The following is a 72,089-nucleotide window of genomic DNA, read 5'->3' as shown; positions in this document are numbered from 1 at the left end:
AACAAAAATGGGGATAGTGGACAACTTTGTTGGACACCACTTGAGGATGTAAAAGCGAAATCCGCTCGTTATAACCTTTGACTCGACTGGAATGTTCGAGTAAAGAGCCTTCACAAGGTTTATGTACTTCTCAGGTACACCTTTCAATGACAGACACTGCCACAGAATCTCTCGGTCTACAGAGTCAAATGCTGCTTTTAAGTCAAGAAAAACTATCATTGTCGGACGCCGATAAGCATGTCTGTGCTCTAAAACTTGACGAATGGTGAATATGTGGTCGATACAGCCACGACCAGGTCTGAAGCCAGCCTGATTTTCTCGTGTTTGCAGTTCACGAGTCTTAGTTAGGCACCCGATAATTATTGAGGCTGGTATTTTAGATGCTATGTTAGTCAGACTAATCCCTCTATGGTTATTACAGGATGATTTTGGCCCCTTCTTATATATTGGGACATTTAGTGATTGTGACTAGTCGGATGGGATTACGTCCGTTTCCCAGATTTTAGTCAAAATATTAGTCAACCTAGTCGCTAAAATTTGGCCACTATATTTAAAGACCTCTGGAGCCAATCCACCAGGATCAGGTGCTCTTCCTCGTTTCAGATTACTTATAGCCTTTTGAACTCCAAGTAGGGTCGGGGGGCCTACTTCAATGTTCCATTCAGGCTTTCTGGGAATAGTGGGTAGTTGTGCAGTAGCTGAAGGCCAGCCGAACTGCTCCTTAAAGTGTTCCGCCCATCGTTCTAAACGTTCGGGCTGAGAGCGGATAAGGGTTCCTTCTTTTTCCGAGATCGTTTCACTAACACTTGACTTATTAATTCCGGTTTCTTTTATTAGTCTAAAGAGTTGTCTGGTGTTGCCTACAGTCGCCGCCTTTTCCATCTCTTTTGCTTTCGTTGCCCACCACTGCTCACGATCGTTCCTTAGACTTTTAGTCCACCTACATTTGATTTGTTTACGCTCTTCGTCGTGTTCAGAGCCTGATGGGATGAATTTACGCGAATCCATCAGTGAAATAGACTTGGAAGAAATCCATTGGTTTTTTGGAACCCTGTGGTTTAAAGTACAAATATATGTGACTGCTGTTTCCACAGCTGTTCGTATGTCTTTCCAAGCAGCATCTGGGTCAGTCTCGTTTACAGAACTGCCTAGATGTGAACTCAGTTGTTTCTGGAATTCGCATTTGGCTTTCTCGTTCTCCAGTTCAATCCTAATGGGTCTTCTTAGTGTACTTTTCCTGCGTCCATTGAGGCGCAGACAAATGCGCGCTCGTATTAAGGCGTGATCAGAGTCTAAACAAGTATTCCAATACGAGCGACAATCTTCTATCGAGCCCCTCCAGCGATAACCGATGGCAATATGGTCCATCGTTGGTTTGGTGCAGGTGGTCGCCATGTTAGACGATGTCTCTCCTTATATTTAAAGTTAGTGTTTGCTAAAAATAAACAATTGTCTGAGCATAGATGCAACAGACGATCACCATTATCGGTTCGTTGAGCCGGAATACTAAAATACCCACCTAAATGTCTTTCAGTTTGGTTTAAGCTGCCTACCTGGGCATTAAAGTCACACGCTACGACTACTAAGTCTGAGCGCTTAGCTTTCTGAAGAAGCTCAGAGAGTTTTCTGTAAAAGTCATCTTTCACTTCATCATGGCTGCAGTCAGTGGGAGCGTAGGCAGAAACGATGAAAAGGCAACGACGTGTGTCCCTATCCTTCCGAGTTCTTACGGAGCCATTTAGCCGGACAGCACACAGGCGACTGTTAACGGGGATCCATTCTAGTAGTGCTTGTTCTGCCGTCGTACTAAGTGCTATGCCTGCACCTGCACGTTCACGAGAACTAGTCATGGGGTCGCCAGATATACAGAGGTTGTATTTCTTTGGCTGTCCATTTTGGCAAGGTGAGGTCAAGTGAATGACCACACTGGGATCCTGTATGCGTGTTTCGAAGACACAGCATACATCAATGGTACGAGATTCTAGGGTCTTGGCCAAGGAGGCCTGTTGACCGATTTGACTTAGGATACGTACGTTGAAGGCTCCAATGTGCAGTTTGGAGCAATGTTTTAGTAGACCTGGGACAGTGTTTCGCGCACTAGAATCGTTGGCCATGGTGACACTTGAGGAGGAAGCCGAAAGAGGAAGTTTAGTGTTGAAAATTGAGGAAGAAGGAGATTGATTATGAATGCAGTGGTCTTGAGTGCTGTTAGAGGTATGAGGGCAGTTGTCACTTCCCGGTTGCCCACACCGTGGAAAGGTTCTTCTAGAGGTACCTGAAAAGGAAATTGGGTTAAAAGTGATCTTAATGACCTGAGAGCGTGACCGCAGTGCCCAAGGGACAACTGCTTGAGGTCGGTCACACATGACCTTTTTATGGGTAGTTTTTGTGTCAGCTCCGTTCTTTAAAGGACCTTACCGCCGGAGATGGAAATCCGTGGGATAAGGCGAGGTGTGCATTTTTAAGGTCGACCTTTTCTAACCCCACCCCACCTTGTGGGAAGGCAGCATCGCTGTTATGCTGGTTGTCTGAAGGAAACACCTTACTGCTGTCACACCTCTGTACAGTCAGCAGTATGACTTCGCCTTCGGACCTTCAGTTTGCTGCTTTTAGTCTTGCCGCTCTTCAACCGACCTGTCTGGCATGTTAGGACCTTGAGGAACGATTGTTCCAGCCAGTATAGCCCGATTAGTTCATCACGACAGGCAAGCCCGACCACCACATCAAGGTAGCAGCAACAGTCGGGTATCATGTCTGTATGAACATGTATACTTGATTACGTGTCACAGCCTACAAACGTGTTCTCATTACTGGCTTAAATATCAACTGCTTAAATAGCTCGATGACGTATCCGCTTTCCTGTAAATATGCGTTTCCTTAGTCCAATCAATTTATTCGCCCTAATCCTCTCGCATTCACGCACATTCGCCTTAACGTTAGCATTCACTTTGTGTGCTTTTGGATTTGTGACCTGCGCTGCACAATAATAAACTTCATCCGGCGCATCGCACTGTCTTCTGAAATTAAAACATCGTCGGGGGTTATCTAATAACAGTCATCAGGACCAGTGATATACTAAGCCATATGAATTACGTCGATAATATTCCACTACATGAGGATGTATCAGGCCCAATGTCATTTCTTAGTATTCTATACATCATACTGATATCACCTCGCGATAAAAAGTAAAGCCGTCCAAGAATTTTAAGCCAAGCAGCATTCGGCGGGTAGAGTGATTCGAGAATTCCATGAATGTCTGTGGTTGCTATTTTTTTCTGGGATATCTGTATCACCTTTTCAACGAAGGCTTGAAACATGTGTGAAGTATTCTAATTTCGGCCCCATTAGGGATACGTTTTCTGTGTTAAACGTGCTCTAATGTAAATTGTCTAAAGTTTGTCCCAATGTATATACAGTTCTAAATCATCTATCTGCAACTAAACAGCATTGAAGCCTGGTCTCAAGGTAGACTTATTGATACCAATAAATTTATTGTGAGTCCGGAGGAAAGACATAAATACTTCCCCACTGTTGTGTCCAGTGAGATCTAAGGATCCAACACGAAGTTAAATGTACTTGGTTTCATAGGTAAACACTGAATAGAGTTCCGACTAACTTTCTAGGATGTAGAAATCATTTTGAAGTGCCTTCACAGAATCATTCAAAAGGACAATGATAATAACTTTAGCTCCTAGTCAACAAGAACCTCATACTTCCACGAAGATATGGACCTTAGGCAAGAAATACTTTGCTTTTCCCACGCACTGTAATTTGAGGCCTCATGTTTGAAAATGGAACGCGGACTGCTAAATGAGAAGTACATAGACAAAATACACTGAAAATTCTGATAATATTCAAGCAATATGCCTGTTATAAATCTCGCTTGTGTGAATGGATGAATCTAACTTCGAAACTTTTCACTTTGTGTTTTATTGAATAGCAGCAAATGTCTATCATTTAGAGCGGCACATAGTTTTTGTCGTGGTCGTTTGTTCTAAAGGCGTGCCCAGTTGTTTGATTACCATCAGAGTGTGGGCTAACACACAATGGCGGACACTAGACCAGCTGAAAAAGATGAACAGCAGAAACAAAACGCGCCACGCAAGGTGATGGAAGAGCGTGTCAAAGGCGTGGTTAAGTGGTTCAATGTGAAGGCTGGATATGGCTTCATCAACCGTCAGGACACATCCACGGACATATTTGTACACCAGTCAGCAATATCACGTAACAATCCAGAGAAGCTCCAACGCTCACTTCAGGAGGGAGAAGAGGTGGAGTTTTATGTTGTTGAAGGAGACAAAGGTGACGAAGCATCCGAAGTGACAGGCCCTGGGGGTGAGCCTGTTAAGGTAAACTGAGTTGAGTGTTTATTCTCGTTTAGGGCAGTGTGTACGCAGCTTTGCGTGGACGTGGACGCAGCCCGCGGGTATTTAACATGCGTGGGAGAGGCCGCGGAATGGGACCTGGCGGATTCTCCAGCAATCAAGATTTCGTGCCTTACTACGGTCCTCGAGGTCGAGGCCGCGGCCGTGGGGGCTCAGAAATGGTAAGTTGACGTAAACTAGTATTCTGCTTATAGTGAGTCCAGAAGGACACTGGTCGTCAATTTACAAACACAATATACGTAATCACTTTTTTATTTTTGCCCATTGTGATGACGTTAAATCCAAATCATCAGCCCACATTTTCAACACAGTTTATCATAGTCTTCGTCATATCGATCACAACCATTGATGATAACCCATTGCAGGACGCACCTGCAGTTCCGTTGAGTAAGTGTTGGGATTTCTTCCCCAGTGTAAATCTTCAGTCCAAGTTTAAAGCTCAGTTATGGTGCTTAATTGCAAGTCCTGGCACCAGTCGTTCAAAGACGCTCCTAATCCTACAGATGGATTGATTAAATATTGTTTAAAATCATAGCCACGTTAAGATTTTTATAGCTTCATAGGAATATTGCATAACATTTTGTTGGTTCTCGTTTCGATTAATTATTACACTTTTTCGGCTTCAGTACGGAGGTGCTTACGAATTTATGGATCGCGGTGGGAGAGGCCGTGGGTTCCGGGGACGTGGAAGGCCTCGTGGTCGTGGGTTTAGAGGATCCGGTGGGTTCGAGTCTCGAGGTCGTGGCGGCCCTCGTGGGGGAAGGGATAATTATCATAACGGGGATGGTAAGTTGCCAACCTGTTTCGATATATTTGCCTGTTATTATCCTGAAGCGCATGCATTCCCTTTCTGAGCCGATTCGGAACGATCATACGTTCCACAGCATAATGAGCTAAAAACTTAAAGTCAAAAGTATTGTGATTCCAAATACATTCTCTAGATGCCAAGACCAGCACTAATCGGATGTATGGCAATGTGGTGGTTTTGTTTCTGATATTGCTAACGAGTATTTGCCAGGCAATGTTACTTGTGGTTTTGCACTGATGCTTCATTTTTGGTTATGCTTCTTAATTTTTTTTTAGGCTCACCGGATATGCGAGACGCTTAAAATTCTCTGATCAAATACTGAGAAACGTCATTTTAGAAATCTGTGTATTCTGTCAGCATCTATATATGCATGTCTACGTTTCAACTCAATTGTTTAATCATCCAACTTGCAGCACACTGGATTGTCACTTGTCTTTATGGTATTTCGGATGTACACCATCTTTTTCCCTTCCTCAGTTTCGACGTCTAACTGGTCAAACTTGTGTCTCAAATTTTTGAATCCAGAGTTCCTGTGGGAATGTTCAAAATGTTTCATTCGATCTTACAGCCTTAGCTTTCTGCGCTCTTCGATGCATTTCTTGCCTAAATGGGCTTTCCATCTGAACTTGATTACTTTCCTACCGTTTCATATCTACTTACTTCCGTCTGCCAATCGCTTGAAGGTTCAGACCATTTGAAAAAGTCAGAGATCTGACTCGTCAGCCATTGGTGAAACACTTTCCTGTAGAATGTGCATTCTTCTGTCATCTTGTGTGGATATCTGGTGCTGTATGGTTTGACTTTTTACGTAATCAAATATGCATTTTGATACTTTATAAAATTTCTTTAGAGTAATAATTTCTTTTCCATCTCGCGTAAAAGGCCTAAAATTTAATGAACAACATTCCTTTTGCAGTCCTTGTTAAACGCAAAGTACAGGTCATCAATAAGACGTCGTAGCTTTAAAAGGTTTCTTACCTCCTGCTTCGATCTATGGAGTCTTAGTTTGACTTCATCGGACCAGTTTCTAGAATGGCGTACCCAAACAGGACATTCATACACATCTTGTTCGTGATCGATTTTAAAATCAAGGGAGCACTACTATTCGTTATTCCGTACGTTTCCTTGCAACTTGACATACCCGATGAGACCTATGGGTCTAGTTGCAGGGATGCTGGGGTAATAAAGGTGTCCCCACACGAGGTCCGTAATTTTATGACGTACAATGTATGACAGTGTCTTGCGGTATTCCTGACTGGCGTGTAACTAGCTCGTCGTGTTATTTTGTGTAGTAGAAATACTTGTAGGTGATAGCTATGCGCTAACCTCACGGTCACGTGCTCATAGTTGTGATTTCACAGTTCAAGCAGTCTTATGTGGCATAACAAATTGGGATATGTTCGCAACTAGTGGTATGTCAATTCGGACTAAAAGTCGCCTTGTTAATTTAACATGATTGCTGACATAGAGTGCGCAACAATGCAGGCATGCTCTGGATGCAATTATCCGTCAAAATGCAGAATGTTACCCTAAAATTCGATTGCATCGGCACCTGAAGTGAAGGAGATGAGCGTGTTGACCGCTTCATTTACGTTGGGAGTGTCATCAGCCCTTTTGGTCTGGTGTGTGACGAAATTTCAGCACGGATACAGAAGGCCCGTCCAGCTTTGCCAACTTGCGTCATTTATGGCGCATGCAAGATATCCGTCTAGCAACTAAAGGATGGGTTTACTGTGCAGCAGTTCGTTCCGTCCTACTTTATGGCAGTAAGACATTGCCGATAAGAGTAGGGGATATCCGTAGGCTACTAGTGTTCGATCATAGGTGTCTTCGAAGCATTGCTCGTATATCCTGGAACCACAGAGTTAGTAATACAGTTGTTAGGAAGGTAAGGATGGCAAATTGATTAATGATCAGTTGAGATGGCCGGAACGTGTTACGTATGCCCAACCGCCGACGTGCAATGCTTTATGGTGTAGGAGTTAGTAGAAAGAAAGCTAGAGGCGGCCAAACCAAGACGTAGCACATCCGTGAAATCAACGACAATTGGACTGAGCCATGCGGGTAGGTTGGGATTCGCGAGATGATAGCAATTGATGGTTAAAGACCTTGAATGACATGGCTCAAAATCGTTTGCAATGGCGAAGGTTCATCCACTGTTTGTGCTCTCCCAAATTATAATCTGAATTCTTTATATCAATATTTTTTTTCTTTCCAAATTTATTTCACTGGATTATACTCCTTGAATAATATCTTCAAACCCTAATCTTTCACGTTAATGCCTATACTCTTACTGCTTTTACCACAACGGGATTTGAATCGACAACTGCATCTCTGTGCTAATGTGGTATGGCAACTCGAACTGATGTACGTACGTACGAAGTTCTACGTTGTGACTGACATGCTATGCGTAAGGTTCACCGAATGCAACATACAAAGTTTATATCAGTGACTACTAGCCATTCCAGTTAGATTGAAATTACAGACAATTTTCCCGAGGTACAGTACTCAGTGCAGTATGTCCAGCTACGTAGCCATAAGCAGAGGATATCTCCGAGATGAAAACTTCACTGGGTACACGTGTTGTACCGACAACGTTCGGCTCTAACGAGAAGGCTGCTTCGAAGTAGCAACTCTAAAGTGCACACGCTCTAATTGCGTTGCATCGCACCTATTTTATGTATACACGACAATGTCTCGATATTGGTCTGAACTGGTGATTTCTAATACAGGCCGTATTTGAATTTCAAGGTACATGCCACTGCAACTAGTGAACGGCATGTGTTTATACACTACAATTACTAATTATCAAGTTATAATAGTGATGTGCGTTAAGTGGTGAGAAGCCCAAAAGATTCGACGAATGACATCGCCAACCCTGATAGTCATACCTGACATAACAAGAACGAAATAGTTGAGAGAAAACCCATAATAAATACCTTATTTTAGGATTAATCTGTAATGAAGTATAAAAGAATTTGAGGTTAAATGTTATTTTCAGAAAGTATCAGCCATGTTTTTTTGTCAAAGTTGCAATCATATTACAAGAACATCTCCCACGCATTTCGAGCAAGAAAACAATTCTAGATTATGCTTCTGTTTTCCAGTAGACTGAAATAATCCAAGTGTTTTCGAAAGTAAGTCATCTGTTTCAGTCGTTTCCAGAGGAGGTATTGCAGACAGGGCAGTTGTTGAAGCGTCAAAAGCAGTTGATGTGGAGGGAAACATACGGTCATATTTAAGAATATTCTTATTATTGACTCTTGTCAGAACCTAGAAAAAAGAAAATACTATACACAATGACCGAATTTCATATTATGCAGTCATGTCAAATGTGTGATAATAAGGATATTAGTAGAGGTTGTCAGTGGTTGGGTCAAGTACAATATTACGGTTAAGTCGAGTACTTTTCTGAAGGCAGATAGCGATAGACCAAAAATACCATAGCATTGACTACTCAGTGCACTTTTTTAAAATCATCGACCAAACTCTGCTTCAGTAAACTGGAAATTTAAGTGGTACAAAGCTGTAAAAATGAAAATGTTTTTCACCTGGAGACTATGCGTATGATACTTATTTTCAAATGCTCTTTCCAACCCTTCTTTTAATCGAACTAGATGTCTGTTTGTCACTGTCATACCAATGAGCTGTACTGGGTTCTTCAATCAGCTTTGAATAAGACGTTATTTGGGTCACTACCTGTCGAGTAGTCCGTCAGTATCTGTCGTAACGGACTAATTTATGGTAACGACCACCTGTTTGCTAGTGTACTTTATTTGAGAAAACTAAGGCTGGATTGTTCACAGACGATCAGTGTGATTACCTCTGAGTCAGTATCGACCTGTCGAATGCATTTTCTGGTATTCTGTCACCTTTAAAATACCAGACCTGTTTTGCTGCAGGTTTTATCTTAACTTTTTAAGAACATTACCACTCAATTAGGCTTCGAGAGTCATTAGGAATGGAACTAAATACTTTCATGTGCTTCTTAGGTTACATCAACTAAAAGCCGTAGTAGGAATCCGATAATTAGTTGACAATGATCTGTATTTGACTATGCCAAAATAATATTTAATATGGCTGTGAACAACTTCTCTGAACATAGACAACTTCGACTTCAAATTAGTGGGTTAAATGATACGACAACACTAAGATTGACAGTGGTGGTAATGTGTTTTTTAACATCTGGAGTTTAATACTGGACGAATATATCAGATCAATGATACCGTAACAATGTATTATTTCGTTAAACCTAGCTTAAATTGGATCAAGACAACCTAAGCGCTTCCCCATCGCCTTTTATGACACTAACATATAAAGTTGCACACGGGAATGATGAACCAGGTTGCCACGCTTTACGTCATCATAGGGAAAAGAGATCGACAGGAACAGAAGGATATTAAAAGGAATGAAAATATCATGAGTCAAAAAGGAGAAGCAGACACAGTTAAGTGTTCAGACATGGAATGTGAACGCCAGTGCATTCGACCGAGAAACATATCACAGTTTCCAATTATTGATGTATGTTACTTTGGGGATCTCGTTATAGAAGGTTCACATGTATCAACTAGACTAACAGTGAAGTACAACATAGCTAGGTAATAGTTGTGTAAGACACGAGTACGTGAATGAATAACTACTATTAATTATATTTTCATGTTCATATAATATGGACCAAATAAAATAATGTGTAAATAATTACTTAGGGGCTAAAGTAGTAGTCAACTAATGTCTTTTGCCATATTTTCGAACCAATAAAACAAGATGAGAGCGAAACCGTGTTCAGGGAGTATTTAATAGTTTTCCAAATCTGAAAGATCTCTTTGTTCATAGGTACCAAATACTTTGCTGGCTGATTTTAATTCTTACCAACTAAAATACAAGTGCTTTGATTAAAGTTGAAAAAAAATTGTACAGGAATAAAAAACGACCACTTACATATTGTGCCAACTCTTCACCAAGTGTATCAGAAGAGCAATACATTGGTTGGATACTAGTATTCGGTGATATCTCTAAAGCCAAATCAAAACACAGTGATGCCAAGCTTAGTGTGCTACATGTTTGATTAGTCAGTTTATTTAATTTAATATCGTGTTTATTACAATAATCGGACAACAAAGGGATTGCTTGACTTAGATATCGACGGATTTGTGCACGTTCACCAAGAAGATGCGCCAGCGCGTGTCGAGCTAAATGTGCCTGGTGCACTGACATGGTAGCATGTTTAGCGGCTTCACCTGCTACAGCACGACTAGCAATACATTTTGTCTGCCATACATCAGCTACGATTTCGGCTGTGTCGGCGGCTTCTTGCAGAAGAGATTTCTGACGGGCTAAACCTTCACTTTGACCACAAAGGTATGCATTGCTACTCATTAAATCGATTAGCTGTTGAGCCACATTTAAATTACCAGACAAAGCAGATACCAATAAGTTTTTCAAGTCGGTATTAATCTGAAGAGAAATGAAGAATGGTGAACTATAAAATAAGAGAAGTCTTCGTTACAAGTTTATGTACAAAGAAAAACAATTTGAAACCCCACGGTTTAGGTCAAAGTATTTTCAATTTTGTGGACAATAATAATGAGAACACCACTCAGCTACCTCATAAACCTGAGATAGTATCATAGAGTAGCTTGTGCGAAAAGTATACTGTCTCAATCAACAATAAAACAGAGAACGCCTTATTAGATGGAGCATGTAACAGATATCTATAATTTCTCTTAGGGGAGACAATGAATAAATCCAAGGAATGATATCCTAACTCTAAATCAGGCTAGAATGTGATAAAAATCATTATAACCTAGAAAAAACTCAGTACCAATCCATGAGGCTAGTTAATAACTACCTGGAAAATCACTGCCCAAATAAGTGATATTCTACAACAATTAGTGTTGGAAACGTTGCGTAATGATGTTGAACTCTAGATTCGTAAATTAAAATGCTGTTTACAGACCCTGAATTTCAAAAACTAAAATCAGTCCACTTATATATCTCCTGACTTTGACTAAACTACTATTTGAATAAAATCAATTTATATAAACAAAATAATTGGGAATAATTGTTACACTTTTTTCCACACGAAAAGATTAAGTTTTGTAAATAAAATACCACTAACAATGATCAAATGCGTACTATGACAAGTACAATTTGATCAATTAAGTTTGCCTCAAAATTCAATATTATTTTAATTGTACGCAGTAAGTATTCTTATATTTACACATTTTCCCACTACTATTGATTGATTATTCGTGGAAACACTTCATTAGAAGATTTACTGAATAATCAATAGATACAAAATTAAATTTTACAATCGTTAGTAATAAAACTAAAGGCGCTCATTAAGTGTCCTAGATTAAGAATCACTGGTTGGATGTGTCTATAAGTTGTAATAAATGTTGTTGTCTCCACTGACAATCCGATACACAATCACTTGTTAGACCGTTAAAGAAACAAAACTACAGAAAAGTGGAACTACAGCCTATAAAATTAAAGAGATTTACATAAATAAAATAATCCCGAACGATTGTCTGAAAAATGAGCATAAACTTGTATAATTTTGATATTTTTCTAGTCGCAAATGGACGTCAATATCTTTGAAGTGATAAATTAAATGAGTCTCGATTTTTAAAAACTCATACAGGTATATATTATGATTAAGTGTTAAACAGTATGTAACGTTGATATACACATCTGTTTCCTGATCAGAAAACTCTTAGCAACCAATTTGTGTAACAATATAAAGAATATGAATTTCCTGACAAGAAGTAGTTGAGCAATCAAATGAGCAAATTTGTTGTATTAACTTTGTAGCGCTGATCACCAGGTTTACTTGGATCAAACAAAATATTTGAAAATTTGCGTTGATAAATTTCTAAAGAGCCGATTGAAAACAAGGTGAACAGTGGAACAAGGCACTTTTTGATTTACCACGGCTGTTAACCGAAAAATTCCCACTCTAAACCACCAATAATATGTAAGTGTATAGTTTATGACTAAATCAATCAATCGAATACTAAATACAGTCATTCGAATTATTAAAATAGATATGTGGTTGCAAATTATTTTAATTCTGAATTTGATGAGGCACCAAGTTAGAACCAATGTGTGTAGATTTCGAGGTTTATATTATACGATATTTATCTAATCCTCAGTGGCGGCCTGCTCGAACATCTGAGCTACCTGTTTCCAAATCATTATGTTTATTATTCATACAACTTATTAAGGTGCGTTTATGAAAAGTTTACAACCTTCCGCTATACAAGTTCCAAAAATTTCAATCAGATACATTGTAGTTGCTGGCAATATGCAGCGAAAAGAATGTACATTATTCAGATGTCGATTCCTGGACTGCTTACTTCTAGCTGACAACCACTCAATATTTATCGTCAGGATTGACCGAGAAGTAAGAAACGGAAACTTGTTGAAATACTTTGTGCTAAGAATCCTATATTGTACCAAAAATATAGTAATGAATAAAGCTAATAATAATAATAACGTCCCCTAATGTTGCTTATGATGAAATTCTATTGATTAGATTGCAATGTGGTCGCTAGTCTGGCCTATGTTTTGATGTTGGGTGGTTCGAGATAATCAATACAAAACTCTGGACCTAGGTTTGGTGACAGTTAAGACTTGTCAGGAAAGTGTATATGTAATTTTGAGCGGACTAGTGCTCCCTGTAAGATTATTGGACGGCATACCAATTCATTTAATCATTTGACTAACAAATCAAATCCACACTATTCGTCCAATCACTTTTATGTACCGAATATATTTTGTACCCAACGTGAAATATTGAGTTGTTAGATGAACCTAGTTACACAATAGGATTTTTGAGAAAGTATACGAAATTAATCGGGAACCAATTTACGTTGGAACTATATGTATTTACAAACTATTAAGAATCCGATATTTCAGAGTAAATAAAGAAATAGAAATTGCTTACTCTTTGTTGTAATTCCAACTCCTTCTGAAGTGACTCTTTATCGTCATCCTTACCATCAGAAGACGATAGATGTAGTGAATTTTGATTGGTAGATGCTAAATTACGCTGAGCTCTGATTATATCTTCGATGTTAAATATAATAGTATGATTATTATCTGTTTGAGCTTCTTTATCTGCTTTCCTTATGGGACTAAACGAAGTATGAGTCGAAGAATTCGGTTTAACAGGTGGTGTAGGATAAACAGACGCAGTTGGTTTCTGGGTCTTGGGATGGTATACAAATGGTTTGACTGAAGTGAGTGATTGCCAACGAACTTGATCACGAACGACAACTTTATCACATGCTATCCACTCAGCAGGTTTGTTTGCTTTAGACGCAAGGGTACACTGTTTCGTGCTCATTTCATTTTTCTTAGAATATTGTTCTCCTTTCTTTTTGCCACCCGAAAGGGAAATAAAGTTGAATTAAACTGAAAGGGTTGTATATCTAAAAGTATTGTGAACATATGTTGAGGTTCAGTGTGTGGAATACAACGTTGTAGAATGCATAGTACTGACCGTAGATATAACAAAACTATTTAATATGCACAAAAAATGTGGTGAGTAAAGCTAAAACACAAGAATTATTTGAATTTTACTACACAATTCCCTACGACCCACAATTCTGGTACTAACAAAACACTTAATTCTAGTTAGGGCAACTACATTTTATGTAATCTGATACTTGGCGGGGGTATTGTTTACGAAATTGAGAGGACGAAAAACGAATGTTCGGTACTTTAACCGGGTTAGTGGATCCACATAGAGGGGTTGGTGCACATGGGCTCCAGTGTCCTGAAGGAACAAATGGCGTATGAACCTATTGTTGGTCACCCGTTACCATGGGAATGAATCACCTTACGTTACTCCACTGCCTTGTAGATTAGACCTTAAGGTTAAAGGCTCCGAGTGTGGCCCCTAAAGGAAACCACCTGGTTCGGTTTGAGCACCCGTGCAGTATTACAGCCTACACACAAATCAAATGACAATTACTACTGGAAATATTATTATTGACTTAACTAACGTTCAGACAAATCACATTAATTGCGTAAGGACCGAGAAGTCTGGTGGTCAGAGCGTGCTAATGAGTTGGAAGTAGCAGCTGCATCTAATAACTGTCGGAAGCTCTTTCAACTGATCCAAGTCCTTGGCAGCAACAAGTCTGGTGTGAGTGAAACAATCTGAGATGATGGGATGTCAATCACTAACATCTATGGACGTCTTGGACGATGGGCAGTTTTTGAGGAGCAGCTCAACTGGTCTACTGCCCCGGTAACATCGCTTTAAATGTCCTTCCCTCCACGGCTTGTGACGACTGATCCACCAAATGAGGCGGAAGTCCGCAAGGAACTCCAAAGTACCGGGCCAAGATGACTTACCTCCAGCCCATGGACAGTCGTGACACTGGTAACTTACTGCAATACGATACATTTGAGTATATGCTTGGTTCGCAAGCGAATGTTAGATAGCATACCGTGGGTTAATTTCTCTGGAATTGGGTTTAGACAGAAATGGGTTGTGGTTTGCACAAAGTTGTAGAATACAGTCGCCATTATCGTGCTCGGAACTATTAAGTCCAGGATTTGGAGTCAATTAGACTACAAGTTCAGCATCAAGGTTGTTGTGACTTTATAAAAAATAGGACCGTATCCAAATCGTTATGATTTTATGTCCGGCTTTTTATCACATGAATTATCCACCAATCGGAATACGACTCGTCTAATCTTAACACTGTACCAAATCAATGGCCTTCAACTGGTATGAGCAGTCTAGCGTCCTTATTGGTCCCTTGTCCGCCTACCCCTTCCAATTGAGTCCAGAACACCGATTGCAGCTTCTGCTATGCGAATCATTTATTTCAAGCATACTCTGTTTATATACCAGATAGACAGACCGCATCACACCATAAAATAGAAAATAATATTTGTACAAGATCAAGCTAAATGTGGCTGTGAACGTAATTCATATAATAATAATCCGTAGGTCAAAATAAAGCTTATAAGATGAATATAGATATAATTACTCAATAGTTATACAATAAGAATATATATAGGATAATAGTCCATTAACAGGTCCCGGAAGTTACTCGTACTTTAATTATCACTAGGATATAACAGAGGTTCTTACAATTTATTGAAGTAGATCCTTCAGATTCACCGAACCGGCTTAGATAACGAACCTAACATTTAGTATTAATCTTCACACACCTCGACGCAAAGACAGTGAGCAGACAAACAAGCGTTAATAATATAGTTTGGGACAAATGTCCCCTGGCCCAAGTAAGCAGTATCTCCCTATGGTCATAAAAGCGAAGCCGCACGGGAGCGCCTTGGAAAAGAAAAAGCTCTAGTTAACAGTGGTCGTACTCAGGAAAAAGCAGATCATTTTGCTCATTTATTCAAAATTATCTTTATGACATATAGACTAGATATACGAGAGAAAATATTGTGACAATGCTACGAATGAGGTAAGATATCCAACATAAGAGTGAAAGAAACAGAAGTTGCACATTATGCATTCTAGAACGACATTGGTGGGAATTAAAATCCGTTTATCAAAACACGTGTCCGGAACACCAACTCTATTGAAAGAACTCTTTTAGTGGATATTCAATATATCTACTGCAAACGAAAAGTATTCATAGAAAACATTACATGAAGACCACTTCAAGAATCTCCCGCTTCCTCCTAATGAAACAATTCTTACACACTAAATAGCTTATTCACACTTTATAACTCAGTCGTTACTTGTTTCTTTTAGTAGACTTAGCCATCATATAAGCATTTTTGGTGCTCGGGCCATTGAATACTTTCTAAAACCCGGTAACGTTTTGAGGATGAATTATAGGGAGTGTGGTGTGTCAACGGGTGAATAAATCATTTAGGACCAGTACGTTCTACGGAAAGTAATATTTACCCAACGAAATATTGTACTACACATATGTAACCGACTCTACATTACTCAAAGTAATCCTAATTAGGATTATGCACAAAACACATATAATTAAATTTTGTATAGTGTGTGCTAGCGTTGTGTGTGTGAATGCCGTGGCAAATTAAACAATATTTCGTTCTACATCTTCGATAGAAAAGTCGATATTTCATAAAAGTTGGTTTCTTAAGTACTCACAATCACAAATTGAACTACGACCACATGACCACACATGATCTGTCTAAAACGAACTTTGATAGATCAGTTTCAGTTTGGAAAGGACAGGAGGCTTGATGGCCTGTGTTAGTCCTGGCAATGATGATCTCTCAGCTGATCCAACTTTCTTTTGAAGGAGTCGACGAATGGAGCCTTAACCACGTGCTGAGGTAATGAATTCCACTCGTTGATTATTCGATGGGAAAGTCGGTAGTCAGCTGACAAGTAATTCGTTCTGGGCTTGTGAAATTTTTTGGAGTGTCCTCGTAGATTTTCTGTTTTGGAAGACAAGAAAAATGAGGGCATATCAGGTGCAAATTTGTCATTAAGCAATTTGAAAACTGTAATAAAGTCGCCTCTGATCCTTCCATATGACAGCGGGAATAGGTTTAGCTTGGTCAGTCTAGTACCATACGGGAGCTTCGCTATTCCGGGAATTAGCCTAGTTGCTGTTCTCTGAACCCTTTCCAAGAGTTCACTGTCTTTTTTAGGCAGGGGCTAGCTGCTTGTATGCAGTACTCAAGTTTAGGGCGCACGAACACTGTATACAAAGTCAGAAACGTTTTAGCGTCAACATGCCTAAAAGCCCTGCGTATGGACCATAAAGTCCTAAAACCTTTGGCGGCTATTGCACGGCAGTGTGCAGTAGTCTTTAAGTCTTGACTAACGATGACGCCTAAGTCATTGTGTGCCTGAACAATAGGTAACTCAGTGTTATTCATCGTGTATGTATCTGTACCCTGGTGGCCAATATGCATCACAATACACTTGGAAGTGTTTATCGGCAATTGCCAGGTTTGGGACCATTCGGATAATCTCTCCAGGTCGTTTTGAAGTTCTAAGCTATCGCCCTTGCTTTGTATCACTCTCCATATCTTGACATCGTCAGCATAGAGTAAGACCGATGACGATAGTAGACGAGGGAGGTCATTTACGTACAGGAGGAATAACACTGGCCCCAAAACTGTACCCTGGGGACTCCACTAAGCACAGTTTCCAAGCTAGACAACTTGGAGTTCACCCTTACTCTTTGTTGACGCCCAACTAGGAAGTCTTTTATCCACATCAATAGATTGCCTTCAATCCCGACATTCCTTAGCTTATATAACAGCCGGTTATGCGGAACTTTGTCGAAAGCTTTGCTGAAATCGATGTAATCTACGTCTATAGGTAATTTTTGGTCCTTAAGAGCGCACCAGCTTTCACGAGCGACTAATAAGTTTGTGAGACAAGAGTAACCTGTTCTAAAACCATGCTGCTTTTCGGAGAGGATCCGGTTTTCATCGAGATACTTTAACAGCTCCTTCCGAATAATCTTTTCTAAGATTTTAACAACCACAATAGTTAGGCTAATTGGTCGGTAATTCTCAGGCTTACGTTTTGTACCTGTTTTGAAGACTGAACTTACTATGGCGTTCTTTCAGTCTTTTGGTAGACGACCCTGGGTTACGGATAGATTAAAATATACACTTAAAGGGTTCGCAACAAAGTTAGCTAATTCCTTTAGTAACCTAGGATGCAGTTAATCGAGTCCAGTGGATTTACCTATGTCAAGCTTAACTAGCAGACCAAGGACATCGAGTTCTTTAATGGTCACGCTGTCCAGTGCTTGTGTGGGGGGATTTTCATGGACTGGTGAGAAGGGTGTTTCTATGGTGTATACATTGGTAAATTATTTGGAGAATACTTGAGCTTTGCCAAAGTCGTCCTCTACTAGTGATGAGGCAGTACTGTCTCCCCATAGGGAAGGAACATTTCTTCTTCTTTTTGCCCTTTGGTTTATATACGAATACAAGCGTTTAGGGCATTCTATGGATTCCTTAATGATTTTCTCTTCGTACAGATTTCTGGACTTACGGAGGGTCGAGGCACAGGTATTTCGAGCCTTTTGATACTGAGATTTTGCCTCATCAGTCCTCAGTAACCTAAATCTATCCCACATTTTCCTTCTTTTACGGAGAAGGATGCGAACCTCTCTACTGAACCACGGTGGGGAGTTTCTCGGCCCCTTAGGTGTAGTCCAAGGGATGTGGGGGCGGTAACTTTTAAGTATAAATTCCGGAATACGTCCCAAGCCGTTTCGATTGATGACTCTGGGTCTATTTTCCAATCTACTGATGATGCTGATTTCATGATGTCTGGTATGTTGGCTTTCCAGACGTTAGGTCTGGATTGAGCTGAGGCGTGCTCGTGATCGACAGTTATATGGAAGTCAAAGGTTAAAACTGCATGATCACTTTTGCCTAGGGGTGGCATGTAATCCAGGTTTGCAACGTCATCCTCATAATGAGTTAATATAATATCTAGTAGGGATGATGCAGAACCCGGGTTGTACCTAGTTGCTTCCTTCACGTGTTGCACTAGGGCACATGTGACTACCGCATCAACTAGTTCCTGTTCGAAGGAATTTGTTGACGATTCAGTCCGCAGGTTTCCCCAGTCCACCATGGATGCATTAAAGTCCCCTAGGACTAGACATCGATCACTTCGTGATAAAGTGTTGAGACTGCTTAGCAGGACCTCGTTTACCTCACAGTTTGGACTGCGATAGATCAAACTAAGCAGCAACTCTTGTCCCCTGAATTTCAGGCGGCAGCTAACTAATTCATACGTCCCACTCTCACGGGATACACTGTCGATAATGGTGAATGGAATAGCATTCCTAATGAATAGAGCTACTCCCCTTCCTTTACGTGTTTGTATTCTATCGGCCCTTACTAATGTAAAACCCTCAAAATCAAGTTCCCTACTATCTATAGACGGCGTCAGCTATGTTTATGTGACTGCGATTATGTCTGGCCTAGTTGAGTCAATCTGTACACCTAGTTCCGGTAGCTTATTGAGTAAGCTCCGGGCATTGGTATAACAGATCCGAAGCCTACTTAAGTGGCCTCGTGCTTCGCTTAGAGTGGCTTCGGCATCATCCTCTGTCGAAGCCTCACAACCCGAAAATTTACAATTTTCAGGTCTTTTTCGCCAGCGTCTAATCTGAGCTGTAGTTCTTTTTAGGCTTCCCGTTTTTTTACACGGTCCGCCAACTGTAAGTCCTTACGGAGAAAGACTCCTGAACCCTTTAATCTGTGTCCATTTTCTAAGATTAAGTCGCTAATGGTAAGCAGCGGGTATTATTTGGTATTCATTAGTCAATCATGGTGTGATTGTGCACACTATAAAATTAAGAGCTTAGATTTCTAAACAGGAGACTGTCAGTATGTATACTGACAATTTAGCAGACTTGATCTCGTAACTAGTTACAATTGAGGATACATCACACCAACTCTTACCATCAGTCGACTATGTTATTCACCCGACCCCCCAAAAATGACCTTCAGATTCAATACTCAATATCTTCGTGGCCGGATATTGTAACAGCTCACGTCTGACTTGTATGGATTTTGGGTACAAAAGTATAAAAGAAAAAATGATATAGTAGGTTTAGCGGTTCGCATTCAGTCAGAAAATACTTTTCATGCTAGGGAAGCATGTAGAGTATCTTCAAATGGTTGTGGACGGAATAGAAGAAGCTTTCGCTTAACGGGCTTCCGTATCTAGTAGCAGTAGATCATCATTACATCCATGCAAGAACCTAGGTGTTTTAACGATAATAGGAAAAAAAGAAATTGATAACTCATAATAATTGTGGTGTCATCACCATTCAAGAATCTTAGTTAACTGACTTACAGGATGATTGCTTAGTATCATTACATGATTTTAATATCTATCGTCAGGATCGATTAAACAATAAAAAGACCTGTGGTGGCGGAGTAGCTACTTTTGTGAACGTTAACTGGTGTCGATCTACTTTTGCCTGTTTCAAGTTTTCAAATGACTTTGTTGACAGTCTAACTTTAAGGTGCCGTCCAAAACACCTAAATAAATACAAATGTATTTATGTTACCAATATCTACATGACTCCAGACTGCACATCATCTGCGCTATCTGTCTTCGCTGATAAATTTACTGAATTCGCCGTTACTGCCTTCAGTGATTCACTTTCAATTGTATGTGGTGATTTCAATTCATGTGACTGTAGCTTCCTTACATCACTAGGTCACCTAAATGTAGTAGATTTTCCTACTCGTTTGAATGCTCATCTAGACTTGGTTTTCATTAATGATGTGGGTACCTATGTGACTCGCAAACGTGCTCCATTGTCCAGCTCGGATCACTGTATAATTCGTGTTCTACCTAAAGTATATGGTAAACATGGAAAGAGTACACACATACACCATACCAAAAAAGTAATATACATGAATTACTCAGAAGGAAATTTACAAAATCTAAAATACATGTTTCGTACGACCAACTGGGAATTATTTACAGATGACTCAATAGAAAACACAACTGATGTTATCACCTGTTATCTTAAGTTCTGTTTTGATATTTGCTGTCCTACCGAAACCTTTTTAAGTTTTGATCGACTTACATCTCCACAACTAAAACTACTACGGAGGATGAAAGAATGGATGTACAAGAAGAAAAATACTAATGAAGTTAAATGGTCAAATAAACCTAGAGATTAGACGTCTCAACTCTGTGTTTACTCAAAAACTCCTATCTTGTAAAAGCTCTCCAAGTATGTGGAAACTCTTTAAAGAAATTACAGGGAACAGGAAGACTAGAAGCGATAACCAGCTGAATGTTTGTGACTTAAATAAGTCCTTTATACGTCAGTCATCTGACATCATGCTCCCTATATCCAAGGGTCTGAAGAATATTTGTGTTTCCAGTTTCACTAAAAATGATGTCCGAAAATGTCTCCAGTCACTTAATTGATCCCAATGTTTAGAACCTGATGGTATCCCAAACCTCCTTTATAAAAAATGTGCTGATGTTTTATGTTATCCATTAACGAATATCTTTAACAGATCCTTCTCAACTAATGTCTTACCGAAAATGTGGAGAAAGATAAAGATAATCCCTATACCAAAGAAAGCTTCTGGTGATAAAAATGCGAAACTTAGACTCATTGCAATAACTTCACCTTTCCTTAAAAGAATAAAAAAATTACTGATACAACCACTTCAACCTGCAATAAAAGAGTACTATGATCCATATCAGTTTGCTTACAAATGCAAAAGAGGCACATTAGATGCCGTTGCTGTTCTGCATCACAATATAGTGTTCGGGTTGGAAAAGGGTAAGAAGTATGTTAGATGCGCTTTCCTGGACTTTACTTCTGCTTTTGATTCTATTCCAAGACACCTCTTACTTAACATGCTGATCAGCGTCGACACTGACAGCTGGATAACCGATTGGCTATGTTCCTACCTTTCTGGAAGAGAACAGTACACTGTATTTGAAGGAAAGTGTTCAACATCTCTACTGTCTAATGTAGGTGTGCCACAAGGAGCTGTTCTTTCACCTTTGCTCTTCTCTTTTTTTCTGTGTGATCTGCCATCTTCCACGGAAAACACTTTTGTAAAATATGCGGACGACCTCGCTGTATGTATGCTGATTTCTACCTCCTTACATCCCATAGAAATGAATGAGTTTTTATCTCGTATTGAAAGGTGGTCTGTTGGTAATGGTCTCTTACTCAATCCACCTAAATGTCAAGCTGTTAATTTTAGCTTGAGACATGAACAGAACCTACACTCTATTTTGGGAACACATAATGCTTGTGCCATCGGAGACTCCTTAATAAACACAGTGTCGAAGGTCAAATATCTTGGTGTTAATTTTTCCTCTGATCTTTCTTGGTCTTCTCATGTTTTACTGTTATCGAAAAAAGTTTACTGTTTGACTTACTACATAAAGAGGCTGAATGCTTTTGGGATTACTCGCCATTTACTCTTACAATTTGTAAATTCCTGCATATTACCTATTATTCTTTACTGTTCTCCATTATTCTTTCCCGGGCTTTTGAGAAAAGACTTTGCTGTTTTACGGAGAGTGCTGAAGGCAGTTTGCAAGGTGTGTAGTGAATCTTTTGAGGTCATTAATTATATGCTTGTGGATAGACATCTTAAGTCCTGCAAACTCCTAGCAGGTGTTATCTTATCAGATACTAACCATCCACTTCATTCAGATCTTTCTCCTTGTATATCTTCTGGTAGAACGAGACGTAAATACATTGAAATCCATGCACGCAAGCAAATCTATAAAAGTTCTGTAATACCTTACTTAGTAAATTTACTTTGTGACGAACAGACTGTTAGAGTTGACCTAGTAAATAACCTGTCTTCTTAAGCATGTTTCAAATTTGATAATTTGTATAAACTCAGTTTTTCTGAAACCTTTTTCATTCCTTTTCTGTTTTTTTTTGTTTGTTTTTTTAGGTTTTTTTGTTTTTTTTTGGTAAAAACTTGTTGAAATAACTCGTGCTGAGAATTCTATATTGTATCAGATTATAATATTGAATAAAGCCATTAATAATAATAATAATGATTAAGATGTTACGCTTAGTCCTTAAGAATAGGTCAAGTTTCCTCTTAAAAGACTCCCGGGAAGTCGCTTAGACTACCTTAGTCGGCAGCGAATTCTAGCATTTGACAACTCCTACAGAGTAGAAGTTGTGTCTACAGTCAGTTCTGCTGTGTTGGGTCTTCAGTTTCTGGGTGTTACCTCGTAGGTTAGTGTTATGACTAAGCTTAAGTAGATGTTTAAGTGGATGACCAGAAGTGGTAAGGATACTGTAAGTCATAAGAATGTCACCTCTAAAACTCCTGTACTATAACGGGTAAAGGTTAAGTGATTTGAGGCGCTCTTCATAAGGTTTGAATTTGAGTCCCCGAACTGATTTCGTGGCTCGACGTTGGATACGTTTCAGAGTGTCCTTATCCTTTTGGAGTGAGTGAGGAAATACTATGGTTCCGTACTCTAAATGGGGACGAATAAAACTGTTGAAGATTATATGGAAGGTTCTACCGTCAAACTGGCCAAAAATGCGCTTCAATGTTACCAGCCCAAGGTTTGCTTGGAAGGTGTTTTTGTCACAGTTAGCGTACGACTTCAGGTCGTAGGGTACCAACACTCCTAAACCTCTTTCGACTTGGGAAACTTCTAGAGAGGAGTTTACTAAGTTACAACTATAGTCTGCAACATGTCTCAGATGGACTACCTTGCACTTTGAAGTGTTGAAGTTAAGTCCGTTGTCGTCTGCCTAACTTTGAAGTCGGGTGAGGTCCTCCTGAAGTGCTAGTATATCCTTATGGTTACATATCTCTCTCCAAAGTTTGACACCATCAGCAAAAAGCAATAAGTCAGATGAAACTTGTTGAGGAAGATCATTAATGTAAATCAAGAAGAGAAGAGGTCCTAGTATTGAGCCCTGGGGGACCCCACTAGGACATTCCATAGCCTGAGAGAGAGAGCGAAGTTAACCCTAACCTTAAAATGTCAGTTTTCTAGATATGAAGCGAGCCAGTCAATCAAAGGGGGTTTGATAACCAGTCATCTAAGCTTATTGATAAGACATACGTGGTTGACCCTATGGAAAGCTTTTCAGAAATCCAGGTAAATGACGCCAACCTTCCCCTTGCGATCAACGATGGTTGTCCATCTATCCACCGCAGTCGGCAGGTTGGTCATACAAGAATGACCTTTTCTGAAACCATGCTGTTGAGGTGAGAAGACCTTTAAGGGTGATAAGTATTTTTGCATACCGTCGTAAATTAGGGACTCCATAATTTTAGAAGGTATGAAGAGAAGGGACACTGGTCGGTAGATTGAGGGTTCACTGCGTCGACCTCCTTTGAAAATTGGGATGATGTGAGCCAGCTTCCAAATTTCCGGTAGTTTGCCTCTGCTTAGCGAGTGTGTAAACATCACGCTAAGTGGTGATGCCAGGATAGAAGCTGCTTCCCTCAGTACAGCAGAATGAACCACATCCCGACCGGGAGAAGTGTCATTTCTTATATGCTGCAGTTTACGGAGCACCAGGTCAGCACTAAGGTCCACTTCGGAAAGTCCTGTACAGGTGCAGGTGAAGCTTTCGTCAGTATATGACTTATGAGGAGTTCAAAAGAGAAGAACAAAGGAAAAGGTAAGTCGACGATTTGAAAAGAGCGCAAAATGCACTTACATTTACTACGCTAAGCGACATATGACAACCAACACAAACACAAGCCTCAGATTAGGAGAATCTTGAGGTCTAAAGTAGAAGCAAACAGTTGAGCCCTCTGCAGTAGACACAGAAGCTATATATATATATATACATATATATATATATATATAAATGGCCCTAAAGTATGGTTGTCTTCGATTCTTAGTGTTGCTATTCAGTTCCAGGTCATTGATAGCGTCCAATGAAGGTAATGTAGCCGCTCGACTACATTGGTAATTTTTAAAATTTCAGCACGTCTTCCGATTCCTATCTTTACTTTGATGACAGAAGACCTAATGTAAGTATGTACCTTTTTCTTGGTATGTTTTTCTATGTGTTTGTTGTCGTGAGTGAGTTGGGGGTGAAGAATTTACCTGTTATCGTAGTAGGTTCCAAGAATTGATTGGTCGATGATGAAACGTATATGCTTAGAGTACTTTATTTGATACTGACTTCGGGACTCAACATCTGTGTCCTTTAGATCTACCTAATCTCCTTGATACGTTGTAGTTTGTGTTATAATGCTTAACTACCTCCTACTAGAAAGTTTCGAGCCACTTTAGCGAAGCTCAACAGATTCAATGACGTTCCAGCTTCAGTATTAAACTACTATACAGCACTTATTCCAATACTTCACTGAAGCTTAGACAATACCTTGACGATACGACTGGTGTTCTAATTTGACAATTAGCGGCCAGTAGTACCTTCTATATTTGAAATATTCTTACGCACGATAGAAATCAGAAGTCAGACGAGAAGAGGTAGGAAAGATATATTTGATACGTTATCAATATATCGAGAGACTTCGTTCTTAACTGGCTATTGTAACGTAGGAGCTGTGTCCCACGCCGAGTTGAAACGTGATCTGGTACGGATGCATGACCGAAAGCCTTCAGTTAAACAAGTCCACTTAAACTACGTGGTCAGCATCCAATGTCGAACACTTAGAAAGGTATTGATTTTGGGGAATTATTTACAGCTACAGATCACTCCCCCCCTAGTGAGGTAGTGATGCCCCTAAGATGTGAATAGCCGAAGTTTAAACCCAACGAGTTTGTCGTTGGTAAACACTCTTCTGATAGCTTGCTTCGTTTAGCAGCGTCTGGTCGTCTTTCCTTACGCTAAGGGACCATAATGTACAACATAGCAATAAGAAAATAAAGTACAATGAAAATTTTGGTTCCTTGCGAAACTTCGTCGTTCTTTTCCAGCCGTGCTGGAAAAGAGGAAAAATAAAACGTGTGAGTGCATGTCGAAAATACACTCGTACTTGCGTAAGGACACAAGATGAGTGGAAAAAAAAAATAAACCAATACACTTGCGACAGCGTAAAAGCGATCGAAAAAAAATGTTTTTTTTTTGTTTTTTTATATATAAAAAAATATAAATACGCTCGAAAAAAATAAAATGTTTTGTTTTGTTTTTTCAAATAAATATATAAAAAATGAGCATATTAAAAAAAATATTTTTTTTATCATAAATAATGAAAAGGGAATTCGAGATTAGGTTGTGTCCTACGTGCAATAGTCGTTAAGATGTTCTGGAAATCTTACTCTTCCTCCTGAACGCGTTGTTTTAGGCTTATTTTCCGATGTTGACGAAGTATCAAGTTGTGTATCGTTTGTCGTGTAGGGTACTACAGGTGTAGTAGCTGTGTCGTTTGATTGTACCGAAGGAAAATCGACGTAGTTAGGATTTCCTTCTAAGTACGCTGCTTTGAGGCGATCGATACTGATGCTATCGTTCGTACCGTTCTTATCGACTACATAGTACTTAGGTTCGCGTTGAAGAAATTTGAAGGGTCTTTCGTAAGCTGATTCGAGGGGTCGTCGATGTGAGTCTCGACGAATGAAGACGTGCGTACTATGTCGTAAGTCAGGTTGAACGAAAACATCAGTTGATTGAGGTCGAGTGTGAGCAGGTTTAACTGAACGCATAGCATTTGTAAGCCTACTCGTGTAAGAGTTTAGATCCATGTTCAATGAAGAAGCCGAAGGATCTACGAATTCTCCCGGAAGTCGGAGTGTCGTTCCATAAACGAGTTGAGATGCAGTGTATCCAATGTCAGCTTTCACTGCATTGCGGATACCTAGCAAGACGAGTGGAAGAGTGTCTGTCCACTATGAGACGTTGATAGCTGATAAAGAAGCTTTAAGTTGTCAATGGAAACGTTCTACCAACCCGTTTGCTTGTGAGTGGTAGGCGGTCGTTCGGAAGCGAGTGATTCCTAATAGTGAGGTCAGACAACGAAAAAGTCCAGATTCGAACTGGCGTCCGCGGTCTTTAGTGATGGTTGAAGGGCAGCCGAAATTCGCTACCCATCGCTCGACGAAAGCGCAAGCCATTGTTTCAGCAGTAATGTCCCTAATAGGTACTGCTTCTGGCCATCGAGTGAAACGGTCTTCGCATGTTAAGAGATATGAGTATCCGTTTGAATCGGGTAAGGGTCCTACCAAATCTAGATGAACGTGGTCGAAACGAACGTCAGGGGTTTTGAAAGAGCCTAAGGGACATTTGTTGTGTCTTATGACCTTAGATTTCTGACAGCTTACACAGGAGCGTGCCCACTCCCTCACGTCTTTATTCATGCCAGACCAGCAAAACCGTTCTGCTATAAGCTTGATTGTTGCACGGACACCTGGATGAAAAAGATTGTGCAACTTATTGAAGACGTTGAGTCGATAATGTTTTGGTACTATTGGACGATCCCTACCTGTTGATGTGTCGCAAAGTAAAGTTTCCTTACCTGTTCCCATCTGCTTAATACTTAGTTCAAGAGTTGTCGAGGATAAATCATGCTGAAGATCAATGTCTTCTTTTTGAAGCTGAGCGAGTTTAAGAAGGTCGATTCCTTGGAAACTGTCCAAGGAACTTATTCGAGACAAGGCGTCTGCGACTACATTGTTTGCTCCAGAAATGTGTTGTATGTCTGAAGTAAACTGCGAAATGTAGTCGAGTTGTCGAGACTCTCGCGGTGAGTACTTGTCTGAAGATGAACTTAAAGAGAAGGTAAGAGGTTTGTGATCGGTAAAAAGCGTGAATTATCTTCCTTCGATGGAATGTTGGAAATGCCGTACAGCACAATACATAGCTAGGAGTTCCCTACCGAACGTGCTGTACCTAGATTCCGTGTCTAACAACCGTCTGGAGAAAAATCCTAAAGGTTGCCACGAGTTGTTAACCCATTGTTGTAAGACTCCTCCGATTGCTGAGTCGGATGCGTCTACGGCGATACTAATGGGCGCTTGAGTGTCCTGATGAGCAAGCAGGGTTGCCCTAGCGATGTGTTCCTTAACTGTGGAGAATGCTTTACGGGCTATGTCGTCTAAACTAATTGATTTCGCATTTCCACGAAGCTGATCGGTTAACGGTTTCATTAGGGATGCGCATTTAGGTATGAACCGTCTATAGAAACTTACGAGTCCGTTAAAAGGTCGTAACTGCTTGATCGTGGTCGGTTCTGGGTAATCCAGAATGGCCGCCACTTTGCGTCAATAGTGTGTCCTAAGAAGTCTAAGGAGTTGGTTCCGATTTGGCATTTCTGAATGTTGACAGTAATGCCATGCCTTTGGAGTCGATCGAAAACAATGTCCAGATGCTTGAGATGTGATTCTTTGTCCGGACTTGCTATGAGACAGTCATCAACATACGCATGTACGAAGTTGAGACCTCGGAAGACGTCGTCTATAAACCTTTGGAAGGTTTGAGCCGCATTTCTTAAACCAAAAGGCATTCGCAAGAATTCGTAAAGACCGAAAGGAGTGATGATGGCGGTTTTAGGAATGTCGTCAGGTGCCATCGGTATTTGGTTATAAGCCTTAACCCAGTCGATTTTTGAAAAGACAGTTGTACTTTTCAAGGTAGCTATCAAATCGTGAATATGAGGCAATGGGTATCGATCGGGAATGGTTTTTGCATTCAGGCGCCGATAACCACCAGTTGGCCGCTAATCATTGCTGTTCTTTTTAGGGACCATGTACAATGGGGATGACCAAGGACTATGCGATGGTCGAATTATACCTAAGTCTATCATATGGTCGAATTCGTTTTTGGCTAAGTTTTTCGGGAGCGAGTCGACGGGCTTTAGAAAATACAGGTGGTCCTGTAGTCGAGATGTGATGTGTACCATTTCTGGTTACACAAGGCAATTTCGATTGCGATTGGTATATCCCGGGGTATTTGTCGAGTACTGATTGATACGAGTGGTCTATGGTGTGCTTAATCGTGACTGGGGATAGCCTGCAACCAGAACAAGGAGTTACGCAAACGGATAGTTTAGTGTTTCCGTCTATTAACCTTCGTGAGCGTGTGTCGATGAGTAGATTGTGGTGTTGTAACAGGTCTATACGAATGATTGGCATAGAGACATCTGCAACCACGAAAATCCAGTGTATGGGTTTGCGTAAACCCACGTTAAGGTAGACGTACCTTTTACTGTAAGTAGCGATCGGCTTTCCGTTTGCCGCCTGTAAACTTAAAACAGACTCGCGAAGTCTGTCGTTGGAATTCGCTGGAAGAACGCTAACTTCTGCGCCGGTGTCGACGAGGTAGCGAACTTTCGTAGTCACATCCGTGACGTATAACAGACGGCTGTGTTCGCCGGCTACGGTTGCCGTTAACGCGTGCCGGCTGGGAAGTTTTCCGAACTGTTTTTCGTGTCACTCGATTTTGAGGTCGGATAATTGCAGGGTTTCCTGCAATTTCTGGAAGACTTACCGTACTGGTTATGATACCAGCACCAGTCGGATTGTCTGGCTCTCGACCACAAGACACAGATCGCCTACGTGAGACACTTCTACGCGGGGTTTTTGGCCGACTACGGTCATTACGAACTCTAAGATATCATGTAAGCGTGTGACATAGTTCGGCTATGTCAGTCGGGGTCGATTGGGTTTTTCCTTGACGGAAAAAACCTCGGCCTTAGAAGATTTAGTGATTTCTAAGATTCGGTCGGCAGATGCAGCCAGCTCATCTATGGCGTTGTTTTGAAGTGAAACAAGCACTGTCTGCACCTGATGAGGAAGTATAGACAAGAAAAGTTGTCTGAATAGGCCATCATCGAAAGTTCGTTGGCCGATAGCCTCTCTCATTCTTTGCAACATGTCTGTCGCAGAACCCTGTTGCAAGTCGATGTTATGTAAGAGTTGGTCTAACCGTTGTCGGTCGGTTAGGTCTCCACGTTTTAGAATCAAACATTTGAGAGTTTCGTAAGGTTCGGGAACATCACTAGTAAACATACTAGGTGTTACGTACCTGTTAAACTCGCGCGGTAACGCCTCAACTACCGCGAGGAAACGTGTGCGCGAGTCCGTGATTCCGTGCAGGCAAAAATCGGCTTCTGCATAGCAGAACCAGGACTCGATATTGTCGGGCCAAAATGGCGTTAACTGAATCGAAATAGGGGGAATGGACTTAAACTTAAAAACCTTAGGAGAGCGTTCCGTCATAGTAATATAGATAACGAAAAATGTCTAATTAAAATATATCCGGGAAAAAAAATTCGCGAAAAAAAGTATATCACAATATATAAAATTCAAATAAAGAATAACAATGAATAATAATATTCCGAAATGGAACAGACTCACAGTATATTGGCTTGGTGTACCAGATCACGTTGGGCTCACCACTGAGGATACGACTAATATTCTAGTTTAACAACTAGCTACCAGTAGCGCCTTCTATAATCGAAACCCTTTTGGCCAAATAGAAACCAGAAGTCAGACGAGAAGAGGTAGGAAAGATATATTTGATACGTTATCAATATATCGAGAGACTTCGTTCTTAACTGGCTATTGTAACGTAGGAGCTGTGTCCCACGCCGTTTTGCAACGTGATCTGGTACGGATGCATGACCGAAAGCCTTCAGTTAAACAAGCCCACTTAAACTACGTGGTCAGCATCCAATGTCGAACACTTAGAAAGGTATTGATTTTGGGGAATTATTTACAGCTACATGCATCAGCAATAGACGGTGAGAGGGAAATTTGGACGAGTGCTACAAGAAACATTTATAACTTTATGCTGACTAATATTTCGGAATATGGGGGGGAGACATACATCGAGTGAAATTCCCACTGCCGAATGACAGATTCTTGGAAGAAGAGGAAATGTTTGGTAAGTAACAGTGGGATGACCAATGCGTCTTTCTTAGAATTAGTAAAACAGTAATAAAAACTCGTAAGTTGCAAATTAGTGGAGATTCTACTCGTTTGAAGGCGCAACCAAGCTGATATAAATTTTTAGATGGTAATGGTAAGGATTCAATTACTCTGCGCCTTGTACAGAATGAATTTCATGTAATTTTTACCGAACTCTGGTTACATTGAGAATGTAGCTGACGAATTCGTTATACTTAATTCCGTTTCTAGATAAATTGATATCGTTGCTTTTGGAGTGTTCATAATGATGCTTAAGAGGTACATCATTCCTCGACCTTAAATCAACGATACTTTTTTAACATTCTCTAACAAAGACATCCATCTTATATAGAAAACCACAAGGCATTCGTAAAAGACTACAGAGCCATGACATACAATGTAAGATGTTCGACTCAGTAAGCTATGGTTGGTCCTGTTTATCTACACAAAATGTGAAGTAGCTACGCCATGGTATACAACGAATTATTAGTCTAAATCTTTTAACAAGACAAGCTCATCAGAAAACCACCATGAAGATCCGCTAGGAAATTTACTCGATAGTTCTCACCAGAAGGGAAAAAATCGCGCAAAATCACATCTTTACTCACATCGGATCTGTAATCTAGTCAGGATTGAATTAGCAACCCGTAAATTGTGTGAATTTAAAAGTGCAATGAAAGATAACGTATCTGATAATATGAACTAAGTGATGGCAATTTTATGTTCCTCAAATAGTTGAAAATGGTAAAAATATTTATTAAATGGTGCTTAAGCCAACCTATAAGGAATATCTGCCCGTGGTATGGTGTGTGCTATAACACGATACCATTCATTTAGCCATCAAGACTGTTTAGTGAGTCTAGACAGCCCTCTATCTTCGTAACTTCCAACTCTCAGATTCAAGAATAAGTTTCTAAAGTTCATATGCAAACGGGTGGTAATTAAACACAAATCATATCATAGCCGATCTCGTTTCGTAGTGAAAACTGTAACCCTAGTTTGCTCACCGAGCTCACAACCATTGCTAAACTCTTGAGATATAATCTTAACCATTCAAATTACAGCTGTTGTCAGTTGGTGACAAAACCCCTATGGGATTATGACATTACCCGAACTCCTAATTTGTAAAACTAACCATTCCCACTTACCACAAAAAAGTAATTCACTACAAGCGTTCATTATTCTGGTCAAGGCTACTACTTTACCATTATTTCTCTACTTTTGTCATTAATTGTTTCACAGCTAAACACTGCTTTCTGATTGAATGATAAATCACTGAAGATCGTTAGCCATAATGTACTTTTATAAGCATAGTGTGACAAAAAATTATACAAAGTTACACTTAATTTTCCTGCTGATTACGTTAGACTGAACTATCTAATCGTTATGCCTTGTGGCTTGAGTGGCCCAGACAAATGTCAGCCAATCAGAAAAAAGTCGATAGTGAATGACAAAAAGACAAAAAACCTGTAAAGGATAGACTTCTTTATTATGGTTTGAAAACTTATGAATGTTAGAATTAGGTTCTGCTGTTATGAAACCATAATGCGTACAGTACAGAAACACATCGAAGTAACTTCGGAACAGTCGAACTCTGGAGCTATGATTAAGTCAGAGAAAGTTATTATAACCTTGACCAAAATGTTTCTATGTTGTTGGTGTTCACCAGTGGTTGGGTCTACAAGATGTCTTCTGTGAACGACAAAATGCTGTATGTAGCCAAGCGTAGATAGGCATAGGTATATTCGTTAGAAGTCCGTATACATAGCAGTACTCGGCTGGACATAATTTTGTACAACTGGTACCAATGCTGTAGACTTTTGGTTTATGACGTGTTGGAAATATCCCTTTTGTGGTATTTTATGGCACATACGTAAAACATGCCAAGTGGATTTAAGGAAGCGTTGCTCGCATCTCTTCCTCCAGTAAATTTGGACTTTTAGACGACGGCTTCACCCATTTCCGTTATTCTTCCATAGCTTCCAAAAGTCTGATCTAAACTCCTTGCCTTTATGGCATATATATCTCTGCAGTACTCGTATAACTGAAACTTCAGTAATATCAAAAAATTTTGAAGCCAGTCTTAATGGTGCTTTTATTTGTTTCAGTACCAATCGGCAAGGAATCTTAATAATACAGATATTTGTTATGTCGAAATACCACGTCGTTGGAAAAGTCAACACATTGTTGAGGTGTCAGTAGAACTGCGCAATAAAAAATATCAAAGCTTCCTAACAATTCCATTTGTTGTAAGCACTAAACTATGACACCCACAGTAAAATGATCTTAGGTATGCACTCGGTATTAAAATAAGCGTCACGATCTTGAGATCGCTTTCTCACTTTTGACCGGCCCATCCATAAATCACAGTCACAAAGGGAACATAGGTCGCATATAACTTATCACTCAAATTGTTGCAACTTAGTGATTAGAGAGACCCCTTGGGATCTAACCAGAGACTTACAACTGCATCTTCCTTACGTGGGGATAAGGGAGCTGAGAAACAAACTGGTTTGTACTAGTTCTTTACCAAGACATTAGAAATGTATGAAGATTCAAATGACTACTCCAGTCAGTTTTAGGTTACCTTCTAAGGGTTGAATATTAAAATAATATCTGATAAACCTGCTTCTAACTGATAGGGTTAATAAAATTACTGAATGATGGTAAAAAGTGATATGATATAACCTCAAATGTAACTAGTCACGAGATCAAGTCTACTAAATTGTCAGTATACATACTGACAGTCGCCTGTTTAGAAATCAAAGCTCTTAATTTTATATTGTGGGCAATCACATCATAACAAAACATCAGTAGGCATAAACCGGTGTCGGAATTTGATCATCGTTTGATAATTCGTTATGCAATAACTGACCTAAATTTGCAATCTTTCTGAACATTTGAATCTATTAATAAATCGTTTTATGAAAGTATACATCCCTGACCAAACTTATGTTTGACACTTAATCACAAAACGAAAAGACTTCATTTTGGATAAAATCGTCCAAATATAATAATAAATAACGTTTGCAACTGAATCTTGAATAGTGTAAATCATATATAATAAGTGAAGCAATAAAAGTAATAATAATAAACACTAGTCTGGGTTATACTCTTCGTTTCATTAATTGTTCGCGGCGAATCTAAACAATAGAAAAATGGATGGAAAATTGAGAAGAACGAAAAAATTCAACAAATTTTAGAAATAAAACTAACTGGTAATGTCTTTAATAGTAGTACAGTTGTATCATCTGATAGGAAATCTCACAATGAAATTTTGCTGATGTCCATAGTCCATTTGCTAAGGACTAATATTAAGATACAATTCATGTAGTAAGTTATCCTACTGCAATGAGAACTAACTTTAGAAACGCTTCAACATATGAATTGTTTGAATATATGAAGTTGTCATTATAACACCAAAACGTTCACTCACCGGTCAAAGATTTACATTGTTGAGAAAAGAGACTTACACGATCGAATTCTTTTACACGTTGACGATTTGCATGGGCCCGCTGACGACGACCATAATCAAACAAAGTTGAATCGTTCCGTTCATATGATTTAGATGATGACATCGGTGTGCATGATATGGCATTAATTCTTTTAACACAATGGTTGTCTGGTTTTGAAACATCAGGAGGTGGTATTGCTGAAGCCAGCGGAAAATTTACATTATTAGGATGTTCACTGACTGGTGCTGTTGAGTCACCACTAAATTAAAGTAAATAATCAAAAACTAGGGAGACAATCAAATAGCCCAGAAATATTTAGACAAAAATATGATTTGCGAACATGATTTAAATATACGTGATCAGCTTTGAAGTCATTCTGGCAGTGACTTACCTGAAAAAAATAAGTGGCTGAGTGGTACTTATCAAAAATTTGACTAAAACAAGCTTTTCCTTTTAAGTATGAATCAATATTATTATTAACAACATAGTTTCCAACTATACTCAATGTCCTTAGATAGTAATCCTTAAAGTGTGCTATGAATCCCAGCAAACTGCTAACAATAGACCCATAAGAAAACACCAGTATTTTATTAGCCCGGTAATCGAAAGTTTGTGGCATAAAATGGCAACATACCACTACTAAATGAAATAGCCCCAGATTACACTAACTGTTATTAATTATTTCAAGCATATAAGTACTTCTGTAAAAAAGATCTAATAACTGTCAATATTATGAGATTAAACTTTTTAATTTGTTCTAATGGTCATAAATTACTTACACACACAAATAGTTGATGAGCCTATTGACCTTTTGTGTATCTGTGTGTATGTTTGGAAATTTTTTAATATCAAGTTAGTTTTCATCACGAAACTGACATGTAGCCGGAAAATAATTGAAGACCAAGAATCTGGTAGTTCACATTTACTTCAGTTAATTTGTGGTACTGGACAACAATCATATTAGTGCCATCAATGATATCTATCTAGCCTCTAACATGGTTTAACCTATTCGGTTATCGTTTAAATGGTGCAGTGTAACGGTTTGGATATTTAGAATTGTGAAAATGATGATGAGATTCAATTTGAGTGTAAAATCAGATCATCCCATAGTCTCTCACACAAATATGATTTATAATATCACTTGAAATATTGTGATCCTGAGTGAAATAAAAAGACTTCTAAATGATATCCACTGTTAACCAGAATTACTATGATAAATGAAAACGGTCACCCAAAATTGCATGCTAGAGAATCCTACTACCGATCAAGCATATCATCAGCTGATGTCATGTCTATTTTTTATAACTAAAAGTTATATAAAAACAGAGTAAAAGCTATTGTACAACCAAAATAACTTCAAAATATTACAAACATATCAATATTAAACGGATAGTTTCAGTAAGTCGGTCATATAAAACATAGAATCTGGTACGTGTGCACGTCGGTTCAAGTTGCTATACCCCATTAGCATAGCGAGATGAAAGTGTTAGAGTAAACCCCAGAGTAGTAGAATTAGTAATAAAGTTAGTGGTATAAAGATTTATAATAGAAATAACTATTAAAAGTAGACAATACAGACTACTTAATACAAGTTACTGATAGTCAAGTAGGTAAATAGAAATAGAAATAGGGAGAATACAGTTGTGAACCAATTTAAATAAAATGGTAATTTCATGTATTATGTTAAAGTTCGATACATAATGTGCATAGAATGATGTACGACAAGTACTCCAAATTACAACTTACGGAACATTCATTTCAGATACTGGTTTAATAATCGACAAATCACCGGAACAAACTGCTAGAGGAGGATGTGAATCATCAATTCCAGGAAGAGAAGACAACACTGGTTGGTCTTCATTCACCACAGTTAAATCCACCGAAGTTTGATTTACATTATCATTGGAGGGCGATGACTGGTTGTTTTCAATTGTTTGTTGATCACCTAAAATGATTGTTAAGTTAAAGTGAGAAGTTATGGAGAAAAGAGATATCCTAGAATCAAAATTTCTCAGAAAAGACAACCTTTGAGTGATATCAAGGCCTGTTGGGGATTTAATAAGTACAACGTAAAAATACAGGTTTTATTCAGTAGATGTTAGTATGACTACAACAAAAAATAATAAAAATATTGGTCTATTGTTATATCCCGTGGAGAATTATGAATGGTAACTTTGAGGACTATTTATGGACCAATGTAATATGTATATTTCCTATTTCATAATTGTTAAGTAACTAAACTATTCGTATTCGTGTTCCTCTTATCCTAAGCTTTGTTTTGACCTATCAACTATTATTATACGATATACCATTCTTAGGTTATCCCTAGTCTATTGATTACTGTTCCCCCTATTCACAGCTACATTTGGCTAAATATTGTACAAATGTTATTTTCTATTTTGTGGTATGATGTGGTCTGTTTTATTGGTATATAAACCCAGTATGTTTGTGAATAATGATTCATATTGCAGAGGCTGTTAGTGGTGTTCTGAACTTAACTGGCTGGGCTAGGCAGAAAGCAGGACCGAGTAGTACTCAAGACTGATCATACGGCTTTTGCGTATCATTGCTCTGATCGATAATTCGCGGCTCTCTGACTGGCGGGGATCAGCACGTTCATATATCAAATAGGGCACACACACGTACGCACCCACACGTTATAACACCTACGATAACTGATAACGAATTCGGTGGTATTAGATTGAATAAACATGGCACATTTGCCTAATTTAAGGTACATACTTAGGTAAATATTATTGTGTGTAACGACTTGCTTATATAAGAATAATTTACGGTATGTCTTTATAATCAAGTAAGCAGACAATTTTAGGAAGTAACATAAAGCGTAACGTGTCATAATCTGTATGCGATGAATTCACCATGCTGGAGAGCATACTCGTGTGCTAGCAACCAGTTTTCACATTTGTTTGGTTACAAAATAAATTTATTCAAATTAAACTCATACAAGATATTTGTTCGAGTATAAAGTCTAAAAATGCATTAATTTTCAATTATCATTCTATTTTCGACTATGAATAGGATAAATACGTGCACAATCCACATTAGCCTATACGAAAAACAACAAAGAAGTAAATTTGTGCTCATCATCACAAGTCTGTTCTAATAAAAACATTCTTTGAGTTTTGTTCATTTACACCTTTTACGAAGTCTTCAAAAGACAATGTTTTACACGTCTTCTTGTTAAATTATCACAAATCTTGCAATAAAATTACTATACGTCAGTACATATCCATTTATAAGTTGCAAATACCTTCTTTCCATCAGAGATGTTCATATCGGGACTTAAACGCCCAACGCGATATCCACTAGGCTATTTACACAGACACTAACTTATGCAAAAAGTATGATATTTATATTATCATTATTACAGGAGATTTAATTTATTCCATTTGTTGATAATTTTGATTGAATTCTTAGTCACACACATTTATGTCAATTAAGACTCATCGAAAATTCAGTTAACATTATCAACAATAGGATAATTTAAATTCTTTCTAATAACTTAGACTGAAATGAATTCTTATAGTAATCAACTTACTTACTTACTTACTTACGCCTGTTACCCTCAATGGAGCATAGGTCGCCGACCAGCATTCTCCAACCCACTCTGTCCTGGGCCTTCTTTTCTAGTTCTATCCAACTTTTATTCATTCTTCTCATGTCTGTCTCCATTACTCGGCTTAATATGTTCTTTGGTCTTCCTCTTCTCCTTACACCCTCAGGATTCCATGTGAGGGCTTGCCTTGTGACGCAGTTGCGTGATTTCCTCAGTGTGTGTCCTATCCACTTCCACTACTTCTTCCCGATTTCTTTCTCCACTGGAATCTGGTTTGTTGTCTCCCACAGTAGGTTGTCGCTGATAGTGTCTGATAGTAATAAACAATTAACTTTATTATTCACGGATTTTCGGGAGAACAACTCTGAGAATGTTACTCAATGGTAATAATGATGATGAAAACAATAACAACATATGGCTGGATTATTCAATGATATACACTTGTTACGCTTTGTTCTTTTTAACTTCAGTTTAGTTTTGTAGATTATTTAACATCAAAATCCTTTCTTTCATTTAAATGTATGCGAGGACGAAGACACCTCATTCCTACGGTTGGAGAACGTATGTAACTAAAAACAACTATCAATCAATGTAAAAGTCAGAATCTTCAACACAAACATCAAGACAGTTCTACTATAGGGAGCTGAAACTTGGAGAACTACCACAACCATAATCAAGAGGGTACAAGTATTTATGAACAATTGTCTACGTAAGATACTCAACATCCGTTGGCCGAATACCATCAGCAACAACCTACTATGGAAGAGAACAAACCAGCTTCCAGTTGAAGAGGAAATCAAGAAAAGACGTTGGAAGTGGATAGGAAAAACATTGTGGAAATCTCCAGACTGTATCACAAGGCCATTGCCGACTTGGAATCCTGAATGAAAACGAAAAAGAGGAAGGCCAAATAACACACTGCGTCAGGAATTGGAAGTAGACAGCAAAAGGATGAATAGCAGCTGGAAAGGATTGCCCAGGACAGAGTTCGATTGGAGAATGCTGGTGGGAGACCTATGCTCCTCCACGAGGGTAACAGGCAAAAGTAAGTAATTAAGAATAAAGAATCATTTTTACTATTCATAAGGATGATAAATGTTTATACAGTTGAAAAAGATTACAGGGAGGATGAGAGGAAACGTTAATTACAATAACAGTTTCTACAATATATACAGAATTTTTTAAAAATTAAAGTGTATATTAAATAACTTACTCTTGATTTGCATGCTTCCAGGAATATTTTTCAAGTCAATAATACTATGAACATTATCATCCGGTATAAGTGGAATATTATTGTCTACATCGATAGAAATACAATTGGTATCTGTTTTCGGAATGACAGTACTTGTTGAGATTGTCATTTTATTATTCTGTGGTTCTTGATAACATTTTAGGCGTTTCTGCTGCCATTGTGATAATTCCATTTGTAATACTTTAGCTTGATTAAAAGGATTTAATTTTGTACAAATGTAGGATTCAGAAACTTTAATTTGTTTACCAGATAATCTAGTTGAATTCGGTGTACACACTGGTATGGATGGCAGCCGTTTATTATTAACGGACAAATTCGTTACATTAGTCGACTTTAAAGAAGATCTACGGGTTATTTGGGTAGATGAGGATGGAACGCTAACATTTGAGGGTTTCTACAAAAAATATAAAAGATAGTTTAAAATAAACAGGAAAAAACAAGACGAAAGTGATGCAAAAATGGCCTTTAAAACCTTTTAGTTATCGACAAAAACCTAAATTATTAGATAGAGAATCGAAGATTGGGAAACGATTTGAGTAATATTAAACAGAGGAAGGTAGTGGCTTGTAGTCAAATCTTGGATGAGTGTTTCTTCACACTTAGAACTTATCAGCTGGATGTGCCTGACTTCCAAAGTTGATGTTCACATTAGGACTGAAATCCCTAAAAATGAATTAAAATTCATACAGGTTGTACAAGTGGCTATGTGGAGTCATTAGTTAAGTCGAGAGCGCGTCGAAAGGTACTAGGTTTGAGTGCCGGAGTGAACATTAATACTGAGATGTAGGTACAGACAACTAATGGGTCCTCAGTAGGACGAGAAGTGCGTCCTGGATTCCACTGCTAGCCACTAGTCAACTCTACTTAGAATGCTTGTGGATCGATGGTAATATTGAGGCAATCTACACAAGATGCACATATATCAAAAAGGACTGATCAATTGAAGTCCTTTACATTGATTAATTATTTAAATGCATTGCATTCCACATTGATCATCAGTTGAACTGATAATTAAACAAAATATTTAATACACTAGGTAAAATTCTCAACAAACGCTGCTTCAATCATCATTCTATTTGAAACACATAATAAATATTCATCAAGGCCGTTTTGTAAGTATTCCTTAACTTGACCAGACACCAGAACGATTTGCAAAGTGATTCGCTCATACAAGTACAACGATAAAAAAGGAACGTCCAATTTTTTCACAGTCACTAATGGAAGTTAGTAGTCAAGAAAACCAATGACTATTTCCAATGCCAGGTTATTTCGTGGATTTCATAAAGCTCGAACGTACTCCTTTTTAGGACAAATCAATGTAATTTACACAACCACTAAACAAGTTTTTTTTCTAAATTTGCACTTCTCAAAAGTGTGCGCTAATGATTGCATGCAGTATTTAAAACAGGACCTTTACATATCATAACGAGCATAATATATTTAGATTACTAAGCTGGAACTCATCAGTACACATTTTTAAGTTTAATCAAATCTTCATATTGTGTCACCTTAATCCAGTGTCGTCGAGAAATGCCTATCTTATTTCCTACTAAATTCATTGCAAAGATCATGATTTACCACTAAAACTCTGGACAATTCACCTTAAAGAAGATACTGCTTATTGTAGAAAAACCTATCTTAATAGTCTCTGCTTTATGTTAAGTGTGAAAACAGAATTCAGAAAAAAAGTTTCCAAGAAAACAGAGCGATATCAGCCAAATATAATAAAAAATAGGTTATTGAATCATAATTGAAACTGTTATTATGTTCATCCATCTAATAGACAGTTTTCAATTATCGCTATTTACTTAACTAGGTAATTCTGACTCTCCATAATTCCCAGAGATTAATATTCACTGATTTCCTTAATAGGTGCGTCGTGATTAATTCTGAAGACCGCAAGATTTCTGGTAACATAATTATGTTATATGTTAGGTGGTTGGAGGTATTTGACAAGAAATCCTGCACCTAGTTTTCGTGTTATTTGGCACTCCTCAACAAGGTGCACTCACAATCCTGAGGAAACTGGTTGATCCTGGGGGATTTGATCGCGTGTCATTCAAGTTCACAATCTAGGATGAATAATTAGGGTCATTACTGACCTTATATGGGACAATAACATTTACAACTGATTGACGACTGAATATTGACACCTCAAACTGTGAAGCTGGGTGACACGACATTGAATTCATTAGGGGGGATCAGTTATATCAAGATTACTGGTACACCTGGATAGCAAGTGCCAAATAGCACGAGATCAAGGTTCAGAGTTTCTTAAAATCTACATCCAACCACTACTTTACGTCTAAACATAGTGCACGCGATTTCGAGTCACTGAGACTAAAAGGCCATATTAAAATTTAATAGATAGAATTCAATCAGCACTAGGCGAACATGTCATCCGGTTACTTCTCAGTAGTAAATCAACTTAAAAGTGAAAAAAGAAGACAATCTATATGTAATAAGTGGATTGTGACTAGCAGTGGCACCCAGGAAGCTCATTTTATCTTATTTAAGACTAATCAGCCGGAAGGGATGCGCATTGTGGATTCCAGTGTTAACCGCAATCTATCTGCTCCACAGAAACTTATTTCAAATAGCTACATCATGGCATTCTCCATAAGAAGAATCAAAATTGAGCCAAGAATAACAGCAATGGGACAGGCCAAACCTTTTCTATTAATGGTATGAGAAAGGAGAAAATTTATTCACACGTCAAGTAATCATGTTACCTTTTAATATAATCAATTCAGTAACCGAATACAAGGTTGATCAAAAAGTAAGTTTTTACATGTCGAAACTCTTACCGATGTGAATCAGTTAAGTATAAACAAAATAGAGAATGAGAGACGTTTCATTATTTTGGTCTATGCTGTAAGTAATACGAAAAGAGCAAAGTTTATGGGAGAGATATTGATTTCCTTATTTCCATGAAACACTAAATTTTCGATTTTTTCCAGCTAGATGACGAAAGAGTGTAAAATTGTCTCGCAATGGAAATACATATATTGATCTTTTGAGTTGTATTTAATCTGAGTTAAATTAAGCTCATTTTCTGAATGGTGCTCAAACAAAATGAAAAAAAATACTCTCACGTATTGTAAGCATTAGGCAGCCTTTTATTTTATTCTACCGTTGTTTTTCAGTGTGAAATAGAGAATAATTTGCAAAATCTAGGATTATGTTTAAGCTAAAGCAGGAAGGCTTAAAATACTTTTTTAAAAACAAAATGGACTTACACTTCTTATCGATCTTTGTCCAGTTGTAGACAAACTCTGAACAATCCCACTGCGTGTGGTTTTTTGTTTAGACGAAGTGCACACAAATGAATCTAGTTTCTTCGTATTTGAAGTTTTAACTACAACGTGGTTAGAGGATATGCGATCACGTTGATTATCCATACAGTCTTTTATTGTATGTTCACTTGGTAAACATTTACTATAAGTGATTGTTGGTTTTACAGTTGTTTTTTTGTTATTTAAAATATCAGTAGGTGGAGAGACATTTTTAGCATCAACATTATTAGATAATGTATCGGGAGACTGGCTTTTCAAACCACCCCCTGTGAAAAAGGAAAAAAGAAACAAAGTATTTGAAATAAATATTGGATAAATCTGATAGCATTTTTAAACTCAGGATCTCAGAGAAGACAAAGGATGAATGGATTTGAGCCATTTCGACCGATTCTCAGCCATATCACTAAACGTCCTCAACCACTGGTTACGATAATCGCGTGGACCTCAACCAGGCAGTATCTATCTACCCACACGGCTTAGTCCGATAGACAATAACTCTATGTACTAATCTCACGTCTTGGTTTAGTAGAAAAACACATGAGAATTGAATGGGATCTTAAAAAGAAACATGATGTACAACATCAACAGAGATGAAGGAAATACTTCATCGTTCTTTTGTTGAAAGTAACAAAGTGTATGAAACAAATGTGTTATTGCTTACGCATTGCTTTCAAGCGTGTTACTTTTGAGATTTGTAAAATGGAAATTTATAAGGAATATTTTATGACCGTTGATTTTTGAGGATTTTTAAAAATCTATTCATAAATCACCGAATGACCCGAATTTGTGCTTATGCATATTGTTCGAAAAAAAATTCTCCGGTTATCTATCCATTGAACCCAAACTTCGCATAATCAAAATTAAACAATTCACTGATCATAAGGAGATTTAGACAGTGGCTAATAGTGAAATTCAGGACCCATGTTTTGGTCCACTCGGGACTCGTTAGTTGGATGAAAACAACACTTTTTACCAACTAATTAAAATTTAGTAATTACTTTGAATATCGAAAAATTTCTGATACCACTAAAAGGATATACGTGCTTGAAATCAAATGTAATACTTGTAAAAGGAACGATGTACACTATACGTGTAGATTGCTTATGAAATGTTTCTAAAAGGAATTCATCAAATCATAAGAATGTATGTTTCTTTTCAAATTCGACAATTGTCAGTTCAATTCCTTTTATTGCCCGAGATGACAAAGTGGTTTATTTCTGGATGACAATAAGTAATATCTGTACTAAATCGATCTCCCCCTTTGACGAGTTATGCTAGCTAGTATAAGAGTTATATGGAAAACCGTTGGTAGCAACCAAACTAAGATATAATATTAGTCCATAAAAGCACTGACTCTTGGACTGAGACGTGTTGAGAAGTACAAACTTCCAAGTTGGAATTTTCGAGGTAATCTAAGTCGTATAGATCAGAACCAGTGGCAACAGTGTAAATAAATCCTTCGTTTATATCCACTTAAAATTCTAGTCTGAAGATGACTTCAGATTTCTAGATCCCATGTTTATTTAGTTCATTTTAAATTATATTCTCTGTGTATAGTCATCTTTTAATGATCATTGTTACCATTATTATCTAAACTCTTACAACTCTCATAGTTTTATATCACTGACCGATATTACTTATAAAACCACTGAAAACTAGGAAGATCGAGATAACTCCTTCGTCCAATCAAAGGATTCCTCAACAGTGCGAATTCACGACCCCACTGTGGATTCATTTTCATTATACCAATTTTCTCTGAGTATGTTGACAATTTGAATTAATGTATAGTTCTGTGAAACAAGTCCTTTGGCATTTGTGACTGAATGAATATTACATACTACGATATTTACAACGAACAAAAACTCATTTCCAAAATATTGTATAACATTTTGCAAATGAAATACAACACAGGATTAAGGAAATGTATGGTATACATGAAAAAAACAACTTCATACCTGCTGCACATGTTCCTGAGTTACTCAGCAGATCGCAGCGAACCTCATGTCGTTCGAAAGATAGTAATGAATCTGTAAGTGAGGCTTCATTTGTTTGTATAAATGTTTTGAGATTATTATCAGAAGAGTAATGCACTGTTTCAGTTTGTCTTTGATATTTTTCACACCCATCCATACTCTCAACAAAGACAGACGGTAAAGAATTGGAAACATTGAACTTTACATTTTGATGATAGCTAGGAGAAAATTTACTAACTGCCCCTTCAGCAGGACTAGATGGTCGAGAATTCTGAAGCAGAAACAAAACACTTGATAAACACGACTTCGATATACTGAATAAGAATACTTATACTAATAGAAAGAGTAAGAAACGAGAAATTTGTGTAATATCTTCCTCTGCATTAGCAAAAATAGTTTAGTGTTTAGTCAGTGGTTTGTGTTGGCTGGCATGCTGAAACATTTGTGACAGTGACTTTCTAGCCGATTTCTAAAGTTCTATCAATCGATCAGTTTTGAGGAGTAAAAAAGCATCAAAATGCAAATATTCGACTACATGACATATCTAAACGCAACAAAAATCTACAAGATCAAATCAAAAGAAAAACAGTGAAAGTACTTGATATTTGAAGTGATCGCTTGATGAACATAGACAATTATGTGTGTTTTATCATATATTTCCCTAGTCTCATTGACTGTTATGACATACACTCGTTATTTAGGGTGATAACGTATTCCTGATTTCAGTTGGTTTGACGTATGAAAGAACAATCGTTTTGGTTGGGTATCTAGCATTAGTTTGTGACAATTGTATACGTCATGAGATCGTTTTAATAGGTTCTTCTCAAGATATCAAGAATCATATCAGTCCTCTCGGTAGAATCTAACACCACATCATTATTATAAATGATTGAATACAAACATACCTCAGAAAGATTTTCGTCGGGTATCTTATCGCTTGAAATTGCATTGATTATAACTAGCGTTTCACTTGCTGTTACATTGTTACGCTGATCATTAACAGGTGCTGCACATGAAATAATTTTAAGATCAAATTCCTGAACATTGACAGTTCCATCATCTAATTTGTCGGGTAGAGATGTTGATGATAATTTAGAGCCTAGACAAGGCACAATCTCATTGTTATTTGATTCAATTGGAGTATTCGGAATGTTATCGAGTAACTGTTTAATTGTATCATTTTCTTCAGATAAATGATGTGAATTAACTTCATTGTTTAATACGTTATGAACAAATGAATCGGTATTTCCATTTTTTAGAGATTTATCGGGCATATAAGTTGTATTAGAATTTATTGTAGAATAATTAGATAAATTACCGAATTCTGATGATTTTCTACTATCTGTCCATGACGAAGGTGTATTCGATAGATTGTTGAAATCTGAAATAACTTGAACAGTATGTATTGACTCTTCAGACGTTGCCTCCTCTAATCGTGGTAATGGTTTAAAACGTGCTGAATAAATCATACTTAATGGACTATTTGTTTGAGGTGAAGAAAAAATTTCATGAGTTTCAGGTGATTTACTTATGGAAATTTGTTTTGAGCGCAAAGACGATGAGTCAGATCTTGTTTCAGACCAATTAATTTCTTTGTTATCAGTCACTTCAGAGAGATAATGAAATTCTACACCCGAATTTGAAGATGATGGCGATGAAGAATTTGTTTGTAATAATTTACCATTATTTAAACCAGATAAGGTAACAAGCCATTCCTTGTTAGCCTATACATGTAAAAGAAGCGAAAACATCATGGTTAGAAAAATGATGGTTACAGAAAATATAGTGCTGCGGTAGGTATATGACTGGTGATCTTCATCGATCGTTTTTGAAAGTAGATAAAGTTTAGGATTCGGTTATCAATAAGAAAATACAATCATTCAATGATACATTTGAGAGTGCAACAGTTAGGCATACGTAATAAATGTTGCGCAGACCTTAGCTGATGAATGTGCATAACCCCAACAGACAATTTACCACCTTCATTTGGTAACTTATGCATATATTTGGGATTCTTTACTTCCCGGTTCCACTACATACACAAGAAAATCCTATGAAGGTATTTAAAATCGAATACCAACAAACAGCACACGAGACCAAACTTCAAAGTTGATGATTCACTGAGAATGAGATGATATAAATGATAGCAAACGATTTCTTTATCAGGTATGAAAAAATAACGAAAAGTGTCCCTATGTGAGTAGCTAAGAGTTGTCAATCAATATCACACATTAACAACCACAGGTAATGCTCTGTATCACCTTCTATGCAGCTAGATATATTGTCATTTAATTAAAAGCTGAACTTCATTTATAACAGTTTTTATTTTATGAAAATGCTGTGTCGGTTTACTTAACTTTGAATATTCACAGTGACATCATTAAATACACTTCTTTAATACGAAATTCAATGTAGCATTATAAAGAGACGAATTAAATACCGAACTCGCTATTGTAATAGCTTATTAGGACAAATTTATAGTTAATTACAGCGATTTCTATAAAAATGACTTGTTGTAATGACTTTTGAAATATCTACTACTAAAAGTGACGGTGGAAGTGTACTTTGCCGAAGAGCTTCGGTAAACTGTATACAGACTTAGAAAAAGTAGAGCTATTCATTAGCCGTTCGGAACAATTTGTTATATTAAAGCCCAAAAAGGGTTAGAGTTAGGAGTATACGTTTGGATAAGTATTTAGAGTTAAGGTTAAGAATTAGAAGTAATAGTTTAGAATTCTCTAGGAAAAATGCTTTTTTACCAATACAGATGAATACTTACGTAGTTAGTTCTTTGGTCTTAAATATCAAGAATATTTATATAAATAAGAACTCATAAATCACAGTCCGCATTCCTTGGTTATTCCACATTTAACAAGTTTAAGCGTTCTACTAACTTAATGATGTGAACCGCGAAACAAGAAACCTTAACAAACTACGGAAGCTATTTTTGGGGACGTTATTTCATTTAATTCAAAACTTGTAAAACTGTAACATTTACTTTTGCCCCTAGTCTATTCTACAAATCATGAGCTTTCGCTTGATGTATAATCCACTGCCATAGCATTTTCTGTTCCAAAGCTATTGTCATTTAGACGTAACCTTTTGTACTCTATTTTCTATTACAATCTTCCAGTTTTGGACATAATTATATTTTCCTAATTATTGTACATTATGGTCAGGTTATTCATCTATTTATTCATGTAACTTTTCACCCTAATCTGAATTGGGAATTCGAGTGCTAGATCGGGATTGGAATAAAGTGATTAGTGTTCCAGTTGTCCTTGTCTTCTCTCTCGCGCGCGTGCTTGCCAGCCAATCAGGGATAAAATAGTTTTCATCTCTCTACCCCCACTTCGAACTCACGCATACTAGCCTCAAGGTTAAGCCAGTCAGTCTATCGTGTCAAGGTCCTAATCTACATTAGACAAGTTAACTCGGCACCAAAGTGGGTAGAGAGATTCAAGGATGTAACACTTAATATTGGTTGATCTTATTTAGCTCCTAATAAAATACAAACTATCCATCGTCGGGTTTTGGAATTTTGTACGAAAATACTCAATAACCCCCAATCTTAATTCTGATTGATTTGTTAATGTATAGCATACTTTCCTCAGGTTGACTGACTATACATAAACAAACAATACATTAGTAAATAAAATGTTCAAGAATACATTTTCAAGAAAAATCTCATCAATAATTGAAACGATCACAACAGACTGTTACAATAAAAATAAACTTACATTTATATATTTATTCAGAATACGTTGTTTGATTGTTTTAATTAAGTCATCGTTTACAGTTAGTTTATTAGGGTAATTATTATCGATTGATTGATTATCCATATGACCATCACAAAGAGGACGTTCGGTGGGATTTGCATTCGACTGTTGATCATTACTTGTATTATCTGTAATAATAATAAAACAAAAACAAATAGTTACATAAGAATTGACAGAGAAGATTAATAGCTAAGATAGATGTTTTTAGTGATATCGTATTCTCTAAGGTGAATGGTTTATTTGTAGAGTTTTGAATGTCTTTCTGAATAAAATATTCCTCACCTACTACATGAATACAAAAACCAATAAAGTAGCCATCAATTATAAATATCCACCCTAAACTATAAAAAAACTCGGCAAATAAATAAAATACAGTTCTATATACCTGAAAGTTTTTCTAATTGAGCATTTTTTGGGCTCAATGATAATTGTGAAGGATTTAATGGGGAAATTGAAGAATTAGATGTGATCGGATAAGGCAATTCAGTTTCAGAAGAGATTTCAGTTGTCTGAGTTTTCGCACTAAAATAAATAATCATCATTAATAAATCACTAAATATTTATATGAAATTTTATCAAGAATGAGCATCATGTAAAACAATATGTCGATAATCCGTATACGATGAAAGTTATCCTTAAATTGTACAAACTATTCACAGACTATTCGATAATACCAAATATTAACAGTTCTATCCTAATAAATGAATTGATTCGAGCTGGATTTCCAAATGTTCTAATGAGAGACTATGGCTTGTAGAATCAACAAACTAGGTCCCCGTTAGATTATATACAATATCGTCTAAGCTTAGAAATGTGAACCATTGAGTTTCAACTCAGTATCAAAGAAATCTTGGTCTCACGCGATATCTAAATCTCCGAGATTTAATCTTATGTAGAGTCTATGAATGAGGATTGGATATGAGTTTTTGATTATGACTTAAAAGCTACCTAGTACATTCTGATTTTTCATGATTTTACAGCTAATATCAGTCACTGGTTACAAAAAAAATATCTTCAAATTGAACAAAAGCTCCAAAACCTACCTACCTGTACAAATACATATAAAAGTTACATGGTTGTTGAGACAGTTTACTATGTTAGCTAGTACATGTACAGAGTTATCAGTTAAATTTTTATTAAAGCTTGCAAAAAAGGGAAATTATATGCAACTTTATTATGTGTTGATATATCAGTACAACTATCTAATGTAGTACACATTCACATTGAGTACCGTTGTATCTACATGGAAAATACTGATATGACTACTTATAATTATCATCTTGGCCTTGCGTTTTGTTCATTGATTTGACGGACTATTAGTCTTTATTCCATAGTACATTGGCAAATGAACAGTTATGTTCGAAGTCATAACAAGTAGCAGTAACATCATTTTCTTCAAGTCATTACCGACACAAAGAATCTAGATTTCATCTATACAAGGTAACGTGTGAATGAAGTGAAATGAAACATAACTGACAGTTAAAACTTTAAGGCCAATATGTAAAATGACAAAAAATAATAATTTAATCAATTAGGATGATAATCCTTAAATTGACTTCTAGGTATTACTTATCACACTTTAACAGTGACTAGGAAGTGTGTATGTCTGTTTTTGTGTATTTTGTATGGGGATAGTATTTGGTAACGAATTGAAAATGCACATCCTGTAGGTTGACGACGAAAAGGTTTAACAAGGATTCACGAATTTAACCTTATGATATGAATATCAACAAATCGCTATGAATAGGATGAACCTATTACTAAGCTTTAAATGTAAAAAGTTTGAATACTGACTATTTTTCTAGTTATTCATGTTCAAAATGTACAGCGAAATGTACATTGTTATGTTATTAAAACAATCGAGTAATTTCTTAAAAAGTAGAGGTTACACTTTCGAGATCAATGATGGGTTGTTCACTCCAGTGCTCAGTAATTCTTAATAAAGTGGCTCAATGAAAATGAACAAACTCCATAAATCACTACCATCAACAGCCCCCATGTCAATAATTACAGAAAATCATAAATTGATTAACCCATTTTATTATCTGTATAGTTACATTTCAGTAACTCTTTGTAATCCACTCAAGATTGAATAAATTTCTTTTATTTTTGAAAAAAAGTTCCTTAACAACTAATAACAAAAGAACAGAAATAATAATAATCATTATTACTATTATTTCATTTGCATGAGTTGTTTAAATTTTCCCACTAATGTTGTGGATAGCTACTGATCAGTCACATTTGGAACGTGTGAATTCAGTAAGGATTGACTGAATATCACCAATGAGCTACAAGCATTTTAAATAAAGTTGAATAGTGACTAGTAGTGGAATTCAGGAAGCGCGTTCTCTTATTATTGTAGTCATAAAAGTCATTTAGTATAAAAGAAAAGGTGACTTTTAGATTTCAAATCAAAATTCAAATATCATATATAAAGAGTAGTAAAAGTATCTTTGTTTAGTGCTCAGAATCTTCTAAACTTCAGACATTTGATCCTGGAACAAACCTCAACCTCCTGACACGATATTACATGAACAAACTGATTAGATAGCCTTTCTTGGTAACAGAGCAATTTCGTATTATAGCTGATGTCAGTTGATGACGAAAACCCTAACTGTAATTCTTTATTCATTAATCTAAGTCCTTAACACTAACTAAGAACAATGTGAGGATTCTTAAAAATCTGCTTGGGTCTTTGTAAGGGTTTGAGAAGACGTATAATCTATATCCATATAAAAGAATTTATACATTGTCGTCCTTTTTTATTTACAGGCAGAATGACTTGTATAAGACTTTAAAAGATTGATTAATTATGTAAAATCCGTTTACACTTAGTGATATGATTATTTTCTTCTTCCTAAAATATTCATTTACAAAAGTTGTTTTCTAATTTATTAATTTGTGGCTGAAAATTCACTGAAGTTATTTTAATCTCGTCCCTATACAATACACTTAACAAAATAACTGTACTTTACTTTCGATAAATTCCCGATAGAGAGGACAAAAGATAACTTTGTGAACTAAATAATCTTTTCAAATCATTTGTATCAGTTGTTACACTTGAATTATGACTAATAATTGAATTGATCAGTGACGATGTTAGTAATGCTTTTAATTCAGCTTTTAAAGTATCTGATGTAGTGCATGATTCTAATGATTGAGGTTTATCGGAACTTGACAACGGTGGCATGGTTTGTTGCGACCCAACAGATGATGGTGAATTGATTGTTGATTGTGGTGATAATGTTGATGAAGATGATGATGACGACGGTGACTGAAGTGTTGACAGGTTATTATTCATAGGTGGAATATCTACTAAATGTGTTGATTGTGAAGATATTGTAATCGGTGGATCTGATGGAGACAATTCAAAAGGAATCTTTATCTCTAATTTCTGACTTTTTTCATTTGATATTTGAATGGTGTTTAGTTCATGTGGATGCTTGTAAGATTCGTTATTCCCTGAAAAAAAGGTTGTGAATATGATCAATATATAAGTAATATGCTTGAGAAAAGTAGAAAAAAAGGTCATAAACAGGACGAAACGTGTTTTATGGACTTGATTGTTAGCTATAACTTATTTTATAAAACTTGTGCCAAATATGATCATATCGAAGCAATCTGAACAGAATGTACATATGACAACTAAGGTTGATCAAATTCAGTTAAGAATATCAACAAAGGGATAATTCAAACTTATACAAGTTCAAATAAACAGTATTCTTAGTCAATAATACTGATATTGTCTTTACTATAATTTGTTTCAATTCACAGGGATGAATTTGAAAAACCTCGTTACTTATGAACATAATTTGTCAATGAACAAACAAAAATAGTCAAGAATACAGAATATTTAATAATTCAATGCGTTTCTTTTTTTAATCAGGAGCAGAATTCTAACCAATATACAATCAATATTGTAAATTACATCCCAGTAATAACTGTTATATTTTAATGCAAAGTATATTATCACTGTACTTTGGTAAGTATCAATTCTGTCATAACAACTATCAAAACAGTTTTAATCTGATCTTATTTCAAATCGTTGTAAAATTAATCAAAATATGTTTGTATGCTCAAAAAAAATTATAAACATACTCTTATTCAAATTCTGGATACAAGATACAGTTTCAAAGCACGAATCATGATTTGGAGTTTTGCTCACATCTTGAACGATATCATCACGAATAATGATCTCATTAGAAAGTGATTTATCGTGTGCATCATAATCGTATTGACTTTTCGGTGGTTGTACAGACTTATTAACAATGACTGGCGTTGTTGTAGATGGTATCGACGATCCATACATATTTATATTCTCTTGTAGAGAAAACTGCAATGGAAAAAAGTGGATCCAGTGTTTAAAGTAAGTGAAAGTTATTGAAACAAAAACACTAACGACTTCAAACCTGGTGTAAATCAGTTATCCACCGAAGATAATGTAAGATAGTGGTCATGTTATATCGCGAATCCATTGAAGTTGGACATATACACCGGTAGACGACAGCTCAATAGTTGAGAGGTTAGGCATCTGCATCAGACACTGTGGGTCCTGATTTTGTGGATGTGCGCTGCAGCTAAGGGGAAACAGTTGTTCAGTGCATCCTAGTTTTCAGTATATGTCTAAATCAAGTTGGCTCATGCTATCAATAACGAGTATAAGTGTTTGGCCATATTGAAAAGCGATAATTATTTAAACTAGCCTCTTGAAGTATTTTTAGCTGCTATTCCAAATGTATGTTTTGAGGAAAGGGTTAGATCCGTTTTTTATTTATAATCCCATCTCCTAATTGTTTGTCTTTTTGACTGATTCATAGTTTATTGAACTACTTCAACGGTTTCTTTAATATATTTTATCGGGAAAAATAGCTCATGTTATATCCAGTGCTCTATACCCATTAGGGAATGTAATAAGTTTTGAATCAGCAACTTAAAATGATACCCTGTCGAATACAAACATTTCGATTTTGTCTTTTTTCATAGTTATGCTCCTAGAAGTGAACATTTCTATAAACAACTTCTTAAGAACTAGCTAACTTTCTGTCTGCGGATTATTTTAATTCCCGAAAACTAAGCCGTTCGATACTTATTATTCTAGTAACAATCAAAATTATCAGTACAAAAAGTTGATTTTACCTCGAAAGACTGTTTATCGTCATTTGTGCACCAACCAGAAGAATGTTTTCCAAGATTAGGGATAGAACAATAATCCATTATCTGTTTCGAATCATTTGGCGAGAAACAACTTACATCTTCATGTTTATTAATTTCCATATTTGTAGCTGAAGAATTTGTGGAGATTTCCGAGTCCATATCAATAGAACTTTGGTTAGACGTATGTGAAGATTGTGAAAGTTCACTCGTAGATTTGTACTTTTCAAGATTTAACAATTTAGCTTTTTGAATCCTTATAAGATCACGAGCACGTTCAGCCAAAACACCTGTTATCGGCTTTGAAATACAATATTTAACAACAGTAGATTCAGTGTTATAGGTACTTTGATCATTTGATGCCATACTTGCGCTTATCTTTTGGGAAACTGCTGTCGATTCAGAAGAAAACACCTATATAGAAAAGAATGCAAAGTATATTTATACAGAGAAAAATATACATGAGCCTTGTTAAAATCATTTTAGTGATTTCAAAGCAAGAATATATAATGGAAAAGTTGATATTTAAGGCAAACAGTAATTTCAGTGTTGCTTAAAACGTTATATTATCCTTGGCAAATAAATTAAAATGCTTTGAATTACAATCTAAGTCGATGAAATTCAACAAGACACTGACCTCATTTCGTTTCCAGTTATAGTGGTGGTTAACCAGATTACAAAGAGTGATCATTGGTTATTTGCTGAAACCATAATAGTGCATTACTAGGTTTAAGTGAATGATTAAATGATGTGTGTTTGTGTTATAGAGTGAAAGATTTATCCTTTTAAAAGGATTTTGATATTATTATTTTTAATAATTGAGTATTTGAACCATAAATAGTGTTAGTGGTTTTTTGGAAATACAGTTATTTTATGACAATATATCCTCCAATTTACTAACTTGACGACAATGAACGGCAGTTCTGATGTAAATGCCGAAAACTACCTTAACTTTAAAAGAAAAAACGAAGGTGTAATTAAAAGACAAGAGTTGAAATGATGTAATTGATACTGGTTTGGTAAATTTACTTCATTTCTCAATCCATATATTACATTTAACCATCTCTATACAGTAAGCATTTATCAATGTATGCAACATGAAACGAAGTTAGAACAAATGGCCCAGTTAAGATGTTTACAAGTTATTAAAACAAAATAAAGTAGATTATTCTTGAGTTCTGTTATATTTTCGTATACGAAACTAACTAACTAACTAATACTTTTCAAAAAAAGTACTGGCTAATAACTGTGTGTATTCCTGCATAAAACATAAAAGAAGTCAATAATCCTAAGAGTTCAAACAACGGAAATAAACGTGAAAGTATACTCTGGTGAAAAACTAGTTTATCAAGTTCACCTCAGACAATAAATTCAAATAAACCATCGAAGTCTCAAAGTGAACTCTGATGAAGAATAGAGAATGAAAGTGTTGTGTCGTTAAAAGGAGCCCACATGACACGTTGAGCTTAAGTTTCGTGAAGATCAGGTCAGTTTCCTGGGTGGAACCTTAAAGCTCTATAAATTTCAATCACTGAGATTATTTCAAGTATAATTTTGAGATATAATATAGTGATTTCTGCATACTCGACACCCAATTTCTGTCAAACTACTCGTTCAAACCATGACGAGTGTCTGCATAAGTGTGATATTATTATTATTACAACACATTAAGGAGTGATATAATTAGACCAACATGTATGCGAACTACACACTGAAAAAATAACCATCTTCATATAAATGAAAGAGATATATCAAAACCTAAACGATGTAACAAGATGCCTTCTAGAAAGTGAAAACAAGTTGTCATTTCTAGGCACCATAAAATATACTTTTTAGAGCAATCAGAGCATATATTTTTATATAAGAATAACAAACAGGAAAAGTCAGGAAAGTCAGCGTACTTACGTTCAGTGCAACAGTTGTAGTCGGTTGTGATAATAAAGGTAATGAAGGTGTTTCGTCTGTCTTAGGTTTTGTGTTTAATAAATCTATCGGCAAATTTGAATAATCTTTTCTATCACTAACTCCATTATCTCCATAGACAGAACCTTCAACTATATACATATTTCTAGGAGTTATATTGTTATTTATTTCAGTAGATTCTTCCAAATCTTTTCTTGACAACTTAATTGAATGTGATTGACTTTCATGGAGATCACAAGCCGAACCGAGTCGAAGTCGATTAATGCGTTTATCAATCATGTCCAGTTCTTCACTGTAAACGTACGAACGATTTTAAATAGAAAAATTTAATGATAATACAATAATGTGTATAGATTTCATATACACTGACCTCTCCAAATTAAAGTGTGACTTCAGTTTATGAAGTTATCGCTTGTCATTCTGATTCATAATACTGAAATTCATGTAACAAGTACAGATTTATGTAATCAACTTTGAACTACACTCATTGTTTCAGGGCTAGTGACATTTGTTAGCTGCTTAAATTAAGCTAGACGGGGTACAATTTAAATATTCAATTTACTGACTGAGACTCCAGTGCTTCAATAGTTCACAGGTTGCTCTAGTCTTAGTCTTTTGGAGAGACAGAGGATTCTTGATTGAAATGCATCTGATAATCAATATCAATGGTCAGAGACCTCGTGTGACATGATTTGAAATGAGTCTTACTGGTGCTAACCCATTGATTACCTATTCCGTATATCAATCATGAATCTTTATATTAATTTATACCTTTTAGATCCTTTCTTTCAAACGATATTTCCCATTTTAATCTTATCTTGCTACTGTAGACATTACTAATACTTTCACTTCTTCTGGTATATGTCTTGTTATTACCTCTTGTTGTTTAAATTTAGCATGGAAGCTTGGAGTAGTGGACATAAATGTACTAGGCACTGCATTGTTAATAACAGCCTGACTAATATGTGCTAGTCTATAAAACTAAACAAAATTTTTGTACATAAGGCAATATTAACAGTTTACAATCTAATAAACTGACAAATTATGCGATATTTTGATTTCAGTGAACCATCAGAGACTAAATGGTAGTTAATTCAATACAGAACTACAAAACAACTAACTGGTATATATATATATATATATATATATATATATATATATATATACTGAGTAATTGTTACGTTACTAAGAGAAAAATAAAAGTCTAAAATATGTAGTACAACCGGAAACCGATTGCATAATGTCCTTGACACAAAGCCCATTGTAAATAATGTAACTCAATTAGCATATGTAGAATTGTGTACTAGGATTCCGGTCACATTTTATGACACCTAGTAATATCATCCAGTAGGTGGTTGGGAAGGGAGCTTTATTGAACGACCTAATGATTGAATATTAACTCCTTTAACTACTAAGTCATCGCTTCATACTAGGATATTTATTGGAAATGAATTTTGATACTCATACTATTTCATAACACAAGGTGAAAAATTTCAGATAATTTATACATCCAAAAAAATGAACCAAAACATTACACAAAAGTTTATATTGTTTTTTTTTGTGAATGAGTCTTAATCTAAATCCCATCATTTTTAATGAATAACGAACTCTGACTAAATGACTTTTGTTTCAATGATGTAAAACAATATGAGAATAAATTCACTTAGTATTGTTTGTTTGGATCTTCTCACTGATGTTTAGGATTGCAACTGGTCGGTCTCTAATTGGCATATGTGCATACTGTGCATATTGCCTCGATATAGCTAAATTCACAAGAATTGTACGCAAAGATGGATAGTGGCTAGCAGTCGAATCCAGGGTTCGAGTACCAGAGTGAACACCAACTCTGAGATGCAGGCACATCCAGCTGACAAGTCCCAAATAGGATGAAACGCGCGTCAAACTGGATTCCACTGCTAGCCACTATCCATCTTTAATATGAGAATATTCTAAACAACAGTATTTCTAGAAGTTTATCAAACATATATACATTAATCAGAATCAAAATCAATTTCGAATGAATTCACAGATATAAGTTTATGCAATATGGAAACAAAAAAACTCGTTAATTTAAAAATACAATGAATCTTAAAGCATTTACAAAGTTAAATAAAAAAATAAAAAATCATTTCATAGACAGGTACATTTTGTTTTAGAAAATTTAAGTACTATGTTATTCACAAGTGACTAAAGATGAATTAGAATTCCTAGTGTTATTTGTAGTAAGAATCACTAATCTTTAAGATTGACATATTTAGACTATAGATAGATGTCCATACTGATTACATTAAACGATAATCATTGTATATCATCAATTAAATGAAGTTAAAAAAGTTTAGGTCACTAGACTCTAAATTAATTGTTTAATAGTTATACTTCAATACCAATCGAATTACACTTGACGGAGAAGCTTTGGAGGATGTGAAAACCTTTACATATCTGGGCAGCATCATCGATGAACACTGTGAATCTGATGCAGATGTGAGGGCGAGGATCGGCAAAGCAAGAGCAGCATATTTACAATTGAAGAACATCTGGAACTCAAAACAATTGTCAATCAACATCAAGATCAGAATTTTCAATACAAATGTCAAGACAGTTCTACTGTATGGGGCGGGAACGTTGAGAACTACGAAAGCCATCATCCAGAAGATACAGGTGTTTATTGACAGTTGTCTACACAAGATACTTCGGATCCGTTGGCCAGACACTATCAGCAACAACCTACTGTGGGAGAGAACAAACCAGATTCCATCCAGCGGAGGAAGAAATCAGGAAGAAGAGCTGGAAGTGGATAGGACACACATTGAGGAAATCACGCAACTGCTTCACAAGGCAAGCCCCCCTTTAAAATCCTGAAGGCCAAAGGAGAATGGGAAGACCAAAAAATACATTACGCCAAGAAATGGAGACAGACATGAGAAGAATGAACAACCATCGGATAGAACTAGAAAGGAAGGCCCAGGACAGAGTGGGTTGGAGAATGCTTGTGGGCGGCCTATGCTCCATTGGGAGTAACCGGCGTAAGTAAGTTATACTCCAATCAATCAAAGAGATGAAAGACTTGACTTGATCCTTTATGTAATAGCAGATGAGCGTACTGTTGAAGAGTCGAATATCAGAATAGGACAAAGTATTTCTAACAGTTATCCAGTTTATACTGATCCAAGATGAAAACTAAATCCAAACTGGAAACCCTGTTTAACAATTATCTAAAATGTTTAATTTTTGTAACATTTATTTACGAAAAATATGATGAAAATTTATATCTAGGTACTTCACAAAATTGTAAAATGTATTTCTAGTAACTATATCAAACAGGTAGGAAATGAAAACCGAGCTGAGTGAAGTAATAATAATAATAATAATAATAATAATAATGACAGAATAAAACATACTCTAATACTTTTTGACGTAATTGTATGTTCTCATTGTCTGTACAAATATCGCTAGTAGATTTATTTTGAAATGATGTTTTGCTTAATGCAACAGACCGTGGAGATATTTTTGAATTTCCATGAGTTAATTTACAAGTTTCATTATAGTTTATATTATGAATAGAATTTGTAAAATTAATTGATTCAGAAAGGATACGACAACGACGAATATCAGGTAGAATTGGTCTTTCACCAGGTCCTAAATCAATTGAGTTTACAGATTTTTTTTCATCAGGCATTAGTTCGTCTTTCTCTTCTATCACGCTTAAATGTTCATCATGATGTGAAATCTCATCAACATCGTTAATATCCTGATCTTTAAGAGGAAAATGAAAACATATGAAATAAAATATTGAGTTAAGTGAATGTAAGAAAATCGAACAAACAATGGTAAAGTAGTTTTATGTAGGCCTAATTAACGAATACTAAATAAAATGATATGAATACTCAAGGTTTTATGTTAATTGCCTCTCTCTCCCTATATATATATTAACCAGTTGGCTAATAGCTTTTTATTCCGAAATGCCATTTGTTTGGAATTTAAGAATACGTTTTCTGTACATCATTCATCTTTCCATTCAAGTCATGTCAAGATTTTATCAAATCAACTGAGTTTGTAAGTAAATTAGATAGAGACTAACATTAGCCGTATAATAATCAACTAAAAGACATCAAAAATAGATTTTCAGAGATATTAGTAACTATTATGTCATTGTACGCCATTCTTGATGTGCCGATACCTCAATCCATGCATTTAAATTTAAAAGGGAAGATTTGCTTTCTAGGAGGGAAAAGTGATATGCTGACAAATGTGCGCTATTGGTCAAGATTTAAATACATTTTCTAAGGAAATAGATATATCCCATTGGTCGAAAGTATAGTTTAGTTTGCTGAGGAATATGTATCTATATTTACGAATGGGAATTTGGAGGCTCCCAAATGTCCTGGTACGGCCGACGGTGAGAGAAGTCCTCTCTACCTCTCTAAATCCTCTCATATGGCCAAGCATATATAGCCGCTCTCAAGGAAGTTCTACTCACTACCGTATCGTGAGGGGAGTGTTGTTTACGAAATTGAGAGGACGAAAAACGAATTTCCGGAGCTTAAACCTGGTTGGCAGATATGGCGAATCCACCTAGGGAAATTAGAAAACTATGAATACAAACCAATGATGAACATGACCTCCAGGACCATGAGGGAACAAATTACGTATGAACCTATCGTCAGTTACCGGTCACCTTGGGACCGTATCTCTTGACTGTGCTCGATTGCTTTGTGGATTAGACTTCTGGGTTCGAGGCCCGGGGAGTGCCCTCCCCCAGGAAGACCATCTACTTCGGTTTGGCGACCCGGGTAGTACCCCAGCCCACAAACAAATTTAATTATTTGTGTTGCCTATACATTTTTGGTGCCACTTTATACCAATGTTTATGTGTTTAAATAAATAATAAATGAATTTATAAATGAGTTACTAGCCAGTAAATGATCCCACCTCATTCTTGGTTAAGCTCACATATCAGAAACTAGCATGTCAGTAGCAGACTCGGGAGACAGTACAACATAATTAGTCCCTTACTGATTTTTTTATCAGCCAATAAGAATCGTAATTTATTATTGTTATTGTGATTAGAATTAGCTCAGTCATGAGGAAATGATCAATTTTTTTACTTCTGTACGTTAGTTGGGTGATTACTTCATCATTTTGAATCTACGGTGATAAGTTAAACAAACATATGTTTTATATATATGATCACCAGTATACTATAAAATTTTCCGAGAAGCCAAAATAGTATTTTGACTTTATTCGACCATAAATAAGATTGACAGTAGTCGCCAGCAGCACAATTTAAGACCTCTGTTTCACCTTATTTAGAGTACTTCTTTTTAAAGTACCTGGATTCCAGCAGATACCGATGTTCGAACTAAAATACAAACATAGCGGCTATTGTCTTAAACACTATAATGTTGTCTACTAGAATGCTATATAACGAGATTCCATTTTTGTGTAAAACAGTGCCTCATTTATTAAAGAATCCTACTTTTATTCATCAAAGTTTAAAACCTCACATCGCTTTTCTCAATTTATCTGCTGCCAAAAAATTGAGATTTCAAGTTGACTACTCCTAACATCAGCTTAATTACTAAGTCGAGCTGGAAGAAAACTATCCCCACCTCTTGCAACATGCGTCTAAAATTTGATTTGACTACCTTACTTTCCTTCGTCTCAGTAATTAGATCAAAATGATCTATCTATGTCAGTAAATAAACTACTCTTACGAAGATATATGTATATCCTACCGAAAAACTTAAATAAAACAGATGAAACCATCTCGATTCTGCTGCTAATTATCGACAAACTATATATAATCAGAACATATTAATTGACAGCAGTATATAGACTAACATGAAAAAAAACTTCAGTATGTTGACAGATGGGGAACAATAATTAGATTTGATAAATGAACAAACATAAATTACAAAAGATACACTTTAAAAGGATTTTTCCATAAGGAAGACCTACATAATTCTAAAACCTGATCATTTGAAAGCGACAATGGTTGTTCAACGAGATTACTATCATTAGTAAGTTTTACATCTTTTACGGGCAAGCTTTTTTGTTCACTTTCTACATCCAACACATCATTACATCCATTTATAGCGTTATTATTATTGTTATTATTATTATTATCGTTTTCTAAAGTATTTTCTTCAATATCATCGATGTATTCTTCATGATTTATATTTGACAACTGATAAAGTAATTCATCCTGATAATTTACAAATGAATAAAGAATTAAGTCTACGGTTGAACGACAATGTATTAATAATTGTTAAACTATTTTGCCAAGTACAATTTCATGAACTAGGCTGTAAATCACTAAATGTGAAGGATGGTTACACTACAGCTGTCCTAAAAATGAAGTAAGTGAATTGGGGGTCGAACTTTTGATGCAATTGTTCAAAATTCAAACTGCTGGCTGAGGATGGAAGCTAGATAGATCAGGGAGAAGTCTAGTAGTGAATTAACGAGTCTAGGCAGAATTTAACATGTGCCATATTTAGGAAAAGGATAAATACATTTAATGCTAATTGAAATGAGTCGTTCTAAACCTTTAAAACTTTGAACGAGATGGACAATATCTAATAGTTATCTAGATATTAAACACATAAGCTGATGGTCCAGATGTCAGTGAAAACCGAATCTTATCAGATAAAGACTGGCATATAAATATTAAAACAATCTGATGTGACTGAATAGAAATGTCTAATGGTCATCAGTAGAAAAACTTGATCGCTTCTCTATGTGTCATACTTTACTACTTAGTAATATTCAGTAGTTCACATTGTTACCGACCATTTTTGTGGAACATGTGCAGTGTGTTCTTCCCATTGTAGCGAATTCTCAGTCATATAAATTTGCATTTTCATTTGATGTCTACATACATTTTCTTATATGTAGTGAAATTCATCTCTTCTTACTATCAATTAGTTTCCATTGTGTTTTTAGTTACCAAAAACTACTTATTCTAAGCAATAGGCCCATTCCGAATGGAGAGAGATAGATTCATCTCATTAGTTTCTTGTACTTATTTGATACAGTCGCGTGCTGTCTTCAAAGTAAATGGTACATATTACAATTTAACTCTTATCCGATTAATGTTAAAACATATTTTCTTTGATGCTGTGTCGTTGACAGGATTGTCGACGCCTGGGAACATTACGGTTCAAAGTTTTGATACCTGATTTACTTGTTATTATTCATTTGTAAGTGTTTGAATCTTTCCGCTGTCAATGTTATTGACCGGATTTTGATCAGTCTTGTCTAGCACACACGTATCCTCAACAGATTTTATAGATATTGTCATTAGGTCACAAGTTTCATAGAATAGATGAATTGTGACTAGCAGTGGAACATAGGATGAACCTCTCGCCTTAGCTCAGATTCATCAGCTAAATGTATCTCCATATCAACCCTCATGTCCACGCTACAACTCGGACCCAGTAACTTCCACTTCAAACACCGAACGCGTCATCCACAGACCAAAATTCACTCAAAAATAACAACAACAGGATAATTCAAAACCTTACCAATAATTATATAAACACCATGTCTGTTGAATGAGTTAATGCATGTCACGACACAATGACCCAGTAGATGACCAGTCAGGCACTCTAAATGAGAGGAACTTCGTTCAAATCCCACTTGGGCCATCAACAGTGAGATGTCAATACATCTCACCGACTGGTCTCAAACACGACTAAATATGTGCTCTGGATTACGGCTGTTAACAATCATTTATCTGTTTTTAAATAATTATTACTTGTGTTATTTTTCTTAGTAGTACAGTTTTTTAGAGAAACTCCATGTTTCTATTTCGAGATTTCACACTCTAGTTAGTCGTTGTATCAGAACTTTTGAGAGGATTTTATACTAGTTATCTGCCTAAAGATCAAATTTCAATAACATGTGATAAATACCTCAAAGACTTTTTCCATCCGACGGTTTACAACAGCATCATCCCATGGACCACCACCATGTCCATGAGAGCTGTCAACAGTTCCAGAATATAATTGACTTCTACGAAGTAAAGTCTCATTACGCTTGACTTCATCCAAACGATTCAGTAAAGCTTGATAATATTGACGGACACGCTCTCTAAAATGAAATCATAATAGCAAAGCCATTTACACTAGAAGTGTTCTTTCAAAAAAGCTAAAATGCCCCATTCACTGAAACAGTTCAATATTAAGATAATTTAACAGTTATGCGGTAAAAACCTAACGATTTACCACATAATCTACTCATGAGAAATTATTTCCATAATGTAAGCGAAGTGTAACAAACATTAAAACTGATAAACCAATTATAAAATCTGATTCTCTTCACTAAACAAAAACCAGATGGAAAGTCTGTTAACTAATCTATCTCAAAATTGCTATTGTCCAAGATTAATTCGCAATGCTGAATGTCTCACACCCTCCTGACCCAACTTTTGCCAGGCAGTGTAAAATTAGGAGCCAATTATGCAGGATTAAGAAATGCTGTATAATTTACAGCTAAAGAATTTTGAGAAAGCTACCAGACCACCTACAGCGTACTGTTCCAAACAGGATGGAAGTTCACAGACAGAGTTAACAGGCAGAGAGAACAGAAATAACCATTTGTCAACACGAGTTAAATTTCCATAGATAAACGAAGTAAGATTGCTACATACGTGAGACTGCACAGTATTTTACTGCTCGTAAAATAACTACGACAGTTTAATATAAATAAGAGTTTCAACCAGTAAACACACTAAACCAGATAAACCGGAAGAGCCGGAATCATTCCTGTTAGACATGGGATATGGTCATTATTCCATATAAGAGCTCAAATAAAGTATGAAAATACATGCCCTACTTTTACTGTAGAAAAAACATGATTCGATTAAAATGTCAAGGAAACCGATGACAATATTGCTCGATAAACTAATTTGACACATTTATTTAAGGCCAGATAGATAATTACTTATTACAATCCGATAGTGATAAAATAAGTTACAACTAAGGAAACCTCTAACTACTACGATAGCACTTCAGTATAAAGTTGGATAGGGGCTAACAGTGAAATTTAGAACGTGAATTTCATCCTATTAGGGATTTAGTTCCATTCTATTGCTAGCTTTCATACTCAGAGTCAATCTCGATATGGCTTTTAAAATAACCTAAGCTCTTGTACATTTTTTTGCTGGTTAGAGCTTGTCCGTTAGAAATCTTTCAACCTCTGATACCTCACCTCACAACTCAACACTTTAACCTTCGGAGAATTGTCTACCAGTTTTTTTATTTGTAAGTCGATTCATGAGCAAATAATATTATTTGGAATGATTTCGTGCTTACGGGTATATCTCTCATGATATAGTTCACCTTTGAATAAGCGTTTCTATATCAACAACTTGGTGTTGATATATGTATTTTCGCGAATAAGACAAAAATGTACGTCTTAGATTCAGATTAACAATAAGAATACATTGGTTTATTCTTCTAGTCAATCGTTTATTTCGTAATTACAAACTTAATCATGCAAAAACCAATGTTTTAAAAACACTGAAGCAATAGTCATTACACAAAAATTGCGTTGACAGAGTTTACATTTAAATGTAAGTACATCTAAGGTTATTTTAAGTAATATATGTGCAATTTGAACACGTACAAACTCACGCAGCAGATACTCAACAAAATCCACTCCTTTAGGATTAAAACTACTAACTGATTTGACTTGGAGCTAGCAAGGAATCCAGGATGAGCATTTAGTCCTATTTGGGATGCATTAGCTACATGTTGCTGTCCACACTGGAATTCAAACCCAGTACATATCACTTCAAAGATCATTGAGTTATGTACTAAGCTACTGAGTCATTTTGAAATAAAAATTAAGGCGCCTGCTTAAGATTTTTATACACCCACAGGGACTGATTAATTTGAATAAAATGGAGTTTGTCAATGTGAGAAATTGTAAGAGATTGATTGACCGAATTCCCGAGTATCAACAAAAAGAAAGCTATGACCTCTACTAGTACAACTTGCGAGTTCAGAATATAGTAGTTTAAACATGGTTTGAACTCATATCGTAGTTTTTGACGCGTGAACTCATAGAATAATCAAATTTTACATGAAGTTTGAGAAAAAGCGATAATCTTGATCAAATGTTTATTTAACTAACTTGTGTTGTTGAACTAATGATGTTGATGAGTTATAAATATAAGGATTTTAAAACCTTACAAATCCATAGGTTTCGGAGCAATGACTAAGTGGTGTCTTCAGTTATAAGATTGATTAACGGGAATATAAAGCGTTTAACATTCTTTAATGTTAATGTTTATTTAACAAACAGTGATCAGTGACCAATATTATTCCGAAATATTTAGGTCATTTAAACAACTAGAACCAAACAGATTTCACATAAGGCTGAAACGAAACACTATTGAACTTAAAGTAAATAAATAAGCTATTTAAATTTTAAAAGCCTTTTCGACACAAGCACCAACTTACTTTCTCATTGCTTGACGTCCACGCATATCAGCTTTGATAAGATCTTCACGGGCATGAATGGCATTTTCACGCTCAACTGCTTGTATACGTTGTTCTTCTTTACACGCTGAAATCGCAGCACTTTGAGGTCCAATATCTTTTTCTTCGTCAACGTTGATGCTTTTAACAACTACTTTTGATTGCACATTCTGTGTATGTATTGTGTTTCTAGCTTCAATATCATACACAAGAACCAAGGGTTCACAAGCTATTAGGAGAGGTAGAAAAGGACAAGTTTTTAAATACACAGTGAAATTTAAGATGGCCTGCTTGAATATCTGGGCTACCTGTTCCTGCCATTTAGATATTTCAACAAGTTATACGTTTTCTTGTTTGTTTTAACAGATCATTATGTCAATTAATTCCATAACATATTCAGATGTGTTTGTGAAAAGTTTACGACCTTTCTATGTACAAGTTACAAAAATGTACAATCAGAGACATCTTGGTGGCTGGCAATATGCATTGAACGAATATTATTCAGATGTCGACTTCTGAAATGCTAATATCTAACTGGCATTCACTCAATATTTATCAGAAATAAAAATCAGGAAATATGAAACGGAAACTCTCTGAAATACTTTGCGCTGAGAATTCTATATTGTATCAAAAATATAATACTGAATAAAGCTAATAATAAATAAAGGGTAATTAGGAATGATGAAATGTTTTTTAAATATTAGTTAGCCAAATATCAAAATAACTATTTGACTCATCTGTGCGAGAAAGTAAAAAGGCTAAGTTAGAAAAGGTGTAAACTGCCAGATATTCGGATGGCTAGATGCTTAAAAATATACAGAATAGTAAATCAACGTAAGAGTAAAATATATGACCAGGATTATAATATATGCCTACCTCTCATCAAGATAAACGAATTATTTATCCTCCTGCTACCTACCGAGTGACATAAAATGAAGCTTTCGACGAAGGATTATAGAGATCATGGAGTGCAGATTAGCAGCTTTTTATGAAGTTTAGCAACACTAATTAGTATAATAGACAGTTATTACTGTTTTAGTTGGATGTACTGAAAAAACCATATTCATAGTCACACTAAAGTGTAGATCAAGGTAGATAGTAAGTGTGAACACAGAACACTTCCCAACTGTCCCAAGCTTTTTCAAGTTCCTCGATTGGAACCTTAAACTCAACTGCAATGACGTTGGTATTTAAATTTTTCATTCCACATTATCAAGTGGACATAGTTTAAAGGAAAATATGAGTGAGTTGTTATATCTAAAGAAATCGCAAATCTTCTAGTTTAATATCTCCTAATAGACTCCAGGGGACTGTTGAAAGAAATGTGAAATTTTCAAAAATGAGCATTCATACTGGACTGTAATTATGCAAATCTGAGAAAGTAAGATGGATTGCCTGACGAGTAAAGATATACACTCAGCTATATCTTGTATAAAAGACCTTTATACGTAAAACTGACTCCATTGTGTTGATTGCTTTGTACTTTGTGTTAATATTATTTGGTGCTGGGCTATAATTTTGATTTTTGATTATTAGTCGGATAATTGAGTCGTAAATGTTACCCACTCTGATATCGTGATCTAGTGCCTGGTCTAGAATTCATCGCACTACACCTATTGTCTATCGGTCATGTGCTACTGTCTAGTATCGTAGCTCAGTATCTAGTATCAGCTGTGTAGAATCATAAATTTAAATCTAATTTCTCCTGTTATATCACAGTATGTATTACGTCACACATCAACTGGTCTTAAAAGACCTTATACTGACCTTTAATTTGTCATTAGTCATAAGTATGAACACAAGACAGCTTGTGGAAATTAGATCCAAATCATTTAGAATAACGCCCAGAGATAATAACAGTAATATAAAACAGTCATGGCTATAAATATTGGTAAATTGTCACTAAAAACGAAACCAGTTTGTATATTCTGAATAAATTCATGACTAGTGATACTAAGTGACATTTCATAGTTTATGAGAGCACCCAATACTGTTCTTATATGAGTATTAAATAGAACTAATACATTCGATGAATTTACAAGTATAATATGTAGAAAACCAAAAGTATTTTTTCGAATATAAAAACATCAATATTGTAAGTCAACTACAACTGATTTTCTACATAATAAGTAGAAACTGAAATATTACCGGGAATTTCATGAAAAATAACCGGCAATTTCGAGAGCTACTAAAATTAAGTAACAAGGACTATCATACCTAAGGCAGGTTTTAAAATTTCTTCAGATAGAATACCCTTTGGTGGTGGTAGGGAAGCAATTAAAGCAGCTCGTTTTTTCTCAGTATTTCTAACTTCTTTAATCCTCTCCTGCGTTTCATGTTGTGTAAGGTCTTGAATCAGCTTTTCTTTATGCAGTTTGTCCACAGCTATATTAAATCGATCTTCAGCTTGTTTTTGGGCTACGGACAGTTTCCAATAAGTTTCTAAGGTAGGATCACTCTAAAATAACCGAAAACGGATGCGTAACAGCTTGATAAACACAAGGGTTTGTAGGATTGAAACACTTTATGTGAATACTATTTAACTCACAAACAGAATAGGATGTTTTATAAATACAGTATGTAACGTAAACTACTTTCAAAACAAAAAAGATCAGTAGGGAAATAAAAATGAAATCGTAGTGACCAAATATTAAATTACTACAACATCCAAAAATCCCCCTTTCAGACAATATTTGATTCCCGAAAATTTGGACGTATGAATAATTCCGTAGGTTCAAAAATTTCATTCATTATTTAGTCTGAAGACATATCTAAGTAATTGTGGATCGGAAATAAATCAGCTATTTAGGTTTACAATGCGAAAAAACAGGAAAATAAGACAGCTATTTATCCAGATACTAAAAAACATAAGCTGATGGTCCAGATGTCAGTGAAAACCGAATCTTATCAGATAAAGACTGGCATATAAATATTAAAACAATTTGACGTGACTGAATAGAAATGTCTAATGGTCATCAGTAGAAAAACTTGATCGCTTCTCTATGTGTCATACTTTACTACTTAGTAATATTCAGTAGTTCACATTGTTACCGACCATTTTTGTGGAACATGTGCAGTGTGTTCTTCCCATTGTAGCGAATTCTCAGTCATATAAATTTGCATTTTCATTTGATGTCTACATACATTTTCTTATATGTAGTGAAATTCATCTCTTCTTACTATCAATTAGTTTCCATTGTGTTTTTAGTTACCAAAAACTACTTATTCTAAGCAATAGGCCCATTCCGAATGGAGAGAGATAGATTCATCTCATTAGTTTCTTGTACTTATTTGATACAGTCGCATGCTGTCTTAGTTACGAAGTATGTTTTCACGTACTTATAAAATTGACTGTTTTACCTTTAGAGGTTTGTCCGATTAGTACTTGAGAATTGATACAGTGAGAATATTGACGGTTCCACTACGTAATTTATTTCATCTACTTAATCAGATCGAATGAGCGACCGGAATGATTAATGGAACCATTCTCACTAAAAATTAACTCAAGGAGTCAAGATAAGTTCATGCACACATATCTCGAAAACTTGCGTCATGGATGCGCACCAGAAATTAAAATGAAGTAAGAAGGTGACGCCGATGAAATTCAGGGAGAACAGCACTCTCGGACATTTCAATCGACACAAACTAACTATACTTATGAAAGCTTCATCTGCAACTCCACATGACTTTCAGAAGTGAACCTGAACACTGTCTTGGTGTACTGGGAACCGCAGTACCCTGTAGGGGATTAATTCCTGTATATCTGACTCCAATAAATAAATAATATCCCGTTAACTGAATATTTAATGCAAGCCAAATCTCGTAGTAGAATTATGGGTTTACTCGAGATTATTCAAAAGCCTGAACACCAGTTATAGAGATAGTTTATTGTTGAAGTTTGGTAAAAAATTCGTAAGCGTACAGATAGCAAGCACACAGGGAAAACAAGTGAGTATGTCAGTGTGTCCATGAGTGTTAAAAATCCATATATATATATATATATGAGTATTAATGGATTGTGGATAAATTATTGATTGTCTTTGCTTACAACCAATGAGAGAACAGATTAAAGACTGATGTATGAAGATAAGAGTAACACCCAGAAACTGGAGACACAACACAGCATAACGGGCTTGAAGCACACCTTCTACTCCGTAAGAATAGTCAAATGCTGGAATCTATTGCCGGCTGAGCTAGTCCAAACGACTCCCCAAGAGTCCTTTAAGATAAAACCTGACATATTCTAAGGGACTAAGGGCAGTATCTTACTAAGTTTTACCAATTTTTTTCTTTTTCCTCTTATTGATAACATACCTAGGTACCTGTCTAGAGGCATCAGTGATTCACTGCTACCAAATACGGAAGCCTGATAAGTGAAAGCTTCCTGTATTCCTTCCAGAACTTTTTAAACCACTTGGTAGGATTCCAGTAGAAAAGTGTACATCGAAACGGCAAAGTATTTGTTGCCTGCGTTACGTTTTAGTACACCACATACATGTTCTGATCAACTGAGATCGTTAGGGATTTGATTACTTGACCTTTTGATGTGTTTCGCACTTACCCAGCAGTCTATTAATACAAATAAACTTGCTAAACACTATTGAGAAGATAGATAAATTACACTGAGTAATGTATAACGTAAAAGTTAGGAACTGACCCTGTTATATTATTGCTGAATAAGCAGTTTAACGACATGTTTTTATGTGTAGCACACAATTTCGCTGTCTTTAAACATCAGCAATTACCACGGTAGGCCTTTCTAGTGTTCCCTAAGGAAAAAATAGAACTTCGTATATCCGTTCACTGATAAGGCTGATATCTGTTGTTTTGGTAGGGCGTTTCAGTAGTTTATTAACTGATTAAGGGGGTGGAATCTTAACCTGATCTTATTTGATCGTAACTTCTTAAAACCCATGTCTGTGGTTGCTTTAGATTATGAGATATGAAGGTCATACAGGCAGAATACGTTGACACAGAATAGTACAGGCATGTTACTTATCACCCCACTTTGTGATGGAGAAAAGAGTTCCAATCGTCCATTTTTTTTCATGTTGGGATATCCGGATAACAACACGGTACCTACTTTTTAAACGCTTTAGTTCCATATGGGTTAACTGTTGAAATTCTGTTATTTCAATGTTATTTCACTCATCCGAAATATGCTACCTAGAATTCTGTTACATCTTTTGAGGGCCTTTAAAAGTTACCATGATTCACGAAATTGTGTATTATACGACCGTTGATGATATGGTATACACAGTAATTCACATGCGGACGCATTTCTGTATCAAAAATACGATGGTTATTAGTTCCAAAGATCGATAGTGAACCGAAAGAATTAATTGAAATTTTGAGGAACCAACATGTAGCCCCAAATTCCCCGGTACGGCCGAGAGTGGGGAGAATCAGCTCTCCTTCTTGAAATGCTCTCACATGGCCACGCGTAAACAGCCTCTGCCAGGGAAGTCCTACTCACTGCCTTCTCGTGGCGGGTATGTTGCTTACGGAATTGAGAGGACGGAAACAAATTTTCAGCGTTTTAACCAGGTTGGTGGACATGGAGGGTCCATGTAAGGGGGCTTGGAAATCCTGATTCTAAACCATTGGTGGGCATGAGCTCCAGGATCCTTAAGGAAAAAATGGCGCATGAACCAATTATGGGTTACCGGCTACCATGGGACTGATGCTCCTAAAGTTGCTTCACTGCCTTGTGGATCAGACCTTTAGGTCAAAGGCTCAGGGTATGGTCTCCTAAGAAAACCACCTGCTTCGGTTTGGGCACTCGGACACTTTAACAGCCCGTACACACATCAATTGACTTGTATGGCACATATGTATTCGGTGCCCCTTTGTACCAATATTTATGAGTTCGAACAACCAACATGTGCTCGCCCAAATCCAATGGGAAATTAGATCCAAATACCCGTTTCAGAAACACTCCGTTTTCTCCAATGCAATGTAAATTTTCAGAAGCTATGATCTCGTTTAGTGTGTACTGTCATGCCATTTACGCTAAGTGAGCAGATAAATCTTAACTGTTGTTAAGATGTTGTTCCAATCCTAATCACTAGCCTTCTGACAAAATACATATCTAGAAGAAATTAAACTGTCCAACCCACCAACTTAACATCAGAAGGCTTTATCCGTTGATTTGTTATCCTCAATATATCACCTGTGTATAAATAAATTGTTAGTTATAAAGTTCGGCCAAGGTCTGTAAAGTAGGTAAACCGGTCACAAAATGAAGTAATAAACACTTATCGACTCTAGTTGTGATGACTTATTATTCATTTTAAACCACTGACTTACTGAGTTACCGGAGAAATTCCAAAACAAAAGACCTCGTAATAAGATGAAGACTTCTTAACAATCCACGAACTTTGCCGATATTGATTTTTGCGTAGAAAGCTATTTAATGAGAGGAAGTTCTGATACAGCTGAGTGTTGAGAGTTGACGATTTCTCTCAGGTACTTACTGTCTTCACATTAATGGAATGTTGCCTACGAAAATTAGAAAGGAAAAGCAGACGTCTGTCAGGAGCATGTGCTATTCTGTGAGAAGTAACTGAAAAGTTTGTATCTGAGTAGTTCTATGGGTGCTGATAATGGCGTAACAGATGAAATCAATTTACACATAGTAAAAGCGTAAGTGGCGTATGCTAATATAGCCTATGTTTGGGACCGT

General features: G+C 36.4%; 3 protein-coding genes across 6 annotated transcripts; 1 reads left to right on the top strand and 2 right to left on the bottom strand.

Annotated features, from left to right (window-relative positions):
* Positions 1 to 3,954: 3,954 nt before the first annotated feature.
* Positions 3,955 to 6,051, top strand: Smp_097800.1 (Y box binding protein, putative; the record flags this gene model as incomplete). Of its 3 annotated transcripts, XM_018790907.1 has the most annotated exons (4): positions 3,955 to 4,349; positions 4,382 to 4,546; positions 5,012 to 5,171; positions 5,469 to 6,051. In XM_018790907.1, the coding sequence occupies 4 exons, from the start codon at positions 4,047 to 4,049 to the stop codon at positions 5,492 to 5,494; spliced, it is 654 nt and encodes a 217-aa protein (XP_018645920.1). In that variant the 3' UTR covers positions 5,495 to 6,051. The 3 variants fall into 3 exon arrangements, with proteins under 3 accessions (XP_018645920.1, XP_018645919.1, XP_018645921.1); XM_018790906.1 differs by lacking the exon at positions 5,012 to 5,171 and having other exon boundaries at positions 4,047 to 4,349; XM_018790908.1 differs by having other exon boundaries at positions 4,047 to 4,349; positions 5,012 to 6,051.
* Positions 6,052 to 8,109: 2,058 nt separating this feature from the next.
* Positions 8,110 to 16,551, bottom strand: Smp_097790.1 (hypothetical protein; the record flags this gene model as incomplete). 2 transcript variants are annotated; one of them, XM_018790905.1, is made up of 4 exons in its annotated part: positions 8,110 to 8,466; positions 9,896 to 10,647; positions 13,142 to 13,628; positions 16,310 to 16,551. In XM_018790905.1, 2 exons carry the CDS (start codon positions 13,541 to 13,543, stop codon positions 10,066 to 10,068), a joined length of 984 nt encoding a protein of 327 aa, XP_018645917.1. In that variant the 3' UTR covers positions 8,110 to 8,466; positions 9,896 to 10,065. The 2 variants fall into 2 exon arrangements, with proteins under 2 accessions (XP_018645917.1, XP_018645918.1); XM_018790904.1 differs by lacking the exon at positions 16,310 to 16,551 and having other exon boundaries at positions 10,132 to 10,647; positions 13,142 to 13,543.
* A 16,964-nt stretch (positions 16,552 to 33,515) lies between these two features.
* On the bottom strand, positions 33,516 to 65,412 carry Smp_175860 (hypothetical protein; the record flags this gene model as incomplete). The annotated part of the gene is made up of 17 exons (XM_018790903.1): positions 33,516 to 33,654; positions 33,985 to 34,225; positions 35,713 to 35,911; positions 38,757 to 39,189; positions 42,035 to 42,357; positions 44,047 to 44,335; positions 44,970 to 45,788; positions 47,805 to 47,971; positions 48,229 to 48,365; positions 51,131 to 51,305; positions 51,942 to 52,176; positions 52,980 to 53,060; positions 53,094 to 53,408; positions 54,900 to 55,209; positions 58,316 to 58,665; positions 62,834 to 63,011; positions 65,387 to 65,412. The coding sequence occupies 17 exons, from the start codon at positions 65,410 to 65,412 to the stop codon at positions 33,619 to 33,621; spliced, it is 4,314 nt and encodes a 1,437-aa protein (XP_018645916.1). The 3' UTR covers positions 33,516 to 33,618.
* Positions 65,413 to 72,089: the final 6,677 nt, after the last annotated feature.

Source organism: Schistosoma mansoni (assembly GCF_000237925.1).
Source record: "Schistosoma mansoni, WGS project CABG00000000 data, supercontig 0013, strain Puerto Rico, whole genome shotgun sequence".
In the NCBI taxonomy this organism is placed as follows: Eukaryota; Metazoa; Platyhelminthes; class Trematoda; order Strigeidida; family Schistosomatidae; genus Schistosoma; species Schistosoma mansoni.
The sequence above is the reverse complement of the archived record's forward strand: the minus strand, read 5'-3'. Positions and strand labels throughout refer to the sequence as shown.